The 51,965-nt window shown below is 36.9% G+C and overlaps 4 protein-coding genes across 6 annotated transcripts; 1 reads left to right on the top strand and 3 right to left on the bottom strand.

Moving 5' to 3' along the window:
- Positions 1 to 2,344: 2,344 nt before the first annotated feature.
- On the bottom strand, positions 2,345 to 4,490 carry LOC107081968. Its single transcript, XM_015370357.1, has 2 exons — positions 4,326 to 4,490; positions 2,345 to 3,935 (listed from the first exon to the last, which is right to left on the bottom strand). The coding sequence occupies exon 2, from the start codon at positions 3,901 to 3,903 to the stop codon at positions 3,295 to 3,297; it is 609 nt and encodes a 202-aa protein (XP_015225843.1). The 5' UTR covers positions 3,904 to 3,935; positions 4,326 to 4,490; the 3' UTR covers positions 2,345 to 3,294.
- Positions 4,491 to 4,890: 400 nt separating this feature from the next.
- Positions 4,891 to 12,150, bottom strand: mknk1 (MAP kinase interacting serine/threonine kinase 1). Its single transcript, XM_015370397.1, has 14 exons — positions 12,049 to 12,150; positions 11,429 to 11,488; positions 10,897 to 10,999; positions 10,692 to 10,790; positions 10,496 to 10,593; positions 10,321 to 10,400; positions 10,160 to 10,233; positions 8,828 to 8,932; positions 8,693 to 8,748; positions 8,503 to 8,598; positions 8,226 to 8,420; positions 7,232 to 7,396; positions 7,109 to 7,152; positions 4,891 to 7,006 (listed from the first exon to the last, which is right to left on the bottom strand). Exons 2-14 carry the CDS (start codon positions 11,477 to 11,479, stop codon positions 6,787 to 6,789), a joined length of 1,386 nt encoding a protein of 461 aa, XP_015225883.1. The 5' UTR covers positions 11,480 to 11,488; positions 12,049 to 12,150; the 3' UTR covers positions 4,891 to 6,786.
- A 4,897-nt stretch (positions 12,151 to 17,047) lies between these two features.
- On the bottom strand, positions 17,048 to 23,591 carry mob3c (MOB kinase activator 3C). 2 transcript variants are annotated; one of them, XR_001481117.1, is made up of 4 exons: positions 23,251 to 23,591; positions 20,768 to 21,368; positions 18,954 to 19,156; positions 17,048 to 17,437 (listed from the first exon to the last, which is right to left on the bottom strand). XR_001481117.1 is itself a non-coding variant. In XM_015370330.1 (4 exons), exons 2-4 carry the CDS (start codon positions 21,179 to 21,181, stop codon positions 17,408 to 17,410), a joined length of 651 nt encoding a protein of 216 aa, XP_015225816.1. In that variant the 5' UTR covers positions 21,182 to 21,368; positions 23,251 to 23,584; the 3' UTR covers positions 17,048 to 17,407. The 2 variants fall into 2 exon arrangements, 1 of the variants encoding a protein (XP_015225816.1); XM_015370330.1 differs by having other exon boundaries at positions 20,764 to 21,368; positions 23,251 to 23,584.
- A 10,854-nt stretch (positions 23,592 to 34,445) lies between these two features.
- Positions 34,446 to 50,022, top strand: LOC107081984 (elongation of very long chain fatty acids protein 1-like). Of its 2 annotated transcripts, none has more exons than XM_015370384.1 (8): positions 34,446 to 34,584; positions 47,788 to 47,890; positions 47,977 to 48,167; positions 48,283 to 48,363; positions 48,468 to 48,524; positions 48,609 to 48,714; positions 49,026 to 49,162; positions 49,271 to 50,022. In XM_015370384.1, the coding sequence occupies exons 2-8, from the start codon at positions 47,821 to 47,823 to the stop codon at positions 49,646 to 49,648; spliced, it is 1,020 nt and encodes a 339-aa protein (XP_015225870.1). In that variant the 5' UTR covers positions 34,446 to 34,584; positions 47,788 to 47,820; the 3' UTR covers positions 49,649 to 50,022. The 2 variants fall into 2 exon arrangements, with proteins under 2 accessions (XP_015225870.1, XP_015225868.1); XM_015370382.1 differs by lacking the exon at positions 34,446 to 34,584 and adding an exon at positions 44,881 to 45,037.
- Positions 50,023 to 51,965: the final 1,943 nt, after the last annotated feature.

Here is a 51,965-nt window from a genome sequence, read left to right as displayed (position 1 = left end):
TAATAAAAATAATTTAAAAAAAGAAATTAAACCTTAAAGTTAAATCATCAAACTGGGCGTCTCAACCATATTTTAGCTGAGCACGTTCTAAAATTTTATTTGCATTTCAAACTGAAAGATTTACCCAGTTTTTTTTTTTTGTTTTGTTTTCTTTTTTTATTTTCTGGGCATTTATTTGTTTCACACGTAAAACAAACGTAGAAAAAAGCAAAACCAACTTTACTCCTATTAAAACCTGAAGAATGACACTGCTCTCTAGTGTCGACACAAAGTATTGCAACCAAAGAATCAAAGCAGCGCTTTTAAGTATACAGATAAAGAACTTCCTATGTCCACAAATATGTATTTTTAAAAAAAACGAATAATAAGATAAATTAAGTGTTTAAGCTTTTTAGCCAGTCATTCCAGTTCAAATTATGCACATAATGCCAGTAAAACTAAATCTTTCAGGACATTTTGTCTATGGATAATCTGATAACGGTCCTCTTTTATCTGATGCATGTGGATATAGTTCATTTTTGCTTGCTTAATAACTTTCTCTCTCTAATGGAGGCTGCTATAATAGAAAAAATAACCTCTGTGACAGCATCTTTGAATTACCAGGCTCCTGTTGCATATGTCTATTCAGATTTGCAACAGCCTGATTACTGTTACATGCACATGTATTCACTTTATGGAAAAGGATCACTTAAAACAAAAGAGTTACATAAATCACAACAGTTTTATATGTTGTTCATATATCAGCAGGACACTGCTGGGAATGTTTTTAAATATCTTTTTTTAACCTGAAATAGAATATATACATTTGTTTTTGTTAATTTTTTAATGTAAAATCACTTTTCTGATTTGTTAAAAAAATATTATTGATACTGAGAAGAGTACTTTCCTCAATACGTTAGCACTAATGATGTAAAAGTAAGCATCATCAGCTGATGATGCTTACCAATTTGCACTCTCATGTTGTTTAAACCTCTCAAACATTATAAGAACAGTCAACAAACTATTAGTCTCACTTTTAAAAAGAGCTTTCTTCAAATGCGATTTTGATTTTTGCACACCCTTTAAGGAATATAAGGTCACTGCTAGAGAAGTTGGCAGTTTACATGTTGCTACATCTCAGGAAAAAGATGGAAAGTTTGGTGGAAGGAAAAGCAGGTCAAAATGAAGTATTGTGGAGCTTCATGTGTTATTGACTGCAAATTAAATGTTTTAGGAAGAATTTCAAACAAAGATGTTTGATTTAGTTTAATTCTATGATCATGGTATTACTCTGAATGGCAGGGCCCCACCTAAACAATGGGAATCTATACAATATTGTTAAGAGGAACATGACAGACATCAGAACTAAATGTTCTAAAGGGGGAGTAACAGACTTCTGGTTAGGGCATAGAGCTTGAAATCCACTCAGGGGTGCAACTCTGGGTCCCTGAGTAAGACCCTTAACCCCACACTGCTCCCCAGGCGCCCCACGATGGCAGCCCGCTGCTTCCCAAGGGAATGGGTTAAATGCAGAGGTAAATTTCTCCACTGTTAAATCGATAAAGTTCAATTATTTATTTATCATTATTGTTGAATTAAAGTACAAGTACAGTGAAAGCTGCTATCAAAGCATTATGAGCTTTTTTAACTCCTCAGCAGTGAGAGGCTGATCACCTCCATGACACAAACTTCTGCTAAAAAAAAATAAATCTTTTTTTTGTCTTGGAAAAAAAAACTGAAGTCCTAAAATATATGCATTTTGGCTAATATTCATATTTACTGAAATACACCTGTATATTTAGCTTGAAGTCAGCTGGATAATCAGCGTAATTCAAAGTAATTCCTCCATTAAATAAACCCCAATGTGCCACCTCTCAGAGCAGCACGACCTCATCTCTCACCTCAGGTTGCCAAGACATGTCATCCTCTCCCTGCAAACACTACAAACTTTATTTCTGAGTCCTCATTCACAAGGAAACTAAAAGACTCAAAAAACAGCAGGAAGCCCTGTCTCAAGGGATCACAGAGTTTGGCCTCCTGTGTTTGGGGACAGCATGTGTATAATGATGAGTAAACATGGCGCTCCTGTTGTTGCCCGCAGCTGTCGGGCTCGATGCCAAGTGATGGGCAACATGTTAAGAGGGAAATGTTTGCACGGTTGCTGCTGGTGTTTCTCAGATAACAAATGAGTTTATCCACACAACCTGCAGTTTTATGTAAACTGACCATTTTTATGGCTTCATGTCTATAAAAAAACATTGATGCACCCACAGCAGGGATCTTATTAAGGTTCCAGACACTGAGAATGTGTTCTTTTTTATTTTTCATATTCACATGACATATAAATAGTATAAATGGACTATTATCAGGTTTACACAGTTTGAAGGTTATATCACCTTATACAAGATGTAATGTGGAACGGTAAGAGAAACTCTGTATTATCATGTGAAGTTTTAGTTAACGGTATCAGTAAAGATTACAGAGCAACGTTTATCTCAATGGCGCTCAGATGGTCACACATTATTCTCCATCCTTATATACAGTGCAGCATCACAAACAGCAGTAAACCTACTGGAGACAAATAAGAAGTATTGAAGCACATTTAAACCAGGCAGGAAAAACAAAAGCAAAACAAAGGTTAAGATTCTCTTTCTGTTGGAAGAGTGATAAGGTGTATCTTAAAGCACAGCAATAAACGTGACAATATCCTGTAATAGAATAAGCAATCACAGGAGCTGCACCGTGTTTCAAGCTACAGCGTGGTAGCCTTGAACAAAAACACACAATAGCATGACATGAAAGAGAAGAAAACACGTAAGCATTTAAGAAACTCAAACATACATCAGGGATGCTTCGTTGGCTCTGACCAGGAATCACAAATTTAAAGCCTGAGAAAAATGTTTTCCATATATTAATAGAATACGTGAAAAAAAGAATTTACTATTTTCACTATAAATTTACTTATTTAGAAAAAAAAAAATCAGATGAAGGTTAGAAACAAATATGTTGCTGCATGAACAATGATATCTCTTTAATCCCTCCTTTGGATTTAAAACTACTATATGATGAAGGCTGAATTTCAAAAGCAGAATTTGTCAGTGTTAAATTCAGCTAGTGTGATTTTAAAGAAATCTGAAACTGCTTTGACTAGGATGGACTTTAATTTGAGTATCTATTGGGTTTTCCTATTTCTGATTTGGGCCTTGGACTAATACACTATCCAGTGTCTTTTTTTCCTTTGTTTTGCAGATACTGTAGATGATCCAACTGTGTCCTCTTAGTTGCATCCATCAGTCGGGTAGATACAGGTACATGCTACGTGGAGGAGGACATGTCCTGAACAGGTAACGCCTGTGTGGAAGAGATCTCTTTGCTTTCAGTGGTCAGACTTGTTTTATCTCCAGCAGCCCTCATGTCACTCATCTCTGAGATCTGCAGCTCCCTGGTCTCATCCCGACATAAGCTCAGCCCAGTGCCGTCCCCCTGGTTCGACATGGACTTGTGAGAAGAGCTGGGGGAGTTTGTAGGGCTGAGCTGGATGGCGGTGGTGTCCTGGAGGGTATGTTCACTCATCTCCATCTCGAAAGTTGCAGTTCCCATCCTAATCAGCCCCCAATTCTCCCCTCGGTGGGCCCTTCGAGCCACGTGGGAGGGTGGCCTCCTGCTGACCACGCAGCAGGCTGTGAAGAAAGCCACAGCCAACAGTAAGAAGAGAGGCCCGATGATGATGGGAGGGTTGGCTGTAAGGCTGAAGGTGCCAAAAGCAAAAGCTCCCACAAGGGTGATGTTGATGCCAGCCAGCATGATGCACAGGCCGCAGGCGCAGCACATGGCCGGGGAGGGTAGGCTCTGATGCCGCAGGCTGCACCGCTCTGGGATCTTGCTGGGAGCAGATGATCCTAAGTTTTTATCTGATAACACCATGTCTTGATTGGATCAGATGGGACACTCCATCACTACAGATAGAGAATTTTATTAGAGAAGCTTCAGGAAACTTTTATGCATTTCTAATATTACTTTTCTTTTTTTTTTTTTGCTCAATTTGCCATCAAGTTTAAACAGCTTGAAGAAAAAAAAACAAACAAAAAAAAAACAGTAAGCATCATTCAACAGCAGAGTGTCAGAGGCTTCCTGAGACCCAGTATAAGACAGACAGTTACAGAAGATCCTTATCAGCATCAAAACCAACTCTTAAAAACATTTAATTAGCTTTGGCATTTTTAAAGAATGTTTGAAATGAATTTAAAGGCACACAGGTCTGATTCTGCAGGAAAAAATATAATAATAATAAATCAAATACCCAACATTTGATAGTAGAAGCATTATAACAAAATATTCTTTGTTACCTCTGATAAAACCAGTAATCCTGCTGTGAGTCTCGCAGCGCTTTGTCTCTGCATCCTGTTGCACAGCAGCTGCAGGATGAAAGTGATGTTTCCCTCCAGCAGGTTGAGCTGCTGCAATGTTTAACCTTCACCGCTAGGGGCGCTGCAGAGCGAGTAGAACAACCTCTCCAATATCCAAACATCTTTTTCCCTTTTAATGAGAAAAAAATGCTTTTATAAAACATGAATCATTAAAGGATGGCAGGTCTTTGATATCACCGCTTTATCAAATATGAAATTTAATCATTGTAAGATGGTGGTTTTTGCAATGAAAAGATAAGGGTTGCTGTATACAAACTTAAATTGTGCTTTTCTTTAGCAGCTTTGGTATAAATCCAAACAATGTTTCTGTTTTGCACAAAGTAAACACTTCTTTTATTCCCTCCTACTGATTCTGGCCTTCACTTAGAACAAAAGAGTCTTTGAAAATAAAATATTATTGACGAACTCTTTCAAATCAGAGCAGCTGAGACAAATGTACAAAATGAGCCAACACCAATTAGAAGATAATATTTCAACATTTTTATTGAGAACACAGCATCCCAATGGAAATGTACTCTGAGCACGAGAGCTTTGTAAATCAGGTTCCACTTTAAAGCTCTGCAGGGCTTCTTAATTGTGTACCCATTACCACATCTCATTTGATGCCTTTACAAGTCGATATGTGGGGTGGGGTGGGGGGGACAGTTTCTTTTTATGATTCATAAAAAAAAGAAAAAAAGAGCGAGGGTTTTAACATGGCAACTAATCGTTTCCTGATGTTGCCTCTGAGCAAATCTCTCTCAATTTCAGCTTGACAATGAAATCTCTCAGTTGCTAAAGAGATGGGGTGACCATGGCAACAGTGCGAGGTACCACATCAACTCAAGGGGTTAAAAGAAGTTTTGCTGGACACTGAAAATCAGATATGCTCTTGTGAAATAAAAAACAAGTTAAGCAAAAATAACGATAGATTTAAGAAACAAACCTCAACTTTCTCCATCCCCTTTTCAATGTTCACATTAACTCAGATAGAAATCTTAAAATACTCATAAAAATAAATCCCTTTGTTTCATTATAGATTATTCTTTTATAATATTAAATGTAACATGAAAATAAATCCCTTTGACTATTTTAAAAGCAAAGATCACAGCTGACGTTAACAAAATGAAAACACTATAAGACAAGGAGAAAATGATAAGGATCATTCTCTGTTATGGAGTTACACTTGAAAAGAAATAAATAATAATGGAAGTATTTTGTCATTTCTTGAATATTTTAAATAAATGCTTTATGTATATTTCCATTACACCATGGAAGCCCATTTCTACAACCTTAAAGAAAAAATATATCACAGAAGATGTCTTGTTCACCTGCATGTATGAATTCTAAAATAAAAATGATGGATTTCACATTTATGAAAAGTGAGGCTTTTTTCTAAAGTTAGTAATAAAGTGGTTAATGGAATAAGTTATGATAAAGAGTTATGAGGTAGGGTGTTTCATACATAACTGTACATTGCATTTTGGGTTGTAGTAATAATAAAAATAATAAATTTAATACTAATGAAGATAATTGAAGTAAAAATAGGACAGCATTAAAAGAGCCAAATTACTCAAATTCAATTCATATTTGACTTAAGATATATCTAATCCCAACTGTAAATTTATAAATAATGTGATTAATTATAAGCAGAACTTCTTATCTAATAACTATCCATTAAAAATAAAATGTTACCTCTTCATAACAACTTTAACTCATAGATTCTCGGGATGTTTTTTTCTTTAAAATGGCACAGATGGGCTTCTTTTCCATTTATTTAAAACTGGCTGATTTTAAAGTACGTAAAGTGCTCCAGGTAGCTTGTGTTGCAGAGAAAAGCCTCTTAATTTTTGCACCTGAATTTAGCACCCATGCTGTAATACAATAACACATTATGACTTTAGCAGGTAATATAAAGGAAAGGTGCTGTAAACTCCAACAATCATCCATCTAGATCCTTCATATTTAAATACAAACACCCATCAACATCCAAAAACATCCGTCTGTGTGTGCCTAGAAAAACATCATCCAGTTACGGCAGCTTTTAACAATTAACAACAACAACAAAACAACAAGAAATAATAAAATCTCCCAAAATAAAATTTTTTTGGATGAAGACATTAAAAAAAGTGCACATCTAAAATTCTGTTCTTGATATGTACTAGAATATTACCTGCTGGCACTGATAGAGGTTTGTTTTATCCGTTTCAGCTAATAATTACCAATAAATAAATCTGTAAAGTAAAAAAAAAAAAAGTTTTTTTGAAAAGGTAAAACTAAGTCCACACAAGTTTCCACCTAATGCCAGGTCGGCATTTCTATAAGATTCCTGTTAAAAAAAGAGCCAAAAAAACTCAAATAGGTTAGAAAGGTGAACAAGGAGGATGTTCATGCTGGTGTTTCAGGCTGCGAGGTCATCAGAACCAGGAGCGAAGTCACCGCTGCGCATAGCATTGGACTGGGCTCGTCTGCGGGCCAGTCTTGACTTTGAAGGAGGGGACAGCCTCATGGAGCAGACGATGGCCCCTGAATCCTCCTGCTGCTCATCATGCTGGGACAGCTGCCGGTTAAAGGCAATGGCTTCTGCTGCAAACTGGGTTAGGTCTTTAGTGCTGCTGTTTCTAAATAAATAAAAAATTATACATAAATAAAAATACAATAAAAATGCAATAGCTTTGTTTGAAATCGTGGTAAACTAGTAACAAATGACTTGTAAAGCAAACCTCTGTAGAACACGAGGAGTTGGAAGACCTCTCTCTGGTGCATTCTGTTATAGAAAGAAGAGAGAAATTTACTGACATTCAATCAAAACGTGCTAAAGGTACATAAACATAAATAATACTGACCCCTTGGACCCAAGGATGCTGTAACACCTGAGCAGCACTGAGGCGCAGAGTGGAGTCCCGAACCAGCAGCTTGGATATGAGATCCTTGGCTTCTTCTGTGATGTGTGCCCAGTCCTTGTCTGGAAACTCGTACTTGCCCTCCTGGATGCTCTCAAACAGATGGCTCTGAGGAAAACAGAACAATTAGTGCTCATTTTAAGAGAATCAGATGACATTTTAGTCGTACACGTACCACCTTCAATTTCAAGTTTTGATAGTAAAGGGGAGTTTAATATGAAACAGTTAAAGCTGAAATAATTTGATCTAATATCTATACAATTTCTCCCATTTTAGTTACTGAAATTCATCACCACTAGAAGAAAATGTTTGGAAAATGATGAGTTAAAAATTAAACCTTGCATTTTTTTTATACATCTTTTCTTTTTCAGCATTTAAATAACAGTTAATTGTGTTGAATAGAAAAAAGGGAAGAACAAAAAAGAATTGTTTTCATTTCTTCTTATAGCTCACCAATCAGAAAGGATAGCATCTGACAAAAGCACTTAGTGTTTCAAAGGATTCCCAAGCAGATTTATCCGTGGGCTTTGGCTGGGCTATTCTAACAAAAGAGTAAGCTTTAACCTAAACTGGTCCATCAGCTCTGGCTGTGTATCTAATGCACGTCTAAAAATGGGAGCTCTTTGTTCAATGATAGCTTCTTCTTATTCTTCTATAAAGTCCTTTTACTTTACACCAATGGTGGTCGCTTTACAGTTGTAGCCTTTTGATTTTTCACCTCTCCAGATATTTATGTCCTTTTCTTTTCCATTATTAGTTACAATGTACATTGTGTTGGTCTTTCACTCCTAATGAAATACAGTGGGTATTAAATAAAATAAACCACCTATTTACTGTAGGAAGTTCAGAGTGGTATCAAAGGGAAATGAATTACCCTGTATGGAGCTGGAACACTGAAGTAAGAATGCACAGACGGGATGTGTAAAGGGAAGCATACCTGGCACGCTCTGCATGCTTCTCCACGGTCCCAGCCACAGTCAGTGCCACAGTGACCCGTGAAGGGGGGGCTTCCACTCAGCAGGATGTAGAGGATGACCCCAAGGCTCCAAAGGTCACAGCGCTTGTCGTAGAAGGAGTCTTCATCCGTGAACGCCTCCACTACTTCTGGAGCCATATACTCAGCCGAGCCACACTAACAATGAGAAAGGTACATGTTAAAAAGTCTCTCTGGTGTTTTAATCAGAGTTTAGAGTAAAAATATTATGGAGCCGTACTGGTGTGGTGAGCTCTGGCGTAGTTATGGGAGTGCAGGCACTGCTGAGCTTCACTCCACTCCCCAGATCAAAGTCGCAGATTTTTACTGGCGACACCTGAGAGACAACAGGAGGGTGAAAGACGCATTTATTACAGCCGTAACAGACATCTACAGGGATAACTGTCTTTTTAAAAACAAAATAAACTCACCCGGTCGGTGTATTCACAGAGGATGTTTTCCAGCTTGAGGTCTCTATGGGCAATGCCTAAGAAACAACATCAGCCAAAAAATATTCTCACCTTTTTAATATTAGACTTTGGTATGTTAGTTGGAAATAAGCGTACCCTTTGTGTGTAGAAAGTCCAAAGCTATGGCGATGTCCCTGACTACCTTGCTGGCCTCCAGTTCATTAAAGTGCTTTTGGCTCTGGATGTGTGTAAGAATGGAGCCTGCAGGAACACATCAGGATTACTTGCATCTCTGTTTAAAGCACCTTGTAAAAGTATTTACTCTCATTTTTAACAGGATCAATTTTTTTACATCGTTTACAAATTCAAAAATCGGAGAAGTATGTAACATTTTCATATTAAGTTCCTTTTACCCTTAAACCACTAAAGGAAAGTAATGGATTATAGAGTCTACCTATGTTCTCAGTATAAATAGAGCTGTTCTGAAAAGAGGTTTTGGGAGCATGTTAGATTACACAGCAAAAACGATCTAGAAATAAGTAAAATTTCTTAAATTAAGTGTATTTAGCCTTGATTTGAGCAGGTAAATAAGATTATTTGCCAGTCGAATGAGTATTTTTTTCCTCTGAAATGAATATAATTAGATAAAATGCACATGAAATAAGACAATGCATTTGTTTTTTCTTATTTTAAATGTAATTTGTCTCCTCAATTGCCTCCTGAATTGCCTCCTCAATTCAATAAAAAAAATGCACTTTTTTTAAGAAAAAAGACAATGTTTCATTTTTTTTTTTTTTGCAGTTTAGAGCATGTCAAGTGGAGCCAGTTGTGGAAGAAAACCTATTAAAGGCATTAAAAGTAGGGATGCACTGAATCGAAAATTCTTGGCCGAAACTGAAAGCATTAAATCAGGAAACCAAGGCTGAAAACTGAAACAAAATATCATGTGAAATATTAAAGTCATAGCATTTTGGCTATGATGTGTACTAAGCCTATTAATAAAAAATAAATAAATAAAGACTTTTTTTTTTCCACTCGAGGCAGTTTAATAAATTATTCAATAACAAAAGTACTATAATATTTATTTACCACTGACATTTTTTGGTTATGCCCTTTACTTTAGCAGAAACACCAGGAAACCGTTTTGCCTTTTCAAACACGGAGTGGGCATGTTCTGTCATTTTCCTGTTCCGTTTCGCATTCTTCTCATATTCAGAACGGTTATGGGGACGTTTGGATTTCTGTGGCTCGCGCTCAACTCTGAAAACTTCTGCACCGCAACCTGTGCTCTCTTTTTTCAGTGTTTTACTTCACGAGCTGGACAATGTTTCTGCGTGCTGTTTGTGCCGTTTGTCAAGTCATCGCAAGTTTCAGCTGTGTTGTTTCTGGCTCAACATGTAACGCTTTAATACAACACAATGCATTTTCTAGTTGTAATCAGGGTATAAATAGTTTTATAAAGTACTTTTATAAAGTATTTATACTCACCTCCGCGCAGCTTTTCAAACACCAGATAGAAGTAGGAGCTATCTTCAAAGAACTGGATCAGTTCCAGAATGTTCCTAAACAAATGTATTTAACGCAAATTAGAACCATTCACATTAAAAACCGGTTTTATTTTAATGATACAATAAACAGATGACGCTCACTTGTTTCCTTGACACTGATATAAAGTCTCCACTTCTCTAAATACTCTGCTGCGGCTGTGCCCTGCAGCCTTTTCTATGATCTGCAACACATCACATAAAACATGCTTAAGTGTACTAAAAAAAAAAAAAAAAAAAAAAAAGCTTTCTCACCAGTCTAAGAAAAAGCATTACTTACTTTCACAGCAAACTCCTTTTCATTTTGTAGGCTGATACATCCTTGAACTTTAGCATATGCCCCCTGGCCTAGTACCTCATCGGTCAGCTTGTAGAGATCTGTGTGAGAGAAAGTGAGCCGTAAAACTATTGTTGGAAGATACTGCCTGTGTTTGGCAAATATCAACTGTTTTCCATTAAAATTCCAGCTTCCTTACCATGGAAGGTGCCTGTGAAGCTGTCTGTTGCTCTGGTCCGTTTCTTCTTTTTCCTCTTAACAAAATCTGGGATGTTTACTGGCTGACTTTTTTCAATCTCTGAAGAATATGTGTGCAAAAACCAAAGAAAAAAAACAAAACAAAACAGTATTTTAATCATTTTAATATGGACAGCCTTGCTACAGGTATAATAAGTGCTGTATACCTGCTGGACCTAGCGAGAGGGCCTGGGGTTCTTCTGTGTCGTTCCCATTGTCCTGGATTCTCGTACAGTTCTGTCCTACTTGGCCCGCGGCCAGGGGGTTACCCTGTATCAGAGAGAAGCAGGCCACACAGGACGGGCAGGGAGGGTTGGAAGGGAAAGACCGAGAGCCCACAAAGAGATCAGGTGGTGATCAACAGGAAAATACAATCAAAAAACATTTCCACTCATGCTTAATAATTTAAACATGTTTTGCTTGTTTGCATGAGCAGTAATTGACTATTCTTAAAAAACACAAACAAATTTACAAGTGTATTTCTACCTATTTGTGGACACAATTCTAGCCTGATGAAAAAAAAATAGTCTTATCATAAACCAAAAATATTCACACCAACGTTTAGAGCGAATTAATACTTTTTTTACTGGATCAGACAAACCAAATCAGAGTGAGAAATACTTCCAGTCAGCTCAACATGATGAAACACATTTACAGGAAGTGCAATCAGAGATAATAAAAGATAAGAGCAGCTCAAACCTGAGGGTGCTGGATGGTTTGCAGTTCCGACATGGTGCTGTGCCTCACCATATCTGCTATCTGAACAATTACAAACACATTCAGTCAGACGCACAGACACAGATCCAGTAATATGTAATAACAGGTTAGTGCATGTAAGGAATGTGGAGGAAGTTAGAAGAATATTACAGAGAAACCTAAATTCCACGGATTATATAATCGTGTAGCTTCTACAGAAATTCCTGAGTGTCTTTTTCAATTTTGTTTTAAGCAATGAGAGGTTAATTAGACCCAGATAGTTAGCAAAGTACATATGCAGAAATATTTACCATCTTAAGGTTAATACAAATAAATTAATATTTCTTTTTAAGTGGTGATGGTTGTATTTTATTACAAGTGACAACCTGGTTACCTTAAAAATGTAATATTTTCTATCGAAATCGGGAATACACTGTCCTGTTTGTAGAACCCAGCCCATTGTTTTGTTTTTATCACTACTAGCTAGCCAGTGGAGCTAAAGCTTGCTAACTGGCTAGGCTAACTTCTTCTAGCTATTCATACCTATTAGTTCGATAGCATCCAGACGCTGGCCAGAGAAGGGTTGAAGTACGCCATAAATGCAAAAAAATAAACAGTCTCACCTGGACCCCAGAGCAGCCAAATCCTTCCTGTCAAAAGCTCCGCCACCAGCTGATGTAAGCCTCCATTGCTAACTGAAATCATTCACCCAGCTGGTGACGTAAAGGGCGCGAAAACACGTAACAATGGCAAGCTGTTTTAAAATAATTCAGTTTGGTCTGACCATTTTAGTTTGACTAGTCAAAACTATATATATATATATATCTCTTGAAAATACTTTATGACTAGTCTTAGTTTAATTGTAGATATATGAAATGTGTATTTCAGATAGTCAGTAATTCATTCTAGATATCTTAAATTGACGTATCCATACAAGTTAATGGTCAATCTGATGTCATTTCGACTAGAATATAATTAGAGATATCTCGAATAGGGATTTTGACTATTCAAAATATAATTAGACATAACTTAAATCGCTAAAAACGTCTTGTCATAAAACAATTTGAGAAATCTTGAATGTAAAGGCAGTACAACCGAAATTTCGTTTAAACGGATTGCCATACATAACCTGCCTTAACCCCGCCCTATTGGTATTTCAGCTTTTCTATTGGTGAAGAATAAGGTGGCTTTCGTTACGTGAATGAGTGGCTCCACGCCTCAATCCACGTAGAGGGAAATTGTAGTGCCTGACGTTGGTTTATATTTGCCATAGAGTCTAATGTTGGCCTTTCACTACGTTGACAGTTCAGCACCAAGTGGAAGAATGGCTCAAGCCATGCCTATGTCGTTATCATGATCATTACTTTTTAAATAACATCGCTTACTATTGCTGATAGCGATTCTTCAGTCAAAGTTGCTCGAAATTGGAGATCTTGTCAAATATTATACTAAGTATCCCATACATAGCATTTAACAAAAAGCTGCCAGCAAATTTATAAAACTAATTTGAAGTTCGAGAGAGAGCTCAAAATTTGAGAGGCCATGGTGATATGGCACGCTATTTTTTTTTTTTTTTTTAAGCTTGATTCCAGGTGTTTCAAATGCATTTCTTTCTAGTCAAAATGAACATTTCAGATATCTAAAATAACATTCTTCCTATCTAAAAATTACATTTCAGATATCTGAAATGTAATTTTTACTAGTACAAATGACCTCATGTTTCCCATTCATGTGTTTTGGGCTTTTACTTCCAGATATCTACAGTAACATTCTTCCTATCTAAAAAAAACATTCTTCTAATCTAAAATGAATTGTGACTAGGATTAACTGCATAATAGAGCAACTGCTAGGCAAAATTACTATTTCAGATATCAAAAATAAATCTGAAATATATATTCACTCAAGCTAATAAATGTCAAAAGGGCCACTTAAAATTTGTAAAGATTTCTAGGTATTTTAAAGTTTATTCTTACTAGTACAATTATATTTGTTAAATTATATGAAATAAACTTTTTGCCAGGAAAAATGTAATTTAGGACATATATATGTACATTTCTAGCTAGTAGGAATGTAGTTTTGACAAGCAAGAATCTTATTTTAGAGGTCCAGAAATGGAACAATAGGGAGGATAGAGTTTCTAACAAATGTCAATACGGCCTGTCATAATGGTGAGTTCACATGACCCAGAGTACGAACAACTCAGAAAAGTTTTTCTGTGTTGAGTTGTCTCCAGAGTTTCATGTGGAATGAAACTCAGAAGTCTGCATTCACAACATAAACAATGCAAAAATATTCACAAATTTAAAATCTTATTCAAACAGTTGATTTGGTCACAGTATGTTCAGAGAGGGTCTAAAATGTATATTAGTGTATGTCAATGTGTGCTTCTAGTTCTTTTTACTATTACTGGTGTTTGTCTATTACCATTGTTGGTGTGTTTCTTTGCTATTTTTGATATTGTGTAAACTATTACCACTCTGGGTATTAATTATTGCAGATATGATAGAAAACAAAAAGATACTATAAAGTTAATCATCTGCTCGGGTAACACAATTGTGATTTTGCTTATTTGTTCTCAGTACCGAAAACATAATTATTATAATTTTTTTCATACTCCTTTTGCTCATACAATTTTGTGCTCTAGTTGCCATTTAAAAAGAAAGAAAGAAAGAAAGAAAACAAAAATAGCTAGAAATATATATGTTAACTATGAATGAGTAACTTGTTACTATGACTCATAAGTTTAAATTGATGAACTGATATTGACTTGTGTGTTCCAATGCATGTAATTGCCTGAAATTAATAGTAATTTAAAAAAATTCTACTGGTAATATTAATATTCTATGTTATTGCATCTTGTCTATGGAGGCTTAGAAATCTCACATTGCACTAAATAAATAAAACAAGCAACAGGTATTATAACAGGTATGCGTCCAGCAGATTGTGAAATCAGCTCAAAGGATTTTATTGGATCCCTTCCAGCTTCTGCTTCTGTTTCGGGCTCCTACTCCAGACAAAACATGGGCAGTTATTTAAAGGGGCCAGCAGGATCCACCAGTGCCCCTGTAGGTTCTGGCCCCAGTAAATGTCCCTGTACTAAATACTTAATATTAAATAAATTTCTTGTTAACATATGCATTTAGACAGAATCCACCAGGCTCCTCGAATCTGTTTTATATTTTTACCTTCACACATTTATTGCAGCAATCACTCATAAAATTAAGGTGTTTCACTTTTAGCTTCAGTTATGTTGAGACCAGATCCTCATTTTAGGTTTGCACAAATTTCTTTTTTTGGTGGGTAACCAATGTTTAAAAAGCCTGACATGCTAATTCCAAATTTGACCCATACCAATATTTTTTTTTATAACCATCAAAATAAAGCATAATGTTTCCATCTAGTCCATCTTATCTTACTGGAAAAAAACAGCAATCCATGTGAAACAATCGAAAGCTTGTTTTAACTGCACTAGATAATGGTCTCAAATATAAATGAAAGGTTTGGAGCACTAATAATAGCTTATTGTTAGACCTACTGATCTCCTAAAATTAAGGGAATTATGGCACACCTACTTTTTTATCTGCTTTAACTCTCCTCTGGAGCCACAATCGGCTCCTTGATTATGCAGATCTCTTAATATTTCAAAAGATGAATAACCTTGTTTTTCGTTCATGTGTTTGTTCAGTGCCAACATCAACAAAACAAAACAAAACACAATGAAGGATTAAAATCCTTCATTTGCACAAAACTTAGTTATTGTCTAATTGTTATTATTGTACAAATTTGTAGAACCACAATAATCATCATATTCCCCATCATTTTAGTCTCAGGAAACAGTTGGAGGATAAAGGACTGATGCAGGTGTTTTAAGCATTTCTGTCCTGAGCCATGCACAGCCTGCTGGGTGCCACTGCTGGGTGTCACTGTAAGCTCTTGCCGACAGCCCAAGACATCATATAATTTTCTTCGTAATCATCAAACTAACGGCGTTCAGTTAAGGACTTGCATCTTCCTGCTCACGTCTGTATTTTTGCAGTTGTTTCCATCTGAGGGTGTGGGATTTTTCGGTGTAATTCAGGTGAAAGAGAGTAGCACTGTTGCGTTGGTCTATCTCTAGGCAACAGTGACAGCAGCTTAGGCAGAGCTGATCAGGTTCTGCTTAGATTGCTTCACCACAATTTTACAGGATTTAATATTTACAGTGTTTTATCTTGTTAATTATTGTTAGCTCTATTATTGATACAGGCGCGTGTCCAAACTGTATAACAATACAGAACAAATCATGTCTATTGGTTCAATATGGGACACAACACATGGCAACCCCAACATTCATAATATGGTTTGCCTGGTTCGTTTACAATCGTTTTACAGTCTTTTACACAATAGATAAAATAGGTAAAAGATACACCTGCAGCAACAACAACTACCCGCAGGTGAATACCTGATTGTTAAAATCATTTCTTTTGGTGGAACCCAAACAGGAGTGGGTGGTGATAGCATGTTGGGCTAGGTTAGCACAAATTCCCTGAATGATGGTAATACAGGAGGAAGACCAAAATCCCTTTTTGCAAGGAGCAAGCTTTTGTAGGTTTTCATTTCAATGTTTAACAAAAAATAAAAAAGAAATCCAGCCTTTCCATCAGGTTTTAAATGAAGACCAAAACAAAAAAGTTTTAACGTTAAAAACTCGTATTCTCCTTTAGATTAAAGAAAAATGTGTTATTTAAACTTGCATTTCTTGTGAACTTACTAAATTGTTTATATATTTTTTTTAATTTAAAGTCATAAATTTTATTTGTGAATCAATGGAACTGTGAGTCTTCCGCTATTTCATACCTGTTTATATAGAAGAAAAACAGAAACTGCCTTAATGCAAAATTTAATTTTTCTAAACCACCTAAATTAAGAAAAATACTTAAAATGCTTCAGTATTGTTAAATTGAGAAGTCCTCCATACAAATCAGTAATACCTATATTAAGTATAATGCATGGAGTACTTCAACTTACATTTCTCTGCCCTTTTCTTTAATTTTAATTTTTAGGCATGGCCTGTTAATAGATTTTATGCTATTACAACTTTGAGTGTAAAAATCACATATTTAGGGTATTTATGTATTATTAAAAAAACGAACAAATCACTTCTTCCAAAACAGAAAAGCTCAAAAACTGCTAATCTTTCTTTTTCCTATACACTGCATTTGGCTGAGCTTTCACTGCAACTAACTATGCACTCTCTCTCTCTAATAGTCTGAAACTGGCTCAGAGCTTTTATGCTCAGCTGTATTTTTGTTTTAGATTAAGCCACTAAATAATCTAGTAGCTTCATTTTTCTTTCACATGCAGTAAATGCTCCTGTATCAGCTTTGTTTTGCTACTTTTATGTTTATAATGGAATGTGTGTACCTCAATCGGAACCTGTCTAAATGATAGAATTAACTTCTTTAAATGTTTTGTTGTGAATTGCTCTTACATAAATTAAATGAACATAAAAATAAATGTAAAATACAATGTCCATCTATGTCCATCAAGGGAACTTTTAAACTTTATGTCTTTGCTCTTGTTCTGCAATTTTCAATGAGATAATTGCTTTTTTAATATTGCAAAAACAAACAAAAAAAAAAAACATTTTGTGATGAGTTTAATGAAAAACCATTTATAACCAAAACGTTATATGTTAGGCACAGCACATAAAAACAGATAAGAAGCAAAATCACATAAAATACAAGTAGAAAAGAAAAGAAAAAAAGCAGCATTTTCACAGAGGCCGACACAGAGAAGTATAAAGATGTAGCACCACAAAAAGTGTGCAGTTTAGAAGATACAGCGCCACCATCCAGAGGATAGTGGAAAGTTGAATGACCTCCAACAGCATGCTTTGAAATCCATGATAATGTCCAAAGTCTGGAATGTTTTACAGATGGTGTTCTCTCCTGGGGCTCAGATTACGTCATAATGTAAACTTCTATATCCATGTTTTTCTCATTAAGTGCAAATTCTCTCAGTCATCTCTCTCTGCAAAAAAAAATCAAAGGAAAAAAGGGACAGGTTAGCTCATAAAATATATGAACGAGACTGAGAGTAATTAACAGGAGTGTCAAAAGGAAACTAATTTCTTTGTGTCAAAAATCATGCTTTTGTTCCTCAAAGACCAGTAAAGAGGAAGCATAAAAGTACTGAAAAAAAAAAAAAAAATCAGCACTGGTGATTCGTTGTTTCTGCTTAAGCTGATATAATTATCTCATCTTTCTTTATTTCTTTTTTTTTTCCCAGATATTTTCACCATTTAGGCATCATAACAATGCTAATTGGAACCTTTCATTGGCAAGGGGAGCATTATACTCCATCTGTTCCAAAGTGATAGAAGTCTCTGTTGGAAAAAGCAAATAATTGATGCATTCTTTTCTCATTACATGACTGCAAAGGGTTGGTATAATATTTCAAACTAACTGCTTCAAAGAAGCTCAGAGTCCCCTTTGGAGATGGAAACTCAAATCGAAAGAACACTCATTCCGTTACCATCAATAACTGGATGGAAAATTGTTGTCAAGGGGAAAACACAGTTGATGTGTCAAAGTGACTTGCATTAGTATTCCCACCCCTTAATTCTAAAAATCTGTGATGGTTCTCCCCTTTTGGACCTCTACCTGAGTATCGTTTTGAGTTTTCAGTAACCTACGTCCTTCTCTTTTTTTTATTTTTTGATTCTTTTTCCTTTTTTTTTTGCTTTTTTTGAGTTACTCCCTGTTGCCCCCTTGTTCCTGTCTCCTTTCCCAAAGCTCCCTTCTAGTTACTTCTGTCCACACCTGCTCCATATCAGCTCATTAGCCCATTCTTTGTTCTGTCCCCCATATATACACCTCCTCTGCAGATAATCATTACTGGTCTCTTGTTGTTGCTTGGCTCCCAATGTGTGTTTTCGCCTGATGTCTTCTTGTTTTTGGTTTCCTGTATTTCGGTTCTTGGATTTTGCCTCTGTCACCAAAACTCATCTTTGCCTCCTCATCTCTGCATTTGGGTCCTCAACTAACTTCCACCAAACCTGACAAATTCGAAGTCTGGATTTAAGCACTGGTTATTTCATCACAATTTTTCAACCATGAATCAAGTACTTTCCTCTACCATAATAAGTATTTACCAGTCTTCTTGTTAGGATGGAAGAATCTATTCCTGCATCATAAAGCCTCCTCTGTGATGTTTCCCCTTTTGTATGGTCTGTGCCATTACTTGTAATTTGCTAAATTTTACACCAAGATCTAAAATAATTAAATTCTGGCCTTCTGACCATCCCCTATATGGCTATAGAAAAGTGCAGACCTGACTTCCTGTTATTATCCTTCAAAATGCACCTCTAGAAAATAGATTTGTGGAGTGCATCCTTTGCTCTCACAGCAGCATATCCAGGGTTTTTACTGGCATATATTCATTCTTTTCTGTTTTGTACTCCACCTACCATCCACAAAAGACATGATAGGCAGCTACAAGATAGCAACCCGACAATACACAGACTGGTGTTAAAACTGCAGCTCACCAGTGGTTCCAGCTCCGAGTTATCAATGAGACTGAACTCTGAGATGAAGTAGTAGTAGTGTTTGTAGCAGGTATTGATGTGGGCCTCGGCACCCATGCTGCAGATGCTGTCAAAGTGATGGATGTAAACGTGCACAAAGACTCTGAAGAGACGGCTCAGGATCTTCTTGCACACCTGCTGGAAGTTCTTTGGAAAAGGCACACCTAAATGGAAGAAGCAGGAAACAAAAAATGATTACTTTATTGAAAGCATGTAGGTCTCATTTTACTTCCATCATGGTGCGACCCCTAATTGTCAATTCTGACTCCTTAAAATAGGTTAAAAATAAAAGGGTAGGAATACATTCATATATAGTTATAATTACTTATATTTATACTGGTTGTGTCAAAGATGAGTGTGAAAGACTCATATTAGGAATGTAAACCCGCTTTATCTCAACTTTCCAATGCTGTCAGTTGAATACGCTAAAACCTCAAGCAACAATTAGCTAATTCAAAAGTAATAAAATAAATGACTATTCAAATAAATGAATATTCAAATAAATATACTTTTAAATGGTCTTCTCAGTTTCTTTTTTTATTTATTTTTTTTATTATATATATATATATATATATATATATATATATATATATATATATATATATATATATATATATATATATATATTTTTTTATTATTATTATTTATTTATCTATTAATTTTTTTTATATATATATTTTTCTTAATAGTATGCTACATCGTATTTTATTTTGAAGTTTGTTCATTGGCGTATCCACACAACTGAAGGCTCTAACTCAGATGCTATGTTTGATATTGTGTTTTTTCTGCTTGAAATATATGTTTTAGTTGAAGCTTGAACACACAGGTTTATCAGCGTGGTTATTGAACTATATATATATATATATATATGAAAGTTATAGTTGCTTTTACTGCTGTGAGTAACCAGGTAGGTCTCAGTGATGTTAAATAGGACCACCTTCCTTTAAACCTGTTTTGATGAAGCACAGCATCCTGATCTGCTTTTGTTCTATGCTGAGTGTCGTACATATTTGTGCTGTTTTGACTGCAAGGACAAATGTGTCTTTTTTTTTACATTATGAACTGTTGGACTTAACAAGATGCATTGGGATTATATAGGTCCATTATTTCAACAAAAAGAAGTTCTAGTAGAATAATTTCACTGATTACACACCTGTATTTTATGTTCATTTTTACCCTAGTTAAAACAAGACTTAGGCTTGATGAGAAATATCCTAACAAAAGTACTTAACCCAGATTAACCCAAAAAGTGTAAACAGGTATTGGTGCAAATAGTAACTCGTTATTCATAAAAATTACGAATGATTCTATCTTCTGGTCAATGAGGAGCAGAGTGATGGAAAACCTAACAAGATGTTCACATACTAATAATATATGTTGACTTTTAAAGAGTTTTTTCCATTATTTTCACACTTTCTTTGCAGAACAATATCAAACAAGTCCCCAGATTGTTATAAAGAGGATCCGTTTGCTGGGCTATCTATCTGTCTACTCAATTTATTTGCAGGGAATCCTCCCCTGTTATTATTTTGAAAAGTATTTAAATTGTCTTGTAAAAAAAAAATATTGCCTCTATTATCTATTCTCTTCTAAATGCCAATATTACTTTCTAATTAACCTCATATTGAACCGTGTGTGCTTGTCTGAAAGCGTAATGAGGCTGCAGAGCAGGCCGACAACCAAACACTAATTTATCACTCCACAAAGCACACCGTCCTTATTCAGTTTAAACAACGATGATGGCCTTCATTTTTAAAGCTCTCACACACACCTACTCTGGTGGGGAAGATGTCTTCATTGTTGATGAGGGACTCTATCCAGTCCATCAGCAGGTTCATATACTTGATAGCAGGCAGCTTGGTGGGTTTCCTGTAGTCGTCGCCATCCTGCCATCTGTACTCGTACTTCAGACCCCCAGACATGATAGGGCATGTGCGCTCGCTGCAATATTCGCTGACTGTGCCGTAGATCAGGTTAATCCTGTTAAAGAAATCCACCACGTGAACTGCAATCCAGTCATTGAGGTTCTCCCCCTCGGGCAGCTGGACCACCTTCTTCAGGTCCAGGCCTGACTTGAGAGAGGCCTGGGCCTTCTTGTAGAGTTCGAAGCGCTGAGTGCCAGGCTCAAAGCGCTTCCTTGGCCTGAATGTTTTGGCTTTGCTGAACACTTGTCCAAGACACAACGCCATTGACTCAGCCGCTTCCCCCAAGATAAGGGGAGATTAGGGTCTCCACAATGAAGAATAAGTCGGAGTTTGATAAAACTGAGCTTCCTGAGCGAATTAGAGGGAACAGCCTGGGTGAAATCAGGTCAGCAGGTCTCAGTGTCTGTCATGTGAAGATTTCTGGGAGCCCTTGTTTCCAGATCTGACTTTTCTGTAAAGAGCAATAACAGATGTGTTAGATGTACTGTATCACTTTCTTGTCCATCAACTGTTTTTTCCTCTGTTGCAGCCAAGACAAAATATCTTGGCCTACATGCAGAATGCTTTATGGGATGGAAAGCTAACATTGCACATCATCTTTCACCACTGTAAAACATGGTGGTGGCAGTATCATGTTGTGAAAATGCTTCTCATCAGCAGTGACAGGGAAGGTGGTCACAGCTGACTGGAATAAGCTAAATAAAAGGCAATGCTGGACAGAAAGTTGTTAGAGGCTACAAAAGAAAGACTCCATCCAGTAAATCAAGAGGCTTATTTAGGTCTCACAGTCCATGCCTAGATTCATTTCAGAATCTATGGGAAGATTCAAAGATGCTCTCCTTCTAGTCCAACTGAACCTGAGGTAATTAGGTGAGAGAAATAAACTGAAATGTCTGTCTCTAGACAGCAAAGCTATTAGACACATACCCCAACTCATGGAGCGGCAAGTGTAGCAAAAGGTCTGCAGAGCGTTACCTAAATACAAATTAACTTGCTTTTCATATTTTTTTGTAGTAAAACAATTTAGAAAAACAAACACATTTTCCCTTTACTGTCCAACGATGGACCACATTTTTTAGGCAATTTAACTAATTTACTACTTATGGTTAGAAACTAGACAATCCATCACTAATAGAATAATATCCTCTATCTGCAGCCAAGCTTTGGTTTTATCATCCTTTTGAGGTCTGTGAGTAAAATGACCTTTTCAGTTGGCTTTCTGCAGTGCTTGCGAATAAAAATAGCAGCAATTTTCTGGAACAAGAGTCAGGCCACTCGAGTCAAGTCTAATTGAGAAAATAAATGCCACACTGTGACTCCCTGTAGATTAAATGTCCCCAGTGCAGTGATCTTATTGGTCAAATGGGGCATTATGACAGAAAGCCTTTTTCTTTTAGTAAACAAACTCTACAGACGTAATACAAAATCCACTGCGAATGGAAAACAAAGTTAGTTTCTATGAGTTAAAGTTTGGTCACAAGGACCATATTTATTAAAGAAATATAGATTGTTAAAGAAAGCTGTTTTGACTATTTGATCTTGTTTAATTAAACACATTTTCTTTGATTCTTGAGCAACAAACGCACATGTAGTAGCCACATATAAAACACCCAGTCACGTTCAAGAGTGAGCTTGCAATACGACACTACTGTATATCCGCATTTGTGTCCCGAGTCCCATGTTTAACTGCAGACCTTACCATTTCCTGTTGCTTTTTTCCCCTCTGAAGCCAGTATGACTTTTGAAAAGCAGAAACGTCTGTCACCTCACTATAATTCATCTACACATTGCAAACCCAGATGTGGGATCTTTTGTTGAAATAGTTTATTTCAGTAAAGTTGTAAAGCTGTAATATGATACTTAAAGACATAAACATGCAAAAAGAGACCGGTTTGCTATATGAAACAGCACATACACCGGGATTGCTCCTAGCTTTCTATAGGGTCAGAGTGTATACGTGATCATGGGGCAGCAGCTGATGTGCTAATAAAAGAAAGAAAGGGGTGTATGTGTGGAGGGGGGGCACATTTCCAGAGTTTTTTGAGTCTGAGAGACACATTTTCAGCCAAAGGCACAAAAAAGAAACACACCAATCTAGTTTCAAAACACATCAGCAACCACAAACATGATGAACAGTGAAATGACGTGAAGTTTGATCACTCTGCATGTCTAAACAATGAAAGCATGTCTGATCATGCTGTGGGAAAAACAGATACTCATGCATACCTTTATGGAGTAAAGGTGCTCAGAAGAAAAGACAAATACTCACATATAAAATAGATTTAGTAGACAGTCTGAGATTATATTATAATCAAGCTCTCTTTGTACTGTACCTCACTGAAATCCTACAGCGGGTGGCTGGAATGTAGTGGAAAGCTGTTGAAGGTTCAGAGAGGATTAAACTCGCTGTGAGAGTCAGAGTCAGCTGTTCCCTCTCTTCTGAATCTTTTCCACTCTGATGGTCGATCAGCAGTCCGAGAAGGGCTTTGACTTTGCTCAGCAGTGTGGACAACGTAGAAAAGAGTTAAAAAAGTGTTTGGTTTCTCTTCCTGTGAATGATGTCACATCCTGACTTTGTGTGCTGGGCTCTGTTATCTGTTTTGTGTGTCCACATGCGGGTGTGTTTGTAGAGAACGTATTAAGTTGAAAAGAAGAGGTTTCTCAACCCATAACCCTGCCCCCTTTCTTAGCCTTTTTTTGTTTTCCTTTTTTTGACATTCAGTAAGACGAGCAGCCAACCAACTGACTTCACCCACGCCCAGCCCTCTGGTTAAAGTGCTAAAACAACAACCCCCTTGTGAAGATCCTAATACAAGACAGAGGCAGAGGTCCCACAAACTTTTCTTGATGCCTTCCAGTCTGCTCGCCTTTTTTTGTTTTTAAAGTCTCAATAACTTCCTATTAAAATAATTTTCCTTATAGATATACTTGAGCTAAATGTACAGCACAACTCTATTTACAACACCATGCATAGTATTCAAATTCTAAGACATCCTTTTGTTGCTTCTATGATTATGGTAGTTGACCCTCCTGTTTGAGTATCACTATGGAGAGTTTCTGTTTCTAGTGAAATCCGACCCTGTAAAAGAAGCCAAGTCTGGATTCATTGTTGCCGCTTGTCCTCAAGATTGGAAGGGATAAAAGAATTTGTATACTAGTGGGCTATGTGATGAGATAACATCTAGTGTTTCAGTGTTTTGTTTTTTTCCATCCATCCATCCAGATGGACGGTGTTTTTTTATGTTTGCAAAACCATCAAGTGATCCTGGGTGGCCCAGCCGACTTTTGAAACCAATGACTTGTAGACAAAGACTGCTCCCTGATTAGTTTCATCTTAGAAGGAAGTTTTTACAAATAATCTAAACTTATACTTTGAAGATTTTATGTCCAACTGTCCAACATTTGTAAATTATGTTTTTTATATCAACACTGCTTTCTATCCAGGATCAGCTTAAATAGTGGCATGGAGAATCTTTTTTAATAACGAACCTTTGCTTTGCAACCCTATCTCCTGATATGTGTTACTCTTTCTTACCTGTTGGTCAGCTCCTGTCTTTGCCTCAAACCCTCAATGTTACTGAATAATATCACGACAGGGCGTTATGGTTATATACAGTATTGGGATTTGGCTGACAAAATATATAAAAAGCAGCAGGCTTTTCTGATACGTAAATATTTTCAACAAATGACACAGAAATTACTTTATTAATCCCAAAGGGAAATTAAATGTTGCAGTAACTTATACATTTTTTTTTAACAGGTGTTAAGAGCTGTAGGCAGGAAGGATCTTCTGTATCCGTCTGTCTTGCACCCGATCTGAAGATGCCAGCCAAACTGAAGACACTCTGTTGTTGTTTAAAAATCTTCTGAAGAGCACACTCATTGTTGTTCATAATTTTCTTCACAAGACAGGAGGTCTTCCACGTCACTGGAACTGCTTCCAGGGTCAGATTAAGATTGAAGAGGTGCTGTAAAATCCCACATATCTGCTCTGCACAGGCTTTCAGGACTCTGGGGCTGACACCATCAGGACCTGGTGACTTATTATGATTCACTGTCTCCAGTTGCCTCTTTGCTTGACTTCTAGAGATAGACAGATCAAAGTTAGAGAGAGCAGTACCCTCTTCTGATGTGGCTGATTACAAACTAATAGCAGAAGAATCAATGGCAGAGGAGGGCAGGATGTCCATGTGACTATGGGCAGGAGAGAAAGATGCTGAACTAGTTCCTTAACTGAACCTGTTGAAGAATGTATTCAGTTCAGTGACTCTGTCCAGACTTCCATCTGTCTGATTGTCTTCCTGTTTGAACACTGTGATCTTTTTCTTCCCTGACCACACATCTCTGATATTGTTCTACTGGAGTTTGTTTTCCAGCCTGTTCCTGTATGCCTCCTTGCTTTCTCTTATCTCTATCTTAAAGTTGCTTCTGTATTCTCCTTTTTAATTCCATGTCACTCCTCTTAAAGGCTTGTTTTTTCTTGTTGAGTAATTGCTTCAGATCATTTGTGATCCATAGTTTATTATCCGGGAAGCATTTCTCTGTTAGCAGCTCAATAATGGACGAGTGTCCATCCCAGGATTAAGATGAGCTCAAACAAAAGGGTTTCTAAATACAAATGTTAACTAACAACAAGCTGTTTTAAACCAGCCATATTCATAAAAACATTGCCAACAGACAGTTTTACCTCATAGGCACAGTGGTTAGCGTGCACAACCTATGTACGGAAGCCTTTTAGTCCTCAACGTGGCCCAGCTTGGTTCGAATCCAGCCTGTGTTCCTTTGTCACATGCCTCTCCCTTATCCACTTTCCTGTCAGATTACTACACAATGACATGCCACTAGTGCAGCAAAAATCAAAAAAAAAAAAAAAGATCTCTAAACTAGAGTGTTTCTGACAGCGCAGGCTATGTAAGGCTGTATTGGCATTTAGGCAAAGCCTGCTCTCCTGTCGTTCTTTTGTAGATTGCTAGGATTGTTCTTTGTCAAAAGTACATTTCTACTAGTCATAACTGTAATTATAGATCTTAATTTTTGCACAAACCCTCTGTTTGCGGGATCCCGCAGAGGGTCTGCCACATTAAGGGCCATCCCAAACCCTGTAGTGGGTAGGGCGAGTGGAACATTCAGGCCTCAAATAGTGAGTCTGCATCAGTGCAGGCTCGCTGGAATTTGGCAGTGGGTGTAACGGCAAACTAGTGACAAGTTGGTGAATGTGCATTTAAATGTAAGTTCCGCTGGTTTGCTGAGTCTTCATCACACTGACAGAAAATCACACTTTAGGAAAAATAAAAAAAGACGTCATTAATCCCTAAATGGAAAGTCATCTTTGAAATAGTTTGATTTGAATGGATATATTAATTTTAGAGAAAATGGCAAATATTTGATGTTATGCTAACCTGCACCACTGAGCTACAACCACACACATGCAGCGTCTCTGTGTTGACATAGAAACGACTGCTTTCCATTTCCATTGGAGGGAAGAGGCAGTCCTATTCACGTTTATACCCCCCACGTACAATCCGGGCACCTTCCACATCTGTGAGCGTGACTTTATTGCGAGGGAAACTTACTAGTTAAGGGTTAGTGGTTAGGGCGCGGTTTGGGATTCAGCCTTAGAGTAGCTTAGGGTGGGGGTGGCCCAGTGACATCATGCTGCATTGCGCTTTCAGAATAAAAGCATGTGAGGTATTTTTTTTAGAATCATTTATTTTTTATTGTTGTTTTCTTCTTGTCCGCAGTGCACTTGTCGTTCGGGGCTATACCCCAACTAATTAAAATGCAGAGATTTTGCATTGTGATAACATTCAATAATTCTGTTTCATTATTTTTAACAGTGAGCAGGTGTGTCTATTTATACTGTTGAAGACACTTATATGAATCAAAAAAAAAATTCAGGATGCAAGGGAATGATAAATTTAAATTTGAATCTGTACTCCCCTTTTTGGTGCAGCCCTGTGCTTTTATATATATATAAAAAAGGCCCTGTGAATCCAGTCAAAGAGTAGGTACCCACTTTTGGTGGGTACGCTCAGGCAAAATATGGCCATGGGTGACTAGCTTGTGACACTAACTTGGAGAGTGGTGGCCATTGAGGTTAGGGCATAAGGCTTTGAATCCTGAGGTTGAGAGTTCAATCCCCCACTCCCACAGACTGCCACTCTGGGTCCCTGAGCAAGACCCTTAACCCCACACTACCCCCTGGGCGCTGCAAAATCCCCAAGGGGATGGTTTAGATGCAGAGAAGTAATTTCCCTCTGGAATTATTAGAGTATATAAAATAAATAAAAATAAAATAAATAACAATGGTATATGAGGGACAGTTTATGATTGTCGATACAGGTAATGTGGCATATTGCCCAGGGGACCAGTGTATCAGTGGGCAGCATAAATTCTTGACAGAAATAAAGTTTTCTATAGTTATGTCCCAATCATGTTTATTTTTGCTCATTTTTATAATCAGTTACAAGGGAGTAGACTCCCCACTGTGGACAATGTGAGCAGTTATTAGTCTGTAAATTTGGCATCTGATGCTTAAGTTGGAGATCACGTGGTTAAACTTTGATTATAGTTAAAGGAGTAGTTGATGCATAAATCTATTATTCTCATTATTCTTGTTTACTTGTTTGCATCTGCCTGGCATCATTCTTAAACAATCAGTTGAAAGGATGCAATCTTATGGTTGCTATAGGGTCATAAGGGGCTTATCATGTGTCTGTCTGAGTTTGCAGTTTTTCCCTTTCCAACCCAAGAGTTTAGTTTAAGGAATGGACTTTCGTATTGTAGTTATAACACAGAAAAAGAAAAGGCAGTGGATTACAAATAAGAGTTTTTTTAAGCCCTTTAAGTAACTTTTAGTGGTTAAATAGCTCTAACGATTTAGAAAAACGATTGGGTCGAATTTGTTTCTATTAAAGTTTGATTTTTCTAAAATTTGTAATCTCCTTATTTGCTAATGGAATAATGTACATTTCTCTCCCATCTGGTTATACATCAGTTTCAGAAGTCTCAGGGTAGTGGGCAGTGTCACATATGTCAGATATCAGCGTCATATGTGTGTAGTAACATCAGATACCCACTAGATGTCAGCCAGGCTACTAGAATAATACATTTGCAACATGAGTTTTGGCAAGATTATTTTTTATTGTTTGGAAAATACTGTTAGATATGTAACAGTCGCCCTGAAGTGCAAACCGCATCAACAAATCTTTAGACAAACCTACAAATTAAAAAACACAGCAAGATTTTTAAAACTGTAATATCATATCCAAAAACTCAGCAACAGCTCAAAACATACAATTATATTAACTTGGGAAAAAAAAATACAAATAAAAAAACCCACAAAAACATATTCAGAAAATGGACAACATATTCTGCCTTTTCTTTATAAATGAGTGACTTCAGGTTTAAAAGCCAAACATCTCCGTCATCCAAACAGCAAGAGCTCAAGCATCCCACTAATATCTACATCTTCCAGTAGTTTAATGTAATTGTGATTGTAATTAATGTTCGTTTCAAGTTAATGTCATTGTGTTTTTGAATATATTGTTGTGTTTATTATTATTTTTTGTTTTTCAGTATAATTTGGTATTGAATATGTTGTGTGTTTTTCTGAATATGTTGTTGTGTGTATGAATTTGTTTTCTTTTTGAATATAATTTGGTTTTGAATTTGTTATGGTTCTGAATATGTTGTTGCATTTTTTAATTTGTGGTTGTGTTTAAAGATTTGTTGATGTGGTTTTCACTTCAGGGCCACCTTAATAACTTTTCCAGAATGTGTTACTGCTATTGCAGTATGTGTGTCACTGTACGGTGTTAGAAGAATCAGAAATGAACAATTATTCAAAGAATGGTAAATGTAAATGTTTTTTTTTTCTTCTAATTTAAACATCATAAACAAGTTTGGGTTTTTTTTTTATGTTGAAACATTTGGGTAGGGGTCTTCAACCTGCAACTCCAGAACCTGAGCTGACTCCTTGGACCCTCCCAAGTGGCTTTCATAACTTAGGCTAAAATGATAAAGAAAATCAACAAATATTTTTTAAAAATACTTAAATAATAAATTCAATTTTTGATAGTTTTTCTGTTTTATCATGAAGCAACCTGTCCGCATTGGATTTTGACAAGTGAATGAAATCAAAAGCACCAATGATATTTTTTAAATCTCTTTTCCTTGTCATTAAATTGGTAACCAACTTGTTTTCCACAAATATCAGTATTCTATATAAGTAAATGTCTTGATCCCCTTTCTGCAAACTTTGCATGTTTTTCTTTATTTCAAATCTTAAAAGCAGAACGAAAATAGGGTTTTTTTTTTATGAAAAAAAAGAAAAAATCCTCTATTACTGCTTAGTGTTAATCTGTTGAAAACTGTTAGGATCAGGTGGGAACTGGATCCACCCGTACCCTAATCCAGGTTAGCAAGAATTTATTCAAAGCAGACAGCTGTTATGAGGAAATTACAAACTACAATAGTTTCTGTTGTGCTTGGAGTCTTTAAGCACTATGTTAACACCTGTATACCAGCTAAATGAGTCGTCCTGTCATTTGAATTCCTCATGTTAAAGTGTCCTTTGAAAAGAAACTCAACATTGTGCAGATTCTTCTGATCTGTGAGCAAACAGACGGATGTGTCTAGCACTCTAAAAACACTAAATGATTAACAATACAAGAAACAATTTTAAGTTGATTAACCAGACATTAGGTAAACATCAAAACTTATTCCAAGAATCTGTGCATTTTCCATATGCTTGGCTTGTTTAAGCTTATTTAAAATATGCTTCTACGCTCTTGTCCAATTCCAGCCTGCATTTTCCTTTTAAAATGATCAATTGTTTGGTTGACCAGGCTGTTAAAGGGTTAAAACAGCATAGACTAGAATAAACCCACAGTGGGAAATTCTGTTCATCAGCATCAAAACTATGAAAGAATGGCAAACAGAGACTCACAAAAACTCAAATGAATTCCTGTTTAGTTTTGTGTAACATCTGCAATCTCAGCTTTAAACTATAAATCACGTGGATGAATCAGAGATACACATGTGCATTAAATCCTCCTTGCCCTATGTTCTAGTTTTTCCTTCAGCGTGGCTGTCACCTTGAAAGAATGTGACAGAAGAGGAAGAACCACGGGTCAGACCTCTTTCAGTTTCCCTGTCACTCAGCGCTCTGCTTTGTCATAATTGTACGAAAACATGCTTGTCATTATTGTGGCAATTGTTGAGCAAAGCGTTGTATTTCAAAGCACCTTAACTGGCAAAACAACCTTTTCTGTAAGTGCTTATATAGGATACAGATCGCTGATCAATTCCACCATATAATAAATTGTTTCTTTTATTGTGTGTTTTTGTTATAATCTGGGATAACTCCATTATTGACGACATGGGTAAAAAGCCACCCATGGAAATAGATGAAGAAATCATTTGAGTTTTTTTATTGCTGGATCACAAAGTATTACTGCTGTGCTACAGGTTCATTGACCTGCTGGGGATCATTAAATCGATCGTCAGTGCAGCCGATTAGCCAATCACAAGATCTGTCTATCTGCCCACTCAGCTCAGGTAAACAGACCAGCATCAAGTCTCTATTCTAAGATAGGTAATTGGTTACATAAATGAATTCATACCCAACACGAGGAGTGGTTTACAGCTTGTGTAGAACAGATCTCACTGGCTCTGAATGACACATAGTCTAAAACAAGCTTTTATCTTATCTTAGTATCGTAAGTGTTGTAGGAGAGCCCTACTGCGTAAAGAAGTGACTCTTTTATCCCACGATGTAGCCTGCCTGTTTAAGATAAACACTGCTCAATCAGTTTTTCTCTTGCCTCAGTGATAATTTATGTTTTACTTATTATCTGCACAGATAAGTTATCATGAAGCTACTTGAACTCCCTCTTCAATCACCTTCTGATTAGTTTGACTCCTATATTTTGCAGCATCTAATTTCAGTCTGATAGTTTTCCTTCTTTAAAATTTCAAAGAATGACCTCAGGGTGTTATATAAATTTTTATGGACACCTTTTAAAAAATAACTATGAAGCAATACTATATCTTAGGGAAAGATCAGGCCAGTTATGAGATCCTATAATATTTTCGTTATGGCCAATAAACAACATTTACTGATAATGTATCTAATTTACATTTCTATCCTTTTCAAATCATAAAAAAGTGATGATATTGTTTCTCTGCTTCATCAACATATTTCCATGATTTTGGTGCTGATGGCTGGCTTAATTGTTAATTTCATTCACCTTTCTAGCTCTTCCCTGTTTCTCATTACTGCTCATATGTTCCATGTGCTCCTGCTTCTATTTAAACTCCTTGGTCCCAGCCATCAGTGCCAGATTATTCTTGAGCCTTTGGTGTAGAGTTTTCGATAGTTACTTATAGTGTTCCGTTTGCCTGGTCCTGACCTGTTTCTGTATTTGGCCTCTTCAGCCTGCCTGCCCCTGAAAAGGCCAAATACATTACATGGATGACTGAGAATCCTCACAGATATCAGTAGCGCTAAAACTTTTCTGTTTGGGAGCTTTCCCATAAGATTTTGAAGATCTCAGCTGAGTAAAATGATGTCACTTTATGACTTTATAGGACCACTGGTGTTGAATTTTCAACACCTAAGTGTAGGTAAATATCCTGACTGAGAATTTTTCAACTGAAGGGTAAAGAAGCCAATTATCTCTGTTGCAAGGCACCTGTCGTGGGTGGGACATATCCGGTAAGGGAACAATATGTTGTCAAAGGTGATGCAATAGGCAAATATGAACATGAACATGTAAAGATTTGGACAGGAATCATTGAGGCCCAATTAACTGTATGGCAGTGCATCACAAAAAAATCTGACTTTTGACGGGTGTTCATGAGATACAATAGAGAAAGTTTGTTCCATGTAAGCCCTCATCTCAGAACCTCAAGTACATGAAGGTCCTGCTGTAAACATCTCTGTGCCTGACACCACAGTGACTTTGCAGGGATCTTGCAGAGCCTAAAGATCAGGACTATTCTGGCAGTAAAAGGGAAACCAGCAAACCTTTATGGAAAAGATCTGAGTAATAAAACATACACAGACTGACATTTTTTAACATTATTCAATATCTACTGAGCCTGCTTCCCAACCTGCTTTGCCAAAGCCAAGTAAATACATTCTATACTGTAAATATTATCAGTAGATATATTTTTGCTGTTAAAAGAATATATTGGTAATCGTTCTCATACTTTTTTCTTGATTTTTTCCCCCGTGTTCTTTAATTTATGTTGTAGATGTTTATATTCTCTCAAACAGAATTAGTATGATAATAAATTACTATATTAAGCTTATTTGGGATTTATGTATATTTAACCAAAGCATTCCTTGAAACAAAATCAGACATTATAGTCAAACAGTTACTCATTACTTCATATGTCTATCCAAACATTTTATATTTGAACTTTTTAGTTTTTATCTATTCACCCCCAACTGTTGTTATAAGCGATCAATACAGTTTTTCCCCCTGCACTTTTGAAAAATGTTTTTGCAACTTTGAGAGAATTAATACTTTTATCTTATTAAATATTTTAAATGTTTTAAACAGCCACAAACATTCCTTTGTTGTTTCTGTCTCTTCAGGATTGTCAGGACATATCTTTGTTAACAATAATTTACTGTTCATAGGAAAGAAGGTCAAATATGCAGCATTTATTTTTTATCCGTTTTCAATGAGCAAATCCACTAAGACCTGTCAAACTGCCTGTGCAATTTCTCAGTCATTCGAGTCATGGCAACCACAAATGGAGCCTAGACGGAAGTTCAAATGAAGAAACACATTGCTCCTCCAGCCCCTCCTCCACCATCATAGCTAAAGCTTCATCAGAGTGTCATTCCTTACGGACTCTTCCCTGTCTCATCTCAACTAGTCCGGCAAAAGAGGTTTCTTCCCAAAAGGGAGTTTTTCCTCTCCACTGTCGCTCTATGCTTGCTCATCATGGAAAGGTTCTCTCAACCTGTGTTATCCAACTGGACTTCCATCTTCCTGGTCCCTGAGTGAAGCTCTAGTATCAGCTCACGCAGTCCACTGGATCTCCCCATAAAGCTCAGCATACCCTCTCGCCAACCAGCAGTCTACAGACTGACCAACTTCATCCATCTCCACTCCACCACCAGTTTCAGGCCTGGGGGGGGGAAACAGCCCTATTCTTTGCTCCTGGTCATGCATATCTATCAAAAGCGCTGTGTTTCCTGCCGAGGTCTGAGCGCCAAAGACAATGTATCAATAAATTTCTCCTAATTGTCTTTTCTCTTCGTGTGAGTTTTTCAGATTTAACTAGGCTTAAATTGAAAGGTAACCGGACTCTCGCTTTGTTTTTTTGAATGTGTTAAAAAAAAAAAAATAACACTCAGTTTATTTGGCCTCAACTACAATCAGACAAGTGAAAAAAAAACAAAAAAACAAAAACAAATGGATAATATGAAAAAATTACATTAATTAGGATAATAAAAAATAATAAAAAATTCATTTTGGTATTTTGGTTTTACCTAATTTCCCTTTATAACACCCCTATAGGTAGAATAATCTGGACATTTATTTTCCACTTCTGCATAACATCAAAATAAAGACATAATTTCCTACTGATCAGTTTTGATTATTTTTTTTATTGCAAAAAAGAACATACATGAACAACAAAGGGTTTTACAGAACAGAACTATTATTTTAAAATGTCAAAATCAAATCTAATCTGCTTGAGGGTATATATAATTCTTTTAGGGCAGTTAGAATTTGCATGGATTTAGAATTTAAACTTAATTTTAAGGATTCTATATAGATATTAATAGAAGATACTAAAATCTGGAAATTAGGTTTTTGTTGTAAATAGTTGGAGGTGTGACTATGATATTTACCATAAATAATAAAAAAAAAATTATAACAAATAAAAACTCTGTTTTAGCAAATTCACATAAGATTTTTTTTTTTATGAAAAAAAAATTGACATATCTCTCCAGAATATTTTGGTATAATTACAATCCCCCAAAAAAGATTAATAAGCTTTTCTTCATTATTTTTACAAAAAAGTACACATTGGGTCCAAATCCCATTTATATCTGTTTTAAAAAAAATGCTTTAACAGGATAAATATTAGGAATAATTTTATAAGAAATTTCTCTTACTTTATTGTTTATTAAGTATTTTTTAAGGAGCAACCAAGTCCGTTTCCAATTTATATTTTCAAAAGTGTTTGACCAATAAAATATACAATCTGGCTAAAAACACAACGTCTCGTTATAGATTATTTCTTAATCTTTTGTTGGTTGTTTTCTTACTTATAAAAGGACAATGGAGTTTGGATCTAAACTTTGCACTGAGTTAATTTGACATGTGGGTTAAGATGATAAAAGCTTTAATGACCCACTGGGGATTCCGTCAAACACAACAGCATTCTATTTAGGGGTAACAGGAAATTGGAAAAGTGACATATGTCAGAATCTGATGAGTTTTGATTTCAACATGCCTGATTCGGCCGATGAGTCACCGGGTGGCTCCACCTTCGCTGCTCCCTCAGAGGGTTGGTCCGAGAGGAAGATTTAAACGGAAAGGAAGAGGAAGCTGAGCGCATTGAACTTCACAGCGACACGCGTTTCCTCCATCTGTCTGCCAGCTTTCACCAGACCGGGCAAAAACAAAATAATAACTGTGAGTAACATTTCTCAAACAGTTTCACACACATTTAAACCTTACTGACAAAAAAACAAAACAAAACAAAACAAAACAAAAAAAACCGTTAGTTATCAGGGGAGATTTTCAGGTCAAAAGAAAAAAAGAAGAGGGCGTTAAAGACGACTGTTGGTTTTTAAAGAAATAATTAGACTATTTTATTTAAACTGAAACACTCTTTGATATAAAGGTAGTTTTAACTTAAATGACCACGGATCGGTGTGAGAGGGTTCATGCTGCTGTCAGGATGTTTATTTTTTATTTGCATGTCAATTCGCTTGTTTATTCAAACTAATTGTTCTGGTTACTGTCGACAATACCTGTGCTCTGCAGCTGTGCTGTGAACAATTGGTCTCATTGACAGGTGTAGAGTGGCTGCTGTACTTTAAAGGGAACAATATTGTTTGTAAATGTAGTGGAGGTGATGAAGAGGAGAACGTGATGACGAAGATCAGTTCAGTGTGAGAAGATGTGAAGGAAGTTTCTGTTAGTTTAAAGGATAATTGTTGGTTTTCTTTCTTCTGATCATCTAAGGTAAGACTATTCATAACTCAAGGCAGTAAAAAAAAATATTTATATATAATTTATTATTATATATATATATTTTTTTACCTATGAGGCCATTGGATAATAGACTTTGGACTTCCTTTTTGAGGTTTGATTTTAATAATGATTAGATTAAGAGTGGGTCATACCTATTTAAATGACAATTTATATTCAATAGGGAGGAAAAATAATGATAAATGTGAAGGATGTGGAGAAAAAGAAAATGTAGAACATGTATTGATGAACTGTGAAACTTAAAGGAATATTGGGAAATGGAGGAAATATAAAGGATATTAACAGATTTAGGAAAGCATTCTTTATTTATCTACAGAATGCAAATAAAAACTAGAATTTGATGTAAAGTAACGTTGCTACACACTCATGTACAGTAGGTGGCGGTATGCACCTTAAAGTTGCTTGCGGTCCACCATAATAAAAAAGAAGAAGTAGAAGAGGTTTGATTTCATTTTAGAGAAGCCACTAGTTTTTTGTTGTTTTTTTTCCTGCTTTTAAAGTGTTTACAATAATTTTTTTTTTTTTAGATATTGTCCCCTAAAATTACCTATCGGTCAATTGTAGGCATTTTTTTTGGCCAGTCACATTAGCTTGCTCATTTACCTGTAAAGTGACGAAATAAATGCACAGCATAGACAAATTTGCAACTAGGGCTGCAACCAACGATTATTTTGCAAATCGATTAATTTGTTTATTTTTTCAATTAATAATATGATAGCAAAAGATTTCTTTAAAAAAACACTTTTTACGAAATTAAATCTAGTGAAACTAAAACTTTTCCACTTGAGGAGTTCTTGATAGGGCTTATTGAAAGTTAAAAAAATATTTTAATCTTAAATGGAAAATGTCTCATATTGTTTTACACTTTTGGTATAATTGCAGCTTAGGGTGGGTTGCTACAGTCAGGTAAAGAGACGTTTTACAGTCTCTACACTCCAGTTAACGATTACTCGATTACTAAATTAGTTGATGATTATTTCAACAATGGATTAATTGAGATTGATCCGCTTAATTGTTTCAGCCCAACTGCCAACAATCATTTTGATCTTAACCATTTCTACAGTTTTGCCAGCTTAAGAAAATCATACAGAAATATTTCTTCATAGTGCCATTTCAGTTTTTCTAATTGGATCGCCATATTTTCAGTTTACCTTTATGTCCTGTTTTCTTTATGTTTTGTAGATTTTTTTTTCTCTCTCTGAAGCTGTTCAATTCCCTTTTATGTTACTGATAGAAAAAAAAATACTCCTAAATTAATCTATGAAGTAATCTAACCTTTTTCAACTAAGCATAATGTTATGTGAGCTTTTTTTCTGTTTAAAGGAAGGGCAAAAAAAGGAACAAGGTGTGGTACAGTATGCGTTCCTCAGCTGGTTATCAGTGATGCCTTTTTGTTTTTGTCTGATTGTCCGCTGAGTCAGATTATGGGTCCCTAACAGACTGTTGACAATGCAAACATAATCTCTAACTAATGGTTGTGAGGACAAGATGGTCTCAAGGTCGACCAGCCCATATCTCAGCCCTGTGGGTAATGTCAACACAGTGCCAGTGCTGTTACCATCTCCTCTGTGTTACTGTCTGTTATCGCATCAGCCTCCAATGTCAACATCCTCTCTGAAGGGTTTGCATTAATAACCTGAGAGCAGATGGCGAAGTGAAAGACAACAGGGTAGGAACTAATCCTGACCTTTTTCTTGCCAAAAATATTTGTTGTCACTTCTTGTAGTTTTTGAGCTTTTGTGGTAGTTTCCTTAGTTAATCAGTCTCTTCCTGTTGGTCCACTTAGTGTCATTTTGATGAGTAAAAGCCTAAAAAGATTGTCAGACATTTTTTCAGGTGTATTATTTAGCTTATTGATGCCCAGTTTGCTCTAACCTTTTCTGATCCTACTATGACAGAGGGGTGTTCTGTGTTTAGCTGCTAGTAGGTGCCTTCATAATGGCAGCCCTTGGTAAACATCTGTTCTTTGCTTAAGGCCCGGCGTTGGCTGGTTAGTTAGCTTAAGGTCTGGTATAGATCTGTTAGAAAGGGATAACCAAAAGCTTACATCATCTGACTGCTTTTCAGGCAAATTTTTTATGACGTATTTCCAGCTTAAACCAATAAGGATGGGCTTTTACGATCAGTGGTGGTTAAAGGTTGTTTGGTTGATGGATTAATTTATTACAGTGCCTTTTATGAACGTTTCAGACAAGGGCTTATGTATTGTTAAGTCTCTGTCGTTGGTCTTTAAATTGGTAAATGTTGATCATTTACAGGTCGGTCATTCGCAAAAAAAAATCCAGTGGAGGAAGTACTGTCCAATTGTTTGACAACATGACATTATGTCAGGATTTAAAGCGGTTTGATGTTTTTCTTTTGTACCTTGTTTTTAGAAGAACTGATCTTGTTGTAGTTTCTTAATCGCGTTGCACTCTTTGCTCAATTGATACCGTGTATAGCAATACTATGATAAAGATTGCAAGATAATATATTATTATACTCTTAGATGCATCTAATTTCATTTCCAAATACAGTTAGTATGTTCTTTTTCTTTTTGTTGTTGTTGAGGGGGGTGTTCTCACCCTAAAATAAAAATAATAAACAACTTGCGGTTCCTCCAGTATTTGGCTCGTTATGACTTCACAAGCATTAAATGAATTATGATTCATTTAATGAATAAAAATGGAAAAAAAGATATGTTTTCTGTGCACAGCGTTGTTTGAAAATCCCTGTTCGCAAGTTGGTTGAAGTGGCAGTAGGCTCAGCCATAATAAACAATGCTTGAACAGCTTTATACATATAAGTGAGTCCAGATTATATTTGCATGGGTGTTTGTTTTCCTTGTGTCTCCCAATCTTTCAACCAAAAAAAAAAGTTTTTGATGACAAAATTCTTCACCCCGGCGCATTGCTCTCCGCTCGAACCTCCCCTTATCCTCTCCCTAACATAGCAATCGTAGCATGAGAGCCTTGTGACTCTGACTGTAGCAAGCCAGAGAAACACTGGAGAGTTAGAGAAATGGAGATTGCTTTAGTTTCAAAGCTCAACATGACTACAGTATTAATTTGGATTAAATCCAAATGGCAATATTTCCGTCTATTGCAATCGTTTCTTGAACAGTATATCATCCAGAAGAATTTATATTACTGTGACAGGCCTGAAAAGATAGCCAAAAATATTTCTGTAGGGTGGCTGAAAATGTACGGTTCCCAGAACCTGTTTAGGGTTAGTCTACACTTATCACACAGGAAAATGAATTGAGTACAACATGCATATTTCCCATGAAAATCACTCAAGGTGAATTTTATTTTCATGAAGCCCTAGGTGATAAAAAGGCATACATTAATACATCTAGTTTCTTAATTACTCCTTTACGGTTCTGCATTATATACACATTAAATGTGTTGAGCAGCTGTTCTTTCTTCGCCATAATTTGCAAGCTGTTTTAAGAAGAGTATAAATTCTGCATTCTTTAATGTTATTACCTTGATGTAATTAATAACTCTAGTTTTGCTGTCAGTTTAAAGTTGATGTACTAAAAATTTGTCAAATTAGTTAGGGCATACTACTTGAGTGTTCCAGCTGCCCCCCTCTGTTTTAGAGGGGAACTGCTTGTTCTGGGGGGGGCTCATTATGTGCAGCTCACCTGGCAAGGGTGGCCAATGATTAGCTAAAGGGGGCCAGGGCCTGGGTTGGTTGATCATGAAGGGACCTTACAAACTTTCCATGGATTAGAACAGTTGACGATTCGTACAGTTTTTAATGATGGATTATAAACTGAAGGAGCCTAACAGTACAGGGGAAATTGTAGCGTGGCAATCTGTTGTTTTGAGCCCTTATGATCCCTTTATTTAAATTTTTGCTGTTCTTTTTATCTATAAGGAAGTTCTAGCTGCCAGCAAGGGCAAATTCCACTTAGGTGTGTGTGTTTGAACAGTTTGATCATTCATTATTGAAAAAAAAAAAAAATTAGATCAAAGGTCAGATAATAAAAACTTTGTGTTGGAAACTATGATGGATGAAAATGTACGCTAAAAACTAATCCTCTTATCTTTATCGTATTTGATAAAGGATCAACGTTAGAACTTGGCTGTTTGTTCCCATAACAGCTTTTAACTTGTTTATAATTATTTGTTCTGCGTTTTGGTTGATCTTGACATACATGGAGGGCTTCATTCCGCTCATGTTCAAATCTTGCACAATCCCGACCTGTCTACCAGGTTGGTTTATACACTGGTTTGCTCTTTAAATGCAAGGCTTAGATAATTATCCTCTCCCTCCGAGATCTCCCTCAGAAGTGTTCACTTTCTGACCTGGCATGTAGTCAGACTGAAATAGCTTACTGTAAACACATTCTTCTCGTCTTTTAATGTGACTGTCAGGTTTGAATGAACCTGAACCAGTTAATTTTGTCTGTGGAAAGTTACAGTAATCTGAGTCCTCGCTGAGACCAGGAGAGAAAGGAGAAGGAAGGGCAGGAGGGGGGGAAGAGAGAAGAGAATGAGGTTGGTGTTCATCAGTAGGCATGGTCTGAATACTTGAAGTTTGGGATGATACTCTCCGCCCACCCGATACAATGCAGAGACACTGGATGCTAGCATGTCGGTCCCCCAACAAGTTTAGCAGCATTCCTCAGCCTGGAGGAGGAGGGCTTGTGACTGTGGAGGGGTCTGGTGATCAAACCTTATTGCTTTTTTTTTTTTTTTTTCTTTGCTTTAATCCATGCTTTGTGTTATTAGTGAGTGCTATTTTTATCTTCCCTCTTGCATGCATGCCTGAAGTCCAACATGCATGAACATAACTGCTTCCGTAAAACACTTTTATACCATCACTTTGAAATTTATTGTGCATATTAGAATCAAACAGTACTACATCAGTTTTCTATTCCTCTTTTTTCTGTTTAAAAAAAAAAATCAGAGATGCACCAGTCAGGTCATTATTGTCCAATTGCCCTTTGGCCTGGGCTCAAACCTTTTTCTATGAATTTTTCTAATCATTAAATATATTATAATTCAGAATGCTCTTTTTGCTGATAAAAATTCAATAGAAGACATGTATTTGTTTGCATATACGAGAATATCCCTTTGATTCCTCATTAGGGCAGAATCGGCAAACTTCCTTTCTTTTTTTTTTTTACTCTTGGCGAACACATGAGTTGCTGTTTCCGGTCTGTGTCAACACGTTTTAAAGGCAGGTGAGAGTCCAGGGATATTTCAGTTCTCATTAGATAAGTCTTCTTTCTTCATGCTTTGTTTAAAGATGACAAGCAGGATAGCTACAGGCTTCCAACGAGAAACTTTGAAATATCTACTTAAATGCTAGTTTCTCTCCAGATGTTTAACAATTTTTTTGGAAATCTCGTGTGTAAACAAACAAACAAAACAAAACAAAAAAGCCTTATATGTGGAACTTGCTAAATTTTATATCGCTCTAGATGTCTCAGTGTTATCTGTTGTGTATGTGATGATAAAGTAAAGTATACCTAGCCGGTTCTGTCTGATCATGACTCAAATATCCCAGTTTAACTTCCTGTTTTAGAAAATATGTTGTACGGCATGTCGGAAGCACAGGCTGGGCAGGTGCAGAATGCCTACTTTTGCTGTTTTAAATGCCTTCTGAGGACACGGCTGCAGAACAAGTTAGGATGAGATTAGGTCCAATGTATCGGCTCCTACGCATTAGAGAAGCTACTTCCATCTTTGGCCACTGGAACAAAGGCCATGTTTGCAATATTTCCACCTTGAGCATGTCACCCCACTGGGTTTACTGGACATGCATGACTGCTTTTGTTATGTAATAATGTATGTTTACAGTAACAGTTTTCACGTGGTCACCTTTTACACAGTAGTCAGGATGGGGAATTCTGCCTGGGTTTTGCAGTGATGCCTTGAAAAATCTTGTGAAACTACATTGCAGAAGTTATTTAACTGCACTCCCTTTCTTAGGATGTCAGCTGGAGGGCTAAACCTGGCAATGGCGATCACGTTTAAAAAAAATGTGACGATGATGAAACTTAAACAATCCAGTGCTACAGTTCCTTTTTCACTATCAGGCAACTTGAGTATTTTTTTAATCGTATATACCGTCCAATTTGTAATTATTTGGTTTGAAATCCAATAGAAGCACCTTAATGTTAAACAGTAAATGCATAAAAGGTTTAACTGTAAATGCTAAATAGCTTCTTGTTGCTTTGCTTACTATTCATAGTTTTTTAAACGGATTTGCATGTTAAACTGGTTGAACAATTTCCCACTTATTTATTTATCTGTTGTAACATAGTTCATAAATTAAAACGCATTATATGATTAGACACAGGCTGATCTTTCCCAGCCTTATTTCTGTTAATTATGATTGTCCCCTCTCAGCCCATTCAAACATATTGATAATTAAAATATATCACCCAGATAGAGCTTTTTTATTACAGAAATTGGCGTCTAATGTAAATCAGGTTAATTCCTGCTTAGATTACTTTTTAAAAGGTACTTGCAAATTTTTCAAGCCAGCCCAACAAGAACAGAATCTAATATTGGGTATATATCTTTAATTTATTTCTTTTTATTTTTCCCTACCTGCTAGCTGGAAACAAGCAGGCTGCATGTGCTGCACGGACGGGCGAATTGTTGCAACTCTTCTTTCCCCATGCCTTTGCAACTTTCTAACTGTCCATTATTTTATTACATAACTGAAAAAAAAGGGGGGGGGGGTTGAAAATGAGCTGTTATCAAGATCTCACCTGTATTTTCAAAGCTACAACTGCTTGTTTGTTTTTGTTTTTTTCTCTGCATCGCAGACAGGCATTTGCAGAATGCAAGCCACTTTGCTGATAAGCATGACTTTTGAATGTGATAAGATCAGAGTTTACAAATGCTGTTAAACCGCCATAATTCCCTGCACCATTGATGTTTTCACCTCACACATCCCAACGGACTTTAGATGAGGGTGGTGGTGGTCTCATAGGTCAAGATGACAGTCTTTAGTTAAGCTTTTCATGCGGCAGCTACCTGATACAGAGTTCTTCTTGGGTGTGCTTTGGTATTCAGAGGGAAGAGTTTAAAGTGCACTGGAGTGTTTCTACCCCCACCCCCTTCTCTAGTGTGGAAGTCTTTTGGTCAAACCTGCCTGGCTGGAAACAGTAACACCTACGACTATTTACAAGACTCTCTCACGTGTATGACGTTTTCAGACATCTGAATTCTGCAGCAAAGCTTGGGTCTTATGTAAAATGCAGCCTTCGGAGATGTGGCAAAAGCTGCTGGATCACAAGTTTGTGTTTCTTAGTTTTACGTAACTGGTTCAGCCTCCAGGATCAGAATCAGAAGGTACATCACTGTATTTTGATGAGGGAGGAAGATTTCAGGGAAATGAAGCTGGGAAGTGCTGGTTGTTTCAATGGTAAAATTCAGAAGTTTGAGGCATAATCCTGAGGTAGAAGTAGTGAGCCAGATTAGGTTTGTGTTAAAAGCGGGTGTTGGCAGGGGCTATTGCAGACAGTGTTGACACCGAGTAATCTCACAATCCCTGCTTAGAGTTTGCTGGCAACTGTACTTGACCAAAGGTTCTGCAAAGTTAAAATGATTAATTATTTCATGAATTTTAGGAAAGTCCAGGAGATGGGATCTTCACAGCTCTTTTGAACTAATCCTCTTAGGTGGTCTAGAACTCTTGTATTAAAATTTTCAGTAGAACCACAGTGGATGTACCTGTAATAGAAATCAAATTTTTGTTCCCCAATAACAAGTGGGCTTTATGGGGATCGGGTTTCTGACATTTATAAGACTAACTGTACAAACTTGTCTGGAAATGGGGGGGATCAGAAGTATTCCACATATAACCATAATATAAAGTCTCAATCTGAATACATCCAGTTGTAACTCCTATTCCTTTACCTTCACATTCATTTAATGCTAAGAACTGCATCGTGGGTAGAAAAGGAACTCTGACTACTGTGCTGGATCCAGAAAGCCAACAACCATTAAGCGATAGGAATACATATGGATGATGCTAGTCAAAATACCTGAAGCTGTCTACCAAATCAAACCAGTATATGAGAGTGTGTGCATTTGCATGTGTCGCATATAGTAAACATTAAGTATTAATGTATTTCTAATTTCTGTGAGGTGGCTGCATCTATACGGCATGTCAGGAAAAAAATGTGGGATTCTTTATGGCTCCTTGGCACCAGATTAGAACGTTGTATACTCCCTATGCTAAAGGAACTATGATGGAAAGCAAACAGGCTCCCTTTTCTACCTCCTTCCTTGCTGTCAGCAGTATTCAGAAAGCACTTATCATGAAAAACTGTTATGTGCATCTGCTTTGGCTTTACAGTCTTTTTCAATTTGATGTATTTGGATTGAGCCATATTCTCAGACACACTTCTAGATAGAACTGATGAGATCCTTTCCAGTGGTAGAACATGTTAAAGGACTTATTTTAGTTTAAACAATCTGCAGCTTAGCTTGCAGATCCTCTCAAATAGCCCACCCATTCTTTAAAATCCGGGCGTCTTTCGAGTAAACTCCTTCTTTCTCACTAACCATAGATTCTGATGGTAGGTAAGGGTTGGGGTATGGATAGACCTGTAAATATAAACTTACACTGTTTATAAATCTTAAGCATGTTGTTTTTCTCTTTAATGATCAAACCAACAAGTCATCATAATAGTAATTAAAAAGAAATTAAGACTGTCCATAGACATTCTTTTCCACACAGTCAGCAAACTAGTTTGAAATAAAGATTATCCTTAAGTATTTCCAAATGGTTGAAGTAATTGTTGATAATGTTCCTGCCTTGCATGGCTGGGTGTGGCATGGACATTTGAATTAGTGGTTTCCTTGAGGAGAGCCAAATGTTATGCAAGGCCTGCAGAAGAATTTTAAGTATTATCTTATGAGTCATGTCTGCATTGGTGCAGTTATTTTTTTTTACCACGTTCGCTTTTCCATCCATGCCTAAACAAACTTTTGCCTTATCAGCTGCTGGTTCGAGTGTATTTTTCATATCCTTCTCTTTTGTTTATCATATATATAATAAATAAGAGGTAAGAAGATCAAGCTGTAGTTGAAATTGGTGAGTCAGAATTGACAAGGTGGTGCAAATGTTTAATATTCTTTAACCCTTCTGTTAAATTTTGGACTCTTAGGTAATGATCTTGTCGCTCAACAGAGACAGAAATTGAGGCTAGTTTTCCTATACGGGTGTTGGCTGGGTGGAGGGCCAGAGGAGGCACAACAATAGCCCCCTTCATGATAACAGAGTCTCCTCTGATTTCTTGCCCGCTCCATGTGAATAATATAATCGTCCAACCCGGAGGGGGGGGGGGGAAACTTGCCTGGCAACTCTGGAGTAGTGTGTTTCAGGGAGTACAGGGTGTGACTGGGAGAGGGATTGAAAGCTAATGGAACTGCTACATGTTAATGTAGAGGGGATGATTATGCATCCATTTCATGACTTTGAATAGTTTTGGTAAGGTGGGTTTAAAAAGGGGCTGTATGTCCCCCTAACCCCAGTTGTCTCTTACGGACGTACAGGACGCTCACACATAGCGCTCACGCTCCCTCTTTTCCTTCCTTTGGCTCTGCCTTTTCCCCTCCCTCTTCTTCTGAAGGCTGGGTATTCATCCACCATGTGAGTCAGGGAGGGTGTGGACTTGTGGAAGACTGCTGGTACCAGTCACAATCTGTCAGCTTTCTTTCTCACTCTCCTACCCGGTCTCCGTCTTGCCTTCCTCTTCCCTCTCTGCTACTTTCTCTCTTTCTTTTTTTTTTTTTTTTTTTTTTTGCTGCTGCCTGCCTTCCTGCACTTGAACTCTGCTGCGAGGTTTTGCCAAACCGTAAAAGGAGATTGGCGCTTCTATTTAAGGGAAAGAAAATAGTCTGTTGTCAAAAAGGTAAGTATTTCAACTTCAATTTGAAGGTAAAATGACTTGGCTGTCTATTATGCTCTCATTTTCTTCTTTTTGGTTTATGTATACGTTTATGTATACGTGACCTTTTTTCCCAGAGTTTTTCTTTCCTTGTTCTTCTCTAGTCTTTGTTCATCATTAACTTCAAACTCGTGAACTCCTTTTTTCCATCTCTATGATTCATTGACATGGCTGTCCTAGAGGGAAAAAGTTACCCCTCCTTTTCTTCATTGCTACAAACCAACGGTTTACTGTCAAACTTCTCTTTTTTTTTCAATGAATGGTAAATGTTTTAGGAATTTTAGTTTCAGGGTTGATGCTGGTGACCGAGATGGAGGACAGATGGCATTTTCTCTGAGCGGCTTAAATATTCACATGTCCACAGTTAAATTGTATCACTGTGTCATGGGAATACCCCCCCCACCCTTTTCACAGTCATGAGAAAATCCTTGTCGTCCTGTGGAGATATCTCGACTTCTGCTGGTATAGGGGGATGGCAAAATATGGTGTATAACCTTTAACACAAGTTGAAGCCTCAAAGTTCTGTTTGATCCTTCAGTTGATGAAAATTGTAGGCAGGGAATTGTATTGGATTTGGGTGAAATGGTTAAAGAGGTTTCCTTGGGCTGGTAATGAAAGGGGTCTCAGTTTCTTTGAATTTCTATCTTCTTCTTCTGGCTCTCAGAAAATGAGAATACTTTTCTTCAATTAGTTGCGATTACAAGATTTTTCTGCTTTGTATAATGAGATTTGTTGGTCTGTGTTTTTCAATTTGAATGTGAAGGGCTAGTTTTTGTAGTTTAACCTAAAATTAGGAACTGTAGTTTAAAATAATAATCTGACTCCAATCTCCTACTAATAATAAATTGAATCATCTCTGCATTTAATCCATTCCCTTGGAGAGCAGTGAGCTGCCACTGTGCGGTGCGCGGGGAGCAGTGTGGGGTTAAGGGTCTTGCTCAGGGACCCAGAGTGGCAGTCTGCTGGAGTGGTGCTTGAACTCAGAACCTCTTGGAGCCAAGTGCAATGGCCTAACCACTAGGCTGCCACTCCCCCTTAACTATTAACTATTGCTTAGTATTACTGCATAGTTATAAAGAATTCTCCTTAAATTATGTCTAATTTTTTTAAATCAAATTCAGACTGGGGTTTACACAAACGTCATTAAACATTAATCCTTACTTGCCCTCTCTTTCTGTAACTTTGGGTTTAAATCTATCCTGAACCTTCACATGGCTCAGTTTCCCTTCCAGGCAGGCCTTGTAAGTGACCTTCTAGTTGCTCTGGATAGCGGTGGCTCAGTTAAGGTGAAAGGATTCGACCGGGTTCTGATTAAATTGTACAGTATTTTCTTTCCCAGAACAAGACACACTCAAGACTTCTGACATTAGTTTTGCCATAATGTCAGGTGCCTCACCAAATGTCCCAACACTGATTCCAAAACAACCTCAGCTTTTTATGTAAGAGCTGTGTGAAATGCCATGTTTCTGGATTGTTATACAACATCAGCACGTGCACGTGTTGTGGCTATGCTTTGGTCTGCACTCTGGCACTGATCCATTTTTTATGTTTTTGTTTTAAAACGCTCAACAAAAGGAAACTGGTCGCTTAGCTGACAAATTTGTCTGGTATGCCACTCTTTCACCTGGAATCTTTGCAGGAAGTAACGAAGGAAGTTTATGAGGTTTTGACAAAATGTGGTGATAAACGAGTGGAAAAATTTAGAAAGGGCTACAAAGGGAATGAGGAAAAAACGTGTCACTATTATTTTTCCATCTTTTGCTTTCGGAGTACATGTTCGTATTTGGCTAATCACTGACTGGTATTTGGAAAACTTTTCACCAAGAGTAAACTACTGTCAGATTTCCATGATTGTGTTTGGCAAAACACAAGGTGCATTTTCTCCATAACATTTCCCCTGCAATTTTTTTCTTTTCTCATGTATATCCTCCCTTCCCCTCCCTCTTTACAGGTACTCTGTTATCTCGGCTCTAACCTTCATTCCAGATACAGAAATTATCGTCTAATGATATTAGCTTAAGGAAGGCCGTGGGCAGTGAAAACTCAACATTGTAGATTGTTCTTCAAACAATGGTCTTCTCAGGTCAAGCCGCACCCTGGAAATCTTTACCTTTCAGCTTCCACCTAAGTTTTTTCTTTTTTCTTTTTATATATTTTCAATAACTTAAACTGGAGCCTGCAGCATCGTTCCTGAACAATACTAGTCAGTATTTGTACATTTTAATAGTGTTTCTTTGCCAAGGAGGGGTTCTTGTCATGGAAATTGTATTGTCAGGGTTGAGTTTTGGTACTCTGTGAACTCTTTGACCAATAGTTGCATAACTTTCAGGGTTTTTTTTTTCATTCCCAGTGGAATTTATTCAAGGAAAGCAGTTTGGATATTGTCTTTGAACCCATGGGTCCCGACTACTGAACACAATCGGTTTACTGTGCGATGTGGGTCGTGGCACCGCCTCTCGCATATCAGGCCATATCTGATGTAGAGTTTCAGCCAAGAAAAAAAATAAATAAATAAAATATATGTATATATATATGTATATGTATATATATGTATATGTGTATATGTATATATTTTAATAAGAACTGGTACTTAACATTTCAGCAAGTAAAAGCTGAAAGTAATGGGCAGATGCGTTAAAAAAAATTAAAAGGTTTCCATTGGTTTTTGTAGAGAAAACTAATAGTCTGCTGTGATGTTTATTTTTTTCCCACAGATAACTAGGTCTCAACAGTTCACAACTACAGAAATGCTTCGGCAACTTCAGGAGATGGGCTCTCACGCCCTGGATATCTACGACTACCTCGTGGCACAAGTCGGTAGGTGAATTACCAATTGAAATACAGGAGGGGAGTTATTTTTGTTTTCCTTCATCTGATTAAAAAAAGTTATTTTTTAAATCCAGATCCTCGGATAAAGGAATACCCGTTGATGCAGAGTCCTGTTCCGATGACTGCAATATTGTCGGTCTACCTGTTTTTCATTCTGTACCTGGGACCTCGCTTTATGGCCAACCGGAAACCCTTCCAGCTGAAAGAGCCCATGATCGTCTACAACTTCCTGTTGGTTGCTCTGTCAATTTACATTGTGTATGAGGTTAGAATCTTTCACTTTCTCGAAAAATTGAGCTTTATTAAAATCTGTGTCATGTGATGCGTTTGTAATAGAAATATTTTTTTATGTTTAAACTTTTTTTTTTCTTTTTCTCCAGTTTATGATGTCCGGTTGGGCTACTACATATACATGGAGATGTGATGCAATAGATACCTCTGACAGTCCTCAGGCTCTACGGGTACGTTCACAAAACTCAAGAACTTCTAGTTAAGGCAGGGTGTGATTGCTTTAATGTAGACTTTATAAAACTGGACCCGCTGTTAAAGTGATTCGTTTCTCTAGATGGTCCGGGTGGCATGGCTCTTCTGGTTTTCAAAGATAATTGAACTGATGGACACAGTAAGTCCAGTTCTTGTTGCCCTCCTTTGATCATCTGTGGATCAGCTTAATTTGAAGGTGAATAATAATTGTTTGTTTCCTTAGATATTCTTTGTGTTGAGGAAAAAGCACAGCCAGATCTCTTTCCTGCACATCTTTCACCACTCCTTCATGCCATGGACTTGGTGGTGGGGAGTCGGCTATGCTCCCGGTAAGTGCACATCAAGCTGATCTGAAAATAATTAATGAATAGACAGAAGCCTCCCTGTTGGGGTTCAGTTTAGGCATTTCAGACCAGAACAATGGGTTTAGTCTTGTTGGATGTTTTGCCAAAAAAAACTTGTCTTATCTGCTTTAGATGTAACAATTTGAGTGTAGTCTTAACGGCTCCAAGACAATGATTAACCTTAAGGCCGTGTTGATAGTGAGGCTTTCTTGTTTTATTTATGGTAAGGTTGAAGGTTCGAACTGAAGGTTCGAACATAACAGTGGTCTAATGACATTTATGTTTTACCTTAAAAGGTGGAATGGGATCTTTCCACGCTATGGTGAACTCTTCAGTCCACATTATCATGTATTTCTACTATGGCCTTGCTGCTGCTGGACCTCGTTTCCAGAAGTTTTTGTGGTGGAAGAAATACATGACTGCCATTCAGCTGGTAAGAAAACCCCTGGTTGTTCTTTTACGGAAAGTAACTTTAAGACATTTGTTTGTTCCGGTAGTCAATTTACCCCTGATCTTATTTTCTTTTTCCCCCCTCCAACAGACCCAGTTTGTCCTGGTCTCTCTGCATGCCACCCAGTATTACTTTATGGAGAGCTGCGACTACCAGTTCCCCACCATCATTCACCTCATCTGGATGTACGGCACCTTCTTCTTCGTTCTCTTCTCCAACTTCTGGGTCCAGGCCTATGTGAAGGGGAAGCGGCTGCCTAAACAGGAAGTCAAGCAGCAGAAGAATGGCGCAGTGGCATACACAAATGGCAAACACCAAGAGAACGGGAAAGTCCACGAAAACGGCAAAATGTACGAGAACGGCAGCAGTAATGGCATCCATCACCACCCAACTATCAATGGCACCAGCAATGGCTCCACTCCCTACGAGAACGGCCGCTCCCAAAATGGCAAAATGAAAAAGGCTTAGAAACTTTGGAAGTATGACCTAGTCTGCTTATTAAAATTACAGTGGATTCCAAAGATAATTTGACTGTTTTACAGTTTTTTTTTCTTATTTTTTTTTTTTTAGTGTTTTGTGTAAAAACATGGGAGAAAAATGTGGTCAATGACTTCCACAGCTGGGGTTCCACACTTGGTTTGTAGGTTTTGTTGGCGTTTTGCATTGTGGAACCATCGATTGGGACACGGTGAATGAAGAGAAGATGTTTTAAATGTTATGTCTTCACTGATATTGAAAGAAACCTCATAGTTCAGTATCACACTGGTGGCCTTTCAGCCTTATGCTGACCTATCTAACCCCTTCTGTGGACAGAAGACTGTACAGTTTCTATGGAAAAAAAACAAAACAGTTTGTAAATAGTTTTACAGAAAGAGGAAAAAAACTAATTATATTGGTGTGCTTTCTAAATTTTGTTACCTTGTGTATTTAAAATTTAATTGCCAATAAATTGAGTCTTAAATTATCTTTAACATGTTGGCATCTTTTTTAGTACGTGGCATATGAATGACTTGCTGAGTTTTCACTTTATTTTTTAGGTTTTATGTCGTGCTGCATTGCAACAATAAAGGGACTATCTGCACAGCTTGCAAATGCCCCATTCCCAAACAATCTCAAATATGTGGATAAAGTAGGAGGTAAACAAGTGACCTATTGTGCTTCAGCTTTTTCCCTCCCAGTTCATGGCACAAGAGAAGGCATGTTACAGACCGGATTTGCCCCTGAGATTTGGCCACGCGTTTGTTTTGATGAATGGCTAATAATGGATTTGGATTTGCATAATCTATGTATTGCAAAATCAAATCTTAAATGAACAACAGATGAAATATAAAAAAAAAAAAAAAAAAAGACAAGAGGTCAGATGTTTTCTCCAGGTTCTTATTTAAATACTCTTAAGTATTTTTTGCCAGTCTATACTATGCTTCAGATGTCTGATTTACCTTCTCCAACACTTTTTAAAACCAGTTTAGTGACCAGTTTGAGTTCTTTCAGGAAAAAAAGTTGTACTTTTTATTTTACATCTAAGAATTGAGTTCTTCAAACTGTATGAGTTTGGTCTTCATTGGTATTGTGCCCCCCATGGAAAAGTAACTACGGCAAATGCTTCACAGTAAAAATCTGTCCATATAAATCTGATTTAAAAGTAGGAAAGTGATATTTTGAAAGTTAAATTTCTGTAGGATCCAACTGATGGCTGGTCTGTTATGGAGGAGAGACATTTCTTAAGGAGACGATTTAAAGTAATCAATAGTAATGTTAGGATATCTATCCTAACAGTAATGTTCCCTTGCCTGAAAGAGATTTCATATTGGAGTGAGTTAAAACTAAAGTGCTTAAACCCTTGACAGTAAAGCCACTATTAAAGCAGGTTCCTTGTTATTTATAACTATCACACTAAATATTTTGGATGCAATTCTGTACTAAAAAAATGTTTTAATTCCACAAGAAACTATAAAGTGTAAGTCAAGCAACGGCCGTGTTAAAAAGTTCTTCTGTGGTGCTGTTTCTCAGGCTAATTTTATTCAGTATTCACCCCCACCGCTCTGGTGATAGAATATTTCATGGTCCCTTTTTCCTTGTTGCTGATAACATGATTTTAATTTTTTTCTCACCACATGAAAATGGAAAAGTGCTGAGAAAGAGCATAAAGAAAATAGAAAAGAATTAAAAAAACAGGTGTTTTGGTTGAATATAAAACTGTCTTGTTTTAAGATCATCACTTGACTAGACCTGGTGAGACTAAAGACCAAAGAGAATGCAACAATTACAGATTTGGACCCACATTTTAACAATTAGAATCTATTACCAAGTCAGGCACAGCCATCTTAAACAAAAATATTTCTTCTGGCAAAGCATTGTGTATAAAAAGTAGAGTATGCTCCCCCTTCCCTTCCAATGGGTTGGAATAATGTTTACTTTATTACTCAAACAGACGATGGTAACCCATTTTGTCTTCCAGCCTTCTGACCAATACTGAATTGCAATTTTTGAATGCTGGTATACAAATGAACTTGCTCTGCCTTATGCTATAGTTGTAGTAGTCAGCTCTATTAATCTCTCTGCCAAAGGGGCAAAACAAAAAGAGCCATATCAGGTTATGATGTGAGAACTAACGTCTGATATACTTATTAACATAACTACACTTTTCGCATTTGAGCAATACAATATCATATATTATGGCTGCAAATAACCCTTATTTTTCAAATCAATAAATCTGTTTATGTTTCAGATTAATAATTGGATAGCCAAAGGTTCCTTAAAGAGGATTTTTAATTTAATAATGGAC

The sequence above is a fragment of the Cyprinodon variegatus genome, unplaced genomic scaffold (genome assembly GCF_000732505.1).
Source record: "Cyprinodon variegatus isolate N-32 unplaced genomic scaffold, C_variegatus-1.0 Scaffold45, whole genome shotgun sequence".
Classification (NCBI taxonomy): domain Eukaryota; kingdom Metazoa; phylum Chordata; class Actinopteri; order Cyprinodontiformes; family Cyprinodontidae; genus Cyprinodon; species Cyprinodon variegatus.
The sequence above is the reverse complement of the archived record's forward strand: the minus strand, read 5'-3'. Positions and strand labels throughout refer to the sequence as shown.

Coding starts and splice junctions, on each gene's coding strand:
- LOC107081968 (XM_015370357.1), bottom strand. CDS start 3,903: ATGGTGTTATCAGATAAAAACTTAGGATCATCTGCTCCCAGCAAGATC.
- mknk1 (XM_015370397.1), bottom strand. CDS start 11,479: ATGGTGAGGCACAGCACCATGTCGGAACTGCAAACCATCCAGCACCCT. Junction 10,401..10,495: donor AAAAGGAGTTTGCTGTGAAA/GTAAGTAATGCT, acceptor GATGTGTTGCAG/ATCATAGAAAAGGCTGCAGG. Junction 8,749..8,827: donor GGACTTTCTACACACAAAGG/GTACGCTTATTT, acceptor GTTGTTTCTTAG/GCATTGCCCATAGAGACCTC.
- mob3c (XM_015370330.1), bottom strand. CDS start 21,181: ATGGCGTTGTGTCTTGGACAAGTGTTCAGCAAAGCCAAAACATTCAGG. Junction 19,157..20,763: donor CATCTTCCCCACCAGAGTAG/GTGTGTGTGAGA, acceptor TCTTCCATTTAG/GTGTGCCTTTTCCAAAGAAC. Junction 17,438..18,953: donor ACTCGGAGCTGGAACCACTG/GTGAGCTGCAGT, acceptor TTTTTTTTGCAG/AGAGAGATGACTGAGAGAAT.
- LOC107081984 (XM_015370384.1), top strand. CDS start 47,821: ATGCTTCGGCAACTTCAGGAGATGGGCTCTCACGCCCTGGATATCTAC. Junction 48,168..48,282: donor CAATTTACATTGTGTATGAG/GTTAGAATCTTT, acceptor CTTTTTCTCCAG/TTTATGATGTCCGGTTGGGC. Junction 48,364..48,467: donor ACAGTCCTCAGGCTCTACGG/GTACGTTCACAA, acceptor TCGTTTCTCTAG/ATGGTCCGGGTGGCATGGCT.